The sequence below is a fragment of the Neolamprologus multifasciatus genome, chromosome 11 (assembly GCF_963576455.1).
Source record: "Neolamprologus multifasciatus chromosome 11, fNeoMul1.2, whole genome shotgun sequence".
Classification (NCBI taxonomy): Eukaryota; Metazoa; Chordata; class Actinopteri; order Cichliformes; family Cichlidae; genus Neolamprologus; species Neolamprologus multifasciatus.
The window spans coordinates 4,542,451-4,607,225 of NC_140449.1; the positions used below are offsets into that span (position 1 = coordinate 4,542,451).

General features: G+C 43.9%; 2 protein-coding genes, 1 long non-coding RNA gene and 1 pseudogene across 5 annotated transcripts; 2 read left to right on the forward strand and 2 right to left on the reverse strand.

Annotated features, from left to right (window-relative positions):
* The first annotated feature begins 2,575 nt into the window (after positions 1–2,575).
* On the forward strand, positions 2,576–35,219 carry LOC146507637 (NLR family CARD domain-containing protein 3-like; annotated as a pseudogene). Its single transcript, XR_014876936.1, has 9 exons — positions 2,576–2,983; positions 3,225–3,266; positions 5,568–7,353; positions 15,587–15,760; positions 15,956–16,129; positions 17,126–17,296; positions 21,297–21,462; positions 31,796–31,842; positions 31,997–35,219. The product of XR_014876936.1 is annotated as an NLR family CARD domain-containing protein 3-like (transcript).
* Positions 35,220–40,275: 5,056 nt separating this feature from the next.
* On the forward strand, positions 40,276–43,133 carry LOC146507638 (uncharacterized). Of its 2 annotated transcripts, XR_014877036.1 has the most exons (4): positions 40,276–40,946; positions 41,520–41,679; positions 42,126–42,251; positions 42,330–43,133. It is a non-coding gene; the product is annotated as an uncharacterized LOC146507638 (long non-coding RNA). The 2 variants fall into 2 exon arrangements; XR_014877035.1 differs by having other exon boundaries at positions 40,277–40,946; positions 42,126–43,117.
* Positions 42,641–48,314, reverse strand: LOC146507639 (uncharacterized). Its single transcript, XM_085178009.1, has 2 exons — positions 47,327–48,314; positions 42,641–42,699 (listed from the first exon to the last, which is right to left on the reverse strand). The coding sequence occupies exons 1-2, from the start codon at positions 48,312–48,314 to the stop codon at positions 42,641–42,643; spliced, it is 1,047 nt and encodes a 348-aa protein (XP_085034135.1).
* A 2,137-nt stretch (positions 48,315–50,451) lies between these two features.
* Positions 50,452–51,560, reverse strand: LOC146507640 (uncharacterized). Its single transcript, XM_085178010.1, has 2 exons — positions 50,573–51,560; positions 50,452–50,465 (listed from the first exon to the last, which is right to left on the reverse strand). Exons 1-2 carry the CDS (start codon positions 51,558–51,560, stop codon positions 50,452–50,454), a joined length of 1,002 nt encoding a protein of 333 aa, XP_085034136.1.
* Positions 51,561–64,775: the final 13,215 nt, after the last annotated feature.

The following is a 64,775-nucleotide window of genomic DNA, read 5'->3' on the forward strand; positions in this document are numbered from 1 at the left end:
AGAGGTCAAAAGTTAAAGAAACATTTTATTCCAGCAGACACGTTAAACATATATCATACAGTTGGTGCTTTGTCATGTTTTTGATGTTTTTTTAATATTTCATGGAAATTATTCAGGACCCACAGTGGGCCCACAGACTATGAAAACTTTAACTTTAAATTTATTATTTATTGCTGCAGTCAGAGTAACATTTATAGAATAATTAGGAATTTCACCTAAACATGTCTGGAAATTAAAGCCTAATGATTGTGTTATATCTTTTTAAATGATAACTTTATTATTAATTATTATTATTAATTTATTTATTATTATTTATTATTATTATGATTTAACTTGCCTAATATTCTCAGTCTCATGTTTTTGTCTTGTGGACACAGGGATGTAATCAATCTCAACAATACTAATATCTCTCAAAAGAGAAGAGCCACTCAATCAGTAGTGAAAACATCAATATTCATATAAAATAATCTCAAAACCAGAACAACGGGCTCTCAACTGAATGAGGAAATTGGCACCTATGGTATATTAATATGCATTACTTGATGACTTCTGCCTTCTGCAGCACATCAGCTCTTTTTAAGCCCACATAAGTGAAGGAGTTCAGAGTATCTGACTGACTGTCAGGCAGGACTGACCTATTTATGTGGGACTTTGTCTTTGTCTTCTCTATCAGCCCATCATAGCAGCTGCACCAGGTGATAGCACAGGAAGAAAGATGCTAGTTACATAAATAAAAAACTTCTAAGCTAATGAACGTCCCTCTGCTTAGAATCAAATAAACATTCATTTGATAAATAAATAATAATAATATAATAATAATACATTTTATTCATAGGCGCCTTTAAGACCCTAAAGGTCACCTTACAATAACACAAGAACAATAGCAGCAATAAAATATAATAAACATGGAAAAATAAAATTTAGAAATAGGGTAAAAAAAAATAAAACAAAACACAAGTATAAAAGCTGAGCAAGGTAAAAATGGACTAAGACAAATCAGGTGTATGCAATTCTGAATAGATCTGGTTGAAGTGCATCCAAAGTCTCGGGGCAGAACCACTTAGAGTCCCAAGGCAGTCAGACGAGCAGGTGGAATAGACAGAAGGCAAGCTTAAGAAGAGCGGAGTGTGCGATGTGGTGAGTATGTATGGAGAAGATCAGATAAATATGGAGAAGTGAGGTTATAAGGCACCTTGAAAGTGAGTAAATAAGGAAGTAAATAAGGAAGAAAAAAGAAATCGATCAGTAAAATAATAACTACTCCCACAGCATGAATTTTGATTATCTAAATTACTGAGAAACAATTTCCTCTCCATATTTCATGTTATCTGCTTTAAGGTGTGTGTTTGAGCGTTATATCAGGGAGCCTCTTCTCATTTGAGGCTTTCTTTTTCACATGAGCTACAGTATTCAGAGTCGCATACAGTAAGGACATTAAACCCTTTTTTAAAACTGTAACCAGACTGACAGTGGCAGAGCTCTGTCAAGCAAAGCTGTAATAAATGCACAAATTTCTTCAAAATTGAATTTTAACCATTAGAGAAAATTATTTAAAACCATGTCACAGACATATAATCACGTGCAGCTACTTTGAATACAGTAGATAATTGTTTAGATTCTTTCTCTGATGGATCTTTCTGAGTTAACTTCAATAATTACTTCCTCCAAACCATCAACGTGTCTTTTAGACCCCATTCCTACAAAACTGCTGAAAGAAGTCCTGCCATTAATTAATGCTTCTGTCTTAAATATGATCAACCTATCTCTAATAATCGGTTATGTACCAAAGGCCTTTAAGCTGGCTGTAGTTAAACCTTTACTTAAAAAGTAGTTATGTACTCAGTGAAGGACAGGCCCCTGCACGGTATTTACCACCAGCAGATAGAGGAAGTGGCTGACATCCAGAAATCCTACCAGTGGCTGGACAAAGCTGGACTGAAAGACAGCACAGAGGCACTAATCATGGCAGCATAGGGACAAGTTCTGAGCACAAGATCCAAAGAGGCTGGGGTCTATCACACCAGGTAAGACGGCAGGTAATACGGCAGGTCAAAATGGGATACACCCTCAAGGGTGGTGGAGATTGGCTGAGCTAAGATCCTGTGGGACTTCCAGATAAATAAAATGGCGAAGACTAACAAACTGGATATAGTGGTAGTAGACAAACAAGCCGTAGTGATAGATGTAGCAGTTCCGAATGACAGCAACATAAGGAAAAAGGAACACGAGAAGCTGGAGAAATACCAAGGGCTCAGAGAAGAGCTCGAGAAGATGTGGAGGGTGAAGGTAACGGTGGTCCCAGTGGTAATCGGAGAACTAGGTGCAATGACTCCCAAGCTAGGCGAGTGGCTCCAGCAGATCCAAGGAACAAAATTAGATCTCTCTCTCTCTCTGTCCCATTTATGTTCCCATTTGTGTTTGGTTCCCACAGTGCTCTCTCACCCTAGTGTGTGTTCTCAGTTTTAGGTTTCAGTAACCTCAAACAGAAGTTTTCAGTTTCCTATTTTTTTTTATTAGCTTCTTCAATTTGAGTGTCTGCATTTAGGTCCTCATTTCCAGGACACCTATGACAATTATTACTGATTCATTTGACATGTAATAGTATTCCCATTACAGTACAAAAACTCCCAAAAAACCTTAGTCCAGATTAAAACATGTAAGTTGTAATCTGTTGTGCAATGCCCTACATAAGTAAATAGGAGATGTAGGACTGTCTGCGATTCATGTGCTCTCATGTTTTACAGATCAGGGATGGAGAAGGCCTTACCAGTGCAGCTGCTGGAAATGTTGAAGAACTTGGGAGACGAGGAGGTGAAGCATTTACACTTTTACCTGCAGTATGAACCTGGAGGTGATTTACCCACAATCTACAAGTCCCAGCTGGAGAATGCAGACAGACTAAAAACAGTAGATCTGATGGTGCAGGCATATTCAGACCGAGTTATGGAGGTGGCGAGGTAGATTATAGAGAGGATGAATGAAGGTCAGTCAGAGAAAAACAGACATTAAACACTCAGAGCAATATGCAGACACAAAATTGTCAAAATTTATATTATGAAATGTATGTAAACTGAGGATGTTATAGGCTTACCTTTTAATTCAGTGTTTTTACTCCTCAAAGTATGTTTGAATACAAATATTATATTTACATTATTTTGAAATCATGCACGTTTTCAGTTTTAAAAAGACCAGTTCATGATTCAAGTCACATTTTACTCCAACAGGAAGTCCCTCAGTCAAGGAAGCTTCATCGATTACATCAGAAGGTAGGAATCAGTCGTCATCAGTTTGTCTGAAGAGAGATAGATACGGCAGAAACACATACCTGAGCTGACCAATGTGAATGCTTTTTCACATGATATCTCTTTTGCCTCAGCGTAGCTCAGCGGTCAGAGCTCTAATGCGTGAATGGTTGATCATTTTAATATTATCTAACTTCAGTTCACTGGCTATAATAGCAGTTACCTGATATTTAGGCTTTGGAAGCACATCCAGTTAAAACAGAAGACAACAGAGCTTTACATGAGATGTAAGGATGGTTCATAGCAGATTTTAAAAAACAAACTAGAAAACCACCTAACATGTTTGGAATCAGAAATAGTCATGCTTTAACCCTTGGATGCACAACCTACCAATACCTACACTCTTCCACGAGTGGGGTCAAAAATGACCCCAAATAGAAACAATGCATTTTGCTATAAACTCAGTTGTTATTCTTCAAAATTTTTTAAAACAAAGAGTTGTAATGTTTTCATATTTGAGTTATTCCTCATAAAACATGTTTGTGACATGAGGCCCTTTGCATTTTTATTTATTTTTTCATTAATTTTAAGAAATTGCAGTTTTTGTATCACTTTTGTATGCTTGCACGGCATATACTGCAGAAGCTGGGTCTTCCCTCTGAAAGGCACAAGTTGTTCACCCACTGTAACACAATCACTGAGGATGAATTTCTGCCTGCAGTTGACCAGGAACAGGCCCCATATGTAGCAGAAAGCTGCCACGTGGTTTGTTTTCAGTCGGTAGGCTCTCGTCCTCTTGTCATCAAAGTGCAAGAAACGGCAAACATCTTTAAATATTTGTATTGACATAGTGGCCTTGTACAATGGGTTATGCAGAGGACTCCCAAAAAACACACTGACTGGTACATCCCAGTTCTTCTCACCTCCTGCAAGAATGGTCAATCAAATGAAGGCCAGGAGCTTAAGTTTGATTACATTTTTCCACTCTTTTCCCCTGTCTGTGGCTACTCTTCGTGCCTCCATGTTTGTGCATGTAAGAACCTCTTATATTAAATTATCAGACATGAACATCTTCCATACATTTCCTGGGGAGAAAGTACTAAACCCAGGTGTAAGCCCTGGCTGACTAATTCAGAATATTGTGGCTAGAGCAGTAAGAGGGCCTCATTCTGTTAGACTCAATATCCATCTCCTCTTCAGAGGACTCATCAGAGGACTCCTCTGTATCTGACTGGCCTTGTTCAGTGGGGGGGACAATAGTCTGGGTCCTCTATATCTTAGATGTCAGATACTGAGTCAGTGCCTCCAATGGGCTCTTCATCCCATCCGTCTTGTATAACTTGTAGGGCAAGGTCCACAGGGATCCTAGCTGGCCTCATAGCAGCCATGTTACTTTAAATATTAAAAAAAAAAACATCAGAAAGGACAATGTTTGAAATGCACAGGAAACTATAAACAGGGCTGCGCATAAATGGTCCGCAGGTGCGCATTTGCTGTCAAAATAAAAGACGCATACCAGATAAGAAGTTGGAACGCTCATTTGCGTACATTAGATGTTCTGGAGGAGGACAGACATTTGTTCAGAACTCTTAAAGATGTCGAAGAAGCAAGCTCCGTAAGCAATTACTTTGGTGTTCCTCCACCACAAAAGAAGCACGTATTCTCTGAATTTCCGGGAATACTTTTATTTTGACAGTGAATGCACATCTGCGGACCACTTATGTGCAGCCCTGACTATAAATCATGTATGTTACTGTGTAAAAATTAATACTTGATCCATCAGAAGTGTAAGTGGGTCAGTCAGAGTTGCTAAGAATGAAAGTTTCAGATTCCATAGCAACTGCTTGGGGTCATTTTTGACCCCACTTATGGAAGAGTGGGGTAGTGATACAAAAACTGCATTTTTTTAAATTAATGAAAAAATAAATAAAATGCAAATGGCCTCATGTTACAAACATATTTTATGGGGAATACCTGGAATATGAATATATTACAACTTTGCATTTTAAAGATTTTGAAGAAAAACAACCTGTGGGGTCAAATTTGGCCTGCCATTCTACTTTTAAATACTCTAATAACAACAAGCAGGCCTGCAGTGTGAGAGTAAAGTGCTCTAATAGGTCTTTTTCAGAAAATCATTTTTGAAAGTATTTGATATATCTAAAATTTCAAACCTGTCCAGGCTTTGTGACAAGTTTTTTATGGAAATCGGAGGTGGTGAGGTATTAGAAAAGTCATTAAGAGGCAAACAAGTGAATACATATAGATCTTCGCACCACAAAAACCGCAATAGACTAATCATCTAATATCCTCTTTTAAATTCAGATGCTCTTCGACAATGTCAGCTTAAACTCAAGTATAACATGAAAGAGAAGTTCCACTGTGTGTTTGAGGGGATCGCTAAAGCAGGAAACCCAACCCTTCTGAATCAGATCTACACAGAGCTCTACATCACAGAGGGAGGGACTGTAGAGGTCAATGATGAACATGAGGTCAGACAGATTGAAACAGCATCCAGGAAACCAGACAAAGAAACAACAATCAGACAAGAAGACATCTTTAAAGCCTCACCTGGAGGAAATAAACCAATCCGAACAGTGCTGACAAAGGGAATGGCTGGCATTGGGAAAACAGTCTTAACACAGAAATACACCTTGGACTGGGCTGAAGGCAAAGCCAACCAGGACTTCCAGTTCATGTTTCCATTCACTTTCAGAGAGCTGAATGTGCTGAACGAGGAAAAGTTCAGCTTGGTGGAACTTGTTCATCACTTCTTTACTGAAACCAAAGAAGCAGGAATCTGCAGCTTTGAAGACTTCCAGGTTGTGTTCATCTTTGATGGTCTGGATGAGTGTCGACTTCCTCTGGACTTCCACAAAACTACAATTCTAACTGACCCTAGAAAGTCCACCTCAGTGGATGTGCTGCTGATAAACCTCATCAGGAGGAAACTGCTTCCATTCTCTCATCTCTGGATAACGACACGACCTGCAGCAGCCAATCAGATCCCTCCACAATGTGTTGCCAAGGTAACAGAGATCAGAGGGTTCACTGACCCACAGAAGGAGGAGTACTTCAGAAAGAGATTCAGAGATGAGGAGCAGGCCAGCAGGATCATCTCCCACATCAAGACACAACGAAGCCTCCACATCATGTGCCACATCCCAGTCTTCTGTTGGATCACTGCTACAGTTCTGGAGGATGTGCTGGAAACCAGAACGGGAGAACAGCTACCCAAGACCCTGACTGAGATGTACATCCACTTCCTGGTGGTTCAGGCCAAAGTGAAGATGGTCAAGTATGATGAAGGAGCTGAGACAGATCCACACTGGAGTCCAGAGAGCAGGAAGATGATTGAGTCACTGGGAAAACTGGCTTTTGATCAGCTGCAGAAAGGAAACCTGATCTTCTATGAATCAGACCTGACAGAGTGTGGCATCGATATCAGAGCAGCCTCAGTGTACTCAGGAGTGTTCACACAGATCTTTAAAGAGGTGAGAGAACTGTACCAGGACAAGGTGTTCTGCTTCATCCATCTGAGTGTTCAGGAGTTTCTGGCTGCTCTTCATGTCCATCTGACCTTCATCAACTCTGGAATCAATCTGCTGGAAGAACAACAAACAACCTCCAAGAAGTCTGAAACAAGAGAATCTGCAGAGACACACTTCTACCAGAGTGCTGTGAACAAGGCCTTACAGAGTCCAAATGGACACCTGGACTTGTTCCTCCGCTTTCTCCTGGGTCTTTCTCTGCAGACCAATCAGAGTCTCCTACGAGGTCTGCTGACACAGAAAGGAAGTAGCTCACAGTCAAATCAGGAAACCGTTCAGTACATCAAGGAGAAGCTCAGTGAGAATCTTTCTGCAGAGAAAAACATCAATCTGTTCCACTGTTTGAATGAACTGAATGATTGTTCTCTAGTGGAGGAGATCCAACGGTCACTGAGGTCAGGACTATTCTCCTCACTTTCTGCTGTTCAGTGGTCAGCTCTGGTTTTCATCTTACTGTCATCAGAAAAAGATCTGGATGTGTTTGACCTGAAGAAATATTTTGCTTCAGAGGAGGCTCTTCTTAGGCTGCTGCCAGTGGTCAAAGCCTCCAACAAAGCTCTGTAAGTAAATGTGTGATCAGTCTTTTATTTATAAAAGATTAAAATGTAAAACTTTTTTACAAATTATAAAACTTAAAATGATCAAATAATAATAAAATTATTATCAGCACTAACTAAAGTATATCACATTTAGTGTTTAATAGCAGCAGTAAATGTCAGAGTGTATTAAACATTTCTGGGTGTCACCTTTTATCAAAGAACCATCTAGAATCATCCTGTGATGTACCCAGAGGTCCACCATCAACTCCTTTCAAAGTAAATACAAATACAATGAAAATAAAAATCTGTGACATGTGACATGTCCTGTGAGCTTATTGCTCTGCATGAGTTCACTTCAGCCTCACTAGTACAGTTGTCCCAGTTCTGCAGCTGCTTGCAGATTCAATCATATTTCTCGTGTTTCTTCCTCTTGCCATATCTTCGTTATGCATTTTTGTCACTCTCTTGTATGTCATGCTCTTAGTGTTTGAATTTACACAGTCTCAGAACCTTTAAAAATGTGACAGAATGCAATTGCTAGTAAGTAAATGTCAGGGGACCCTGACATTTACACTGTGGAGAAAGAGGCATGAGATTTTTGACTTCTTCTCACTGCTTTGTGGAGGACTTTTATGTAAGGACATGACTAATTGCTATATCTACTTTTGCAGAAATGATTTCCATGAAAACTTTTCTGGTTCAACACAAAAAATTCCCTTTTGAGATCTATTGATTTTTCTAACCTCATTAATTTTATGTCTTTAGATTCTGAGATGAAGCTTGCATGATCATGGATTTGAACCCGGGAACACTCCTGTTTCGAAAATAATATGCAGGTTGATTTTCAGAAAATAGTTAATGCATCTTGAAAACTATTAAAATATTAGGCACAACACCATAAGATGCAAATACGGGATGGTTGAAAAACACAACAATCATATGACCCCTATGAGCATGCACCCTGAAAAACAGTGGGAAGGAAAAACTCCCTTTTAACAGGAAGAAACCGCCTGCAGAACCAGGCTCAGGGAGGGGCGGCCATCTGCCTCAACCAGTTGGGGTGAGAGAAGGAAGACAGGATGAAAGACATGCTGTTGAAGAGAGCCAGAGATTAATGACAAGTATGAATCAATGTAGAGAGGTCTACTGAAACATGTTGAGTGAAAAAGGTGACTAAAGAAGGAACACCCATCATAGGAATCCAATACTATACTGCTATGGTAGCCAACGTTTCAAATGTAGGTTTGACAGGTTTATCAGTGAATGCTTTATCCAAAACCTAGTGAGGGTTTACTCATGTTTGCCACTGAGTGGCTGTAGCTCAGGAGGTAGAGCAGGTCACCTACTGATCGGAAGGTTAGTGGTTCAATCCATAGCTTCTCTTTTCTGCATGTCAAGAGTGTTAATGTGTATGAATGTAATAGTGATGTGTTGGTCGCGAATGAAACGGCACTTAGAGCCGGATCTTTGAAGTGAACGACACGAGCCGGCTCCTTTTTGGGAGCCGTGGGTTTTTTTTTCTTTCTCTCACCCTCTCTCTTGCACTTTTTTCCACTTCACTCTGCACACGAGCCTTGTGCTTGCGCTGGGAAGAGGGGGGAGGGGCACAGTAGCACAGGAACAGAGCGGGAGGGAGAGACAGAGAAAGAGAGCCAGGGACAACAACGTCACATTAGAAATCAGAATCAGAATCAGAATCAGAATTGAGTTTATTGGCCAAGTATATGTGCAGACACATACAAGGAATTTGGTTTTGGTAGATGGTGGCTCTCAAGCACAGCAATGTAAATCACACACACACACACACACACGCACACACACACACACAAACACACACACGTGTCTATATATACATTACACATGCATACACATACATACACAAAGCTGTGTAAACCAACTATAAATAACTAATCTAAACTTATATACATAAAATACAGAAATGAATGAGGTGGAATGAATACTACAGAATGTACATAAGGTGCAGTTGCAGTCTAGCAGTGGGAGCAGTGTGAAAGGTCAACTGTTTAGAAGGGAGATGGCGAGGGGAAAGAAACTGTTCCTGTGTCGGGTGGTCCTGGTCTGCAGGCTTCTGTACCGTCTGCCAGAGGGCAGCAGATCAAAAAGTCTGTGTCCAGGGTGTGAGGGGTCTGTGATGATTTCCCCTGCCCATTTCCTGGTTCTTGAGAGGTACAGATCCTGGATGGAGGGCAGGGGGGCGCCGATGTTCCTTTCTGCTGCCCGTACAGTGCAGTCTGCTCCTGTCCTGTTTAGTGGCTGCAACATACCAGACTGTGATGGAGGAGCACAGGACAGACTCAATGACCACAGTGTAGAACTGGATTAGCAGGTCCTCTGGAAGACTGTACTTCCCCAGTTGTCTCAGGAAGTACATCCTCTGCTGGGTCTTTTTGAGGATGGAGTTGATGTTGGTCTCCCACTTCAGGTCCTGGGAGATGGTGGTACCCAGGAACTTGAAGATCTTCACAGTCGACACAGGGCTGTCTAATATGGTAAGGGGGGGGCAGAGTTGAGGGATGTTTCCTGAAGTCCACTGTCATCTCTACAGTTTTAAGAGTGTTCAGCTCCAGATTGTGCTGACTGCACCAGTGTACCAGCCGCTCAACTTCCTGCCGGTATGCAGAGACGTCACCATCCTGAATGAGGCCAATCACAGTGGTGTCATCTGCAAACTTTAGGAGTTTAACAGCCGAGTTCTTGGAGGTGCAGTCGTTAGTGTAGAGGGAGAACAGTAGTGGTGAGAGGACACATCCTTGAGGGGCACCAATACTGAGGGACCGGGTTTCAGAGGTGATCTCCCCCAGCTTCACTTGTTGCTTTCTGTCTGTCAGGAAGCTGGTGATCCACTGACAGGTGGCTGGTGACACGCTGAGCTGGGAGAGTTTGGAAGAGAGAGGTTCAGGCACGATGGTGTTAAAAGCCGAACTTAAGTCCACAAACAGGACCCTGGCATAAGTTCCCGGGCGGTCGAGGTGTTGCAGGATGTAGTGCAGCCCCATGTTCACTGCATCATCCACCGACCTGTTTGCCCGGTAGGCAAACTTCAGAGGGTCCAGCTGGTGGCCTGTAATGTCCTTCAGATGGGCTAACACCAGTCGTTCGAAGGATTTCATGACCACAGACGTCAAGGGGACAGGTCTGTAGTCATTCAATCCTGTGATGGTGGGTTTCTTGGGAACAGGGATGATGGTGGAGCGTTTGAAGCAGGATGGAACTTCACACAGCTCCAGGGATCTGTTGAAGATGCGAGTAAAGATGGGAGCCAGCTGTTCAGCACAGGTTTTGAGGCAGGAGGGTGAGAGGTGTGATGGAGGTCGTTGAGTCTGGATTGGAGAGGGTGGTGGTTGTCGTTGGGTCTGGATTGGGGAGGGTTGGGGTGGTCATTGAGACTGGATTGGGGAGGATGAGGGTGAAGGGGGGAGAGGTGGAAGGTGTGTTGGGGGTCAGTGTCTGAAGCAATGTCTCTGGGGAGGGGAGGGTGAGGCGTGGGAGTCTGTCCGTCTCAAACCTGCAGTAGAATGTGTTTAACTCATTGGGCAGGTCTTTGTTTGCTTCAACAGTGGGTGGAGGGCATCTGTAGCTGGTGATTTCCTGCTGGCCCCTCCACACTGACGCAGGGTCGTTGGCTGAGAGCTGTTCTTCCAGCTTCTGGGAGTAGATCCTTTTAGCTGCTTTGATCTCCTTGGTCAGTGTGTTCCTGGCTTGCTTGTACAGGGCCCTGTCACCACTTCTGTAGGCATCCTCCTTGGCCTTACAAAGATGTTGGAGTTTAGGAGTGAACCATGGTTTATTGTTGTTGTATGTGCAAAAGGTCTTTGTTGGCACACACACGTCTTCACTGATGTATGATGTCACAGTGTCCGTCAGCTCATCCAGGTTATCAGATGCAGCTTCAAAAACAGTCCAATCAGTGGAGTCAAAACAGTCCTGCAGTTTCTGCTTTGCTGCGTTAGTCCACTTCTTCACAGTTTTGACTACAGGCTTGGCATGTTTGAGTTTTTGCCTATAAACTGGAACAAGATGGACCATGCAATGATCAGAATGTCCCAAAGCTGCCCGGGGAACAGAGTGATAGGCATCTTTTAGAGTGGTGTAACAGTGATCCAGTATTATGTTGTCCCTTGTGGGGCAGTCTATATGCTGTCTGTATTTAGGGAGTTCGTGGTTGAGGTTTGCTCTGTTAAAATCCTCAAGGATAATTGTAAAGGAATCCGGGAATTTCCTTTCCAGGGTGGTGATCTGGTCAGCCAGCTCGCACAGTGCGTGGTTCGCGTTGGCCTGAGGAGAGATGTAAACTCCGACCAGCATGAAGGAAGAAAACTACCGCGGTGAATAAAACAGTTTACAATTGATGAAAAGACTTTCCAAGTGTGGGCTGCAGTGTTTCTGTAACACTGTGACATCAGTACACCAACCTTCATTAACGTAGAAGCAGACTCCACCACCTTTTGTTTTCCCCGAGAGCTCAGTTTCGCGGTCCGCCCGGTGAAGTTGGAAGCCCGGCAGATTTAAGACTGGGACTCACTCACTGAGCCAGGTTTCAGTGAAGCAGAGGGCAGCAGAGCATGCAAAGTCCTTGTTAGTCCGGTTTAAGAGCAGTAATTTGTCGACTTTGTTTGGAAGAGAGCGGAGATTTGCGAGGTGAATGGAGGGGAGTGCCGTGCGGAATCCTCGCCGACGTAGTTTCACCAGCGCACCAGTGTGAGTCCCCTGTCTACGTCTCCTCCAGGAGCCACAGAGAGCTGCTGCGCCTCCAACTAAAATCTCCAAAAAACTTTCCGGGTTTGTGAAAAATAGATAAGAACTATAGTGAGACGACTGCCTGATGTTTAGCAGTTCATGTCTGGAGAAAGTGATGTGGTCTGAGTGCCCAAAAGTGCAGAAAATAAACAGAAACAAGAAAAGTGCGAGAGAGCACAGTACCGAGGCTGCCGTCCTCGGCGCCATCTTGAATGTCCTCATCAAATCAAATCAAATTAATTTTTATTTATAAAGCACTTTTCATACAAAAAATGTAGCACAAAGTGCTTTACATGGTTAAAAGCAGCCCACCCCACCTGCCCTCCAACTCACTCCCCACACTTTCATTAACATAAGCAATGTGAATACAGACATATCCCCCACACACACACGCATGCACACTTAAAAAGTAAAATTGGGCTGGGTACGCATGAGCCAAGTGAGGAAACACTATCACAGGGAGCCGTCTGCACCGGAAGCCGGTCACAGACCGCAGCCTCCAGGCTAGGAACACAGCAGGAGGGAGGCAAAGAAGCCCCGGTGCAGAGAGCGCCCTCCGAGGAAACACTGGAGATATGACACAATAGGATATATACAGGGTAAAAAGATAAAATAAATAAGAATGGGATACAATATAAATAGAAATAGAAATAGAAAATAAATAAATAAGAATAAAATCAATAAATATTAGGTAAAACCTAAATGAATAAATAGAATAACAGGATAGAATAAATAATCATAAAATAAATAAACGTTAAGTAAAAGCTAAATTAAAAAGGTGGGTCTTGAGCCTGTTCTTAAAAACATGTACGTTCTCTGCGGCCCTGAGCTCCTCTGGCAGGCTGTTCCACAGACGAGGACCTTTGCAGCTTTTCAGTGGTGGCCCACTGAAAAGCTGCCTCTCCGTGAGTATGTGTCCTGACTTTAGGGACAATCAAAAGGCCAGTACCAGAGGACCTCAGGGTCCGCGAGGGTTCATATGGTAAAAGCAGATCTGAGAGATAAGAAGGTCCAAGACCAGTAAGACATTTAAAAAAAAATAAAAGAACTTTAAAATCCTGAAACACACGGGGAGCCAATGCAGCAAATCTAAAACCGGTGTAATGTGGGCCTGCCCTCTGGTCTTCGTCAGCACACGAGCTGCAGAGTTTTGTAAAAGTTGTAAAGTTGAAATATTCTTTTTAGGAAGACCAGAGAGCAGGGCATTACAGTAATCAATGCGACTGGTAATAAAAGCATTCATCAACATCTCCGTGTTGGTCCGAGAGAGAATAGGGCGGACTCTGGCTATATTTTTTAGATGATAAAATCCAATTTTGGTTACATGTTTAATATGTAGGATAAAACCAAGCTCAGAGTCAAAAATGACACCCAGGTTTTTCACTTGTAGCGATATCATAAGGTATAGTAAGGTATAGAAAGGTATAGTAATCATCCACAACTATTTTCAGTTGCAGAAAATAAAGGATTCAGAAAGTTTAATAATGCAGGCCTAAATGACAGAGAATATGCATCTTCTTTTTGTTTTCATATTTAAATGTATATTTAATTGTGTTGTGGTTTGCAGGGTTTTGTGTTGTTTCACTTTAAATTTGTTTAAAAGGAAAAAGCTGAAAGTTTAAATAGTTAAAAGTTGAAATGTGAATAGTTGGTTTTTGTATTATATGATTTATTTATTACATTTTATGTGGAGTGAATGAATAAAAGTATATTTACGGTGACTGCTAGAGACAAAGCATGTACAAACTCCAAAACACGTACAAACTCCAAAACACGTACAAACTCCGAAGCACGTACAAACCCTGAAGCACGTACAAACTCCAAAACACGTAAACGCTCACATTCGCACACTGGTGGAGGCATGCTACAGCTGCCCTGGGGCAGACTGACAGAAGCAAGGCTACTATATCGCGCCATCGGCCCCTCTGGCCAATATCAGTAGGTGGGAGGTGAAGTGTCTTGCCCAAGGATACAACGACCGGGACTGTTCGAACCGGGGCTCGAAGCGGCAACCTTCCGATCATAAGACAAACTGCCAACTCTTGAGCCACGATCGCCCTTTGATTTGAATATATATGAGTGCTTTTGTATAAATACACAAACACTACACATATGCTTTCAATTGTGTAATTTAAGTGATCTAGGTAGCTCTGTTTTTGGAAGTTCAGTTAACGCTAGAAATGTGCTTTGGAATTTGTACGTGCTTTTTGGAGTTTCTATGTGCTTTGTCTTTAGGGACCACCTCATATATTCATATAAATAAAACCACTTTGTTTTTACATTAGTAATTCCTTTTGTGAATAATTTTGTATTATTGTTAATAATAAATAAATCAACAAAACAACCTGAAGAGCCAGTTGGGGGCTGAAAGAGCTGGCTCTTTTTAGTGAGCCGAGCCGAAAGAGCCGGAAATCTCGTCACTAGAATGTAATTAGGAAGGTGGTGGCCCAGATCGGGTGTGCCAGAGGTAATCCACACATGGGCCAGCACAGGACCACCAGCCTTTCTGCAACTGGCCTTGTGCTCGCCCATGTGTGGGCCGCTGCTGGTAAAACCAGATCTGGTCCACCAAAGGGCCGTCATTCTTTGTGGTATGTGGGCCATGTGTAAGCACATTGTGTGGGCCAGATGTGGGCCATACCAATTTTGCTATGTGGGAATGGGGTGAAATGGAACTATAAGATCATTAAGATCTTTATCCTGTCTTCCCTTCCTGTGCTGAATTGTAGCGTAAGCGAATCACTCAGGACTCACTCACCCCTTCCTTCCTGTGCTGAACCATAGCGCGAACGAATCACTCAGGACTCACTCAGGACTCACTCACCCCCTCCCTTCCTGTGCTGAATCATAGCGCAAACAAATCCCTCACGCGCTCACCCCCTCCCTCCTGGTTCACAGCTTCTTCTTCTTCTTGTTTGGCAACCAATGTTAAGGCACATTACCGCCCCCTGGCTCACAGCTCAGTGGACATTTAGATGAGAAAATATATATTTGACACATTTAGGGAAAATCCTAATAAAATAAAAATAAACAAAATAAATGTTCCCTTTAGAAATGTTTTTTGCTCTTTTTTTTCTCTATAAAATAGTTGTTTTCTTTTAGAATTCATCTTAGCAGTAGGATATACATAAAATAGTTGTTTTCTTTTAGAATCACTCATCTTAGCAGTAGGATATACATGAAAAGAGAAGAAAATTAAGTTTGAGTGAAAATGTACATTTTTTGCATTCTCTGGTCAACTGACTCAGTGACGCAAATGACTCAAAAAACCCGATTCACTTTGGTGAGTGACTTATTAAAACTCGATTCAGTAAAACGAATCAAAATTACCATCACTAGTAAGAATTATTTTGAATTATCGTAGCTATTTAAATTGGGAAAATGACAAAGAGCACTGTAAGCCTTTGCCAGCAGGTCAGACATATCAGTCAGACAGACAGATTTTCTTGTAAAAGGTGCAACATATGAAAAACATATTTTTCTTTTCTTTTTTTAGACTGAGTATTCCTGATCTCTCAGAGAGAGGCTGTGAAGCTCTGTCCTTGGTTCTCAGCTGCCAGTCCTCAAGTCTGAGAGAACTAGACCTGAGTTTCAATGACCTGCAAGCTTCAGGAGTGAAGCTTCTCTCTGCTGCAGTGGAGAGTCCATGGTGTACACTGGAAATGCTTAGGTAAGTTTAAGTAATATTCAATACTCTTTAAGAATAAACACAGTCAATTAAAATTCTAAGAAAATCAAGGTAATCTTTTTTGATTTATTGTTGTATTTGAATATTTTTCATTGTTAGTGTGACAAATTTACAGCATGTTGCAACATCTCTTGTCTATATGACAAAAAAGACTCTTAAATATCTTCTTTTTCACACACTGCATCTCTGTAACCTCTCAGAGAGAAGCGATGAAGCTCTGTCCTCAATTCTCAGCTCCCAATCTTCCAGTCTGAGAGATCTGGACCTGAGTAACAACAACTTGCATGATTCAGCAGTAAATCTACTGACTGCTGGATTTAGGGCTCCACACTGTAAAGTGAATACTTTGAGGTCAGATCAAAGGATATTGTGTTATTTATCAGTAGGCAGATTTAACCAATAAGAATATACTATGCTACTAACAGATACCTTAGATGGGCAGCAATGAAATAACACCCAAAGCAGGAGAAGATTTTCTGGTGCCCCCCCCCCCCTCCAAACACACACACACACACACACACACACACACACACCCTTTCTTACTTTTGTTTTTATTCGTTTATTAGGGTCCATGTGAATACTGGTAGCCTGAGGCTACCCGGACACCACGGACATTGCACTGTTGGTCCAACTCATCCAGGATGACACATCAATATGTGGCATTGGCAGAAGGTTTACTGTGTCTCCCAGCACATTCTCAAGAGCATGTAGGAGATTCTGGGAGACAGGCAGTTACACTAGGGGAGTTGGACAGGGCTGTAGATCATCCTTAAGCAATCAGCGGGACTAACAAAGTCAGAAAGGAGGGGAAAAATATAACTGGTTTCCACCCATAAAACCATCCCTGTTTTGAGCGTTATCTTATTGTTGCCCCTCCAAGGCACCTGCTAATTTTATTTGGACAAAACCAGCTTAAACTGATCTTCTCTTTTCTACAAACAAGAATGAGCACTACCAGAGCTATAAAATAACTTCCAGCAGACTACTGGTGTTAATGAGTCTGAGCAAACAATCATAAAAAAGACTTCATCATGGTGGTATGAGGGCCTGATATCCTTTAGTGGGCCCTCCCCTCACTGCCTGGCATGTGAAATCCAATTTGCATTTGCCATAAACTACCAGAATTGAGCCACCACTGTACTGAATACCATCTTGATAAGTGTATATTTTTCTTTTTTTCAGCAGTGTATTTTAGCTAATAAACCTCATTTTTTTCTTGTATCTTAGTAAGGTATGAATGATTCCTGAAAAGACAGAATTAAGTATTGTTACATGTAATAACTTTTCAGTGCACCCTCAGTTCACTTCAGCAACAATGTTTGTTTAATGTTTATCTTTCATTTTCAGACTTAGTCACTGCAAGTTCTCAGAGAGAGGCTATGACGCTCTGTTCTCAGTTCTCAGCTCCCACTCCTGTAGTCTGAGACAGCTGGACCTGAGTAACTGTGATCTGGAGGTTTCAGTGAAGTTTCTGTCTGCTGGAGTCAAGAGTCTACACTGTAAAATGGAAACTCTCAGGTCAGGCTTTACGTTTGTCCACTGATGATCATTTCAAACCCGATCCTAATCACTGTATAAACAGTAACTTAATAGAAACATCTTGATCATCATCCACTGAAAATGGTGACTATGTGGACCAAGCGTGGTCCACATAGTCGCCCCCGGAGATGAATCATTCCCCTCATCACCAGACTCTGCTTCCTCCATGGAAGATGTCCCTTCAGGTCTCATTAGTATAGGTACTTTTTGTTTTCTTCCATGTATTTATTGAGTTTTAGACTTTACACGGACACCATCATTAAACAAAACAAAACCAACATAACAGAACAAAGCAGACAAAGCAAACAACCCGGCTCAAGAATACAGATAAATGAATAGAAAATCCAGACACTTTGATTATGAGATACAATTAACGATACACATATGTAAAATAGCAGTGACGTGCTTGTATTATACCAGGGCCCGTAAGAAAATAGCAGAAATATCCAAACCGGCATAAATGGTCCCCATATTTTATGAAACTTTTTGTCCCTACTATGTAACTTGCATTTTAGCAAATTAGTGACACATATTCCAGTACTGTCTGGTGCAATTTAGTCTTAGATGGGGCTGTGTTCTTGATCTAGTTCAAAAGGACACCTTTCCTTGCAAAGAACATTAACAGTACATAGAGCTGCTTTCCAAACTACCACCCGATTTTGTCATTTTCCACTCCAAGTAGCATGCGCAATGGATTCCATTCAGTGTCAGTGGTGAAGATCTTATCCAGTTCACACTTTATGACAGGGGTGGCCAACTCCAGGCCTCGAGAGCCAGTGTCCTTTAGGTTTTAGGTGTGTCCTTAATCCAACACAGCTGATTGAAATAGCTAAATGATCTCCTCAACATGTCTTGAAGTTCTCCAGAGGCCTGGTAATGAACTAATCATTTGATTCAGGTGTGTTGACCCAGGGTGAGATCAAAAACCTGCAGGATGCCAGCTCTCGAGGCCTGGAGTTGGCCACCCCTGCTTTATGACAAACCAAAATTGTTGCATTTTCTGGCAGGACCATAGACAGTGCATGAGGTTGCCCATTTCTATTTTACATTGAGGGCACAGTTTACTTTATTACAGATGCTAAGAGATTTAGCATTCTCTCAGACTTCATTCCATGCCTCGTCACTAATCTCTATATGTAATTCCTTTTCTCAAGTCCTCTTTAAATAAGTTGTGTCCTTGAGCCCAAATTCTTTTAACAGGCCACAACAAATTTTCATAGACGTTCTAAGATTTGGCTGAAATATCTGCTTTTCATAGTTAAAGACCGTTTGTTTATTAAGTATTTTTGTAGCTCTTTGGTTATGGTCCCTTACTTGTAAATATCTAAAGAAGTCGCGCCTATCAATGTTTTATTTATTAATTAGCTGGTCAAAAGATATAAGGTTGGACCCGTCAATTAAGTCAGAAAAAGCAGAAATACCATTCGCAGCCCAGTTCCGAAAGCCAGGGTCAGTGGTCCCAGTCAAAAAGAGAGGATAATCAGATGAGGGAGTAAAAAGAGATGTTAAGTGAGACCTTCCTTCTAGTTTTTGAATCATTCGCCAAACTCTGAAAGTAGATAATGTGAGTGGGTTGTTACAGAACATCTTTAAGGTCTTAACTTTTCCCACAAAAAGCAAATTTTTCAAACGGAATTTGGACATAGAGCTCTCAATATCCAACCAGACAGGAGCGTGCTGTTGTACCCAATCGGCAGCTATACACATATGGGCTCAGCTGATACCTCCTTATATCTGCCATTACCTGCCCAAAAACAGAAGTGACATCATTTTCCAAATGTATTGGTTTTCTTTTACCTTCGAGGCCTTATAAGCCTATACTGGTGTTTTTAAAAGTTATGTTTGACTTTATGAATTTCTGTATTGTTTCTGGGATGCTTAGAACTCAAATTGCACTGCTGGAAATAATTTATTTTAATGCACATGCTGTTTTTTGCAAATTTGCAATTATTATTTTTTATTCAAAAATAAAACTGTGAAGACACTCAAAATAAATTTTCTGTGGTGGGAAACTATTTTGTGCAACATTTTTGTATTTACAGTTTTGAGGGATAAGCCTCTTAAATTTCTCTAACTAGAAATATATATTAAAAATACAAAAATGATTTTCAATTTTTTGTAGTTTATTGCACTTTTTTGCAATTTATGTAATTACCATTCACTTAATGGATACATATTATTAAAATGTGGGCTATAATGGTTGTATTGATGAATAGCAACTTGAAATGCTCCCAAAAATGGCACTACAGCATGTAAAAGTATAATATAAGCTCTGGCGGACTTGGTTCTATGGTAGGTCTTAAAAGGTTAATAGTTTCAACCAGAGAGGGGATTGACATTTCTGGCCGAGTCAACACAACAGGTAAATCATCAGGATTCAGAGTAATCTTATGCTATCGTTGTCCTATGGACAGACCATTTGTGTCTGCCTGAGCTTGTACTGCCTCTGCCAGTGGCTCTATGGCTAATGCAAAGAGGGACAGCCTTGTCTGGTTCCCTTCAGTATCTGGAGTACCGCACCCCATTTGTGAAAACTGCGGAGCAGGGATTGTTATAAAGTAACTTAATCCAGTTTTGATGTACTGATGTATAGCAACTGGAAATGCTCCCAAAAAAAGCACTGCAGCACGTAAAAATAGAAAGATAAGCTCTGGCGGTCTTGGTTCTAAGGTAGGTCTTGAAGGGGTTAAAGGAGTCATTGTAATTGTTCAACAGGGGGCCAGCTAAAATTTCTCCAAATTCTTCATAAAACTTGGCACATTGTCAGTCCGGTCCCGCTATGTTGCCAACCTTCAGCTATTTAATGGCATCTAATACCTCCTGTTTTGATATGGGAGAGTCCAGTTTGAGATTCTGGTCTTCAGACAACTTGGCAAGGTTAAGAGGGGCGAAAAATACATCCAATAGGTCTGCTGTATTTGTCTGAATCTGTGATGCATAAAGGTTGTCATAGAACTTTCTAAATATAATATTAATACTGCTGTTGTCAAAAAACTGTTTTCCATTTACATCTTTAATTGAAGTGATGTTCTGAAAGTCTAATTTCTTCTTAGTCAGGTATTCTAAGTATTTCCCAGGTTTGTCACGATGTTCATAGACCCTTTGCCTAGCAAATCTAATTTTAGTTATTGTATCTTTTGTCAGTAGACAGTCTAATGCTGAACGTAGAGCATAAATTTCTTACCCTTAGAACGCTTTTTTAAGATTATCTCCTTCTGTGTGTTTTAGCTTGGATTCCAAAACCTTCCTCTGCTTGCTTGTCTACGCTTTTTATCTTTAGTATATGAAACCAGCTTTCTTTGTGTTAGCTGGTTTTGTCAAACCAGCTAACACAAAGAATGCCTGGCTATGCTGGACTTGGTGTGGAAGCAGCTCCCAGTGTGAGTTCAGGAGATTGACACCCTGTCTACTTAGAAGATCATCCTCTAACTTTCCTTTTTGATAAAGCTTAAAGTTCGAGCTGGATCAGGTGACCCCGAACCATCCCTTAGTTACGCTGCTATAGGCTCAGGCTGTTGGTGGACTTCCCATGATCCTCTGCTTTCTTCTCCACTCCCCTATTTTCACTCCTGATGTCACTACTGCATGTCCTTAACTTTTGTCTTTTTCCCCTTAGTTTGTGTTTTCTTTTTGTCTCTCTGAACTCATCTCTTCTCTTTCCCCTCACCCTGCAACCAGTCATGGTAGATGCTCCTCCTGGACCCTGTTTTCACTGGGATGATCTTTGTGTCAAAGGGAGTTCTTCTTCCCACCATCACCAAGTGCTGCTCACAGTGGATTGTCTGATGTTTGGGGCTTTCTCTCTAATAATGGAGGCTGTTACCTTACACTGTTAAACATCTTGAGATGACTGTTGTTGTCTGTTGGGAATTGTCATTTTTAAATAAAGTTACATTGAATGGATGTAACTGGATGGATGTTATTGTGACAAAGAGAAAATGATTGTTGACAGATGGATTGTTGTTTTGTGTGTCTGCAGTCTGTCAGGCTGTCTGATCACAGAGGAAGGCTGTATTTCTCTGGCCTCAGCTCTGAGCCCCAACCCCTCCCATCTGAGAGAGCTCGACCTGAGCTACAATCATCCAGGACACTCAGCTGCTGTCGTCTGGACTGAAGGATCCAGGCTGGAGACTGGACACTCTCAGGTATGGAGATAATGTCTGATAGAGGAGGAAGAGCTGGAATCATTTCCTGTGTCCTTCACTCACTTCCTGTTTGTTTCCTGCAGATGATACATAAACAATCACACATGCAGGAATATTTTCAGGGACAGACACAGTAGTCTAACTGGATAGTACATGGACATTTATGTAGGGGTTCTCCAAGGAGTCTAGTTGCAGGAACATTAACCCTTTCATGCATGAATTATGATAAACTCAATCAGGATTTTTTTTTCTTAAGTATTTTTATTCATCTTAAGGCATGCAAGGCATTCTCCTTCTCCGAGCTACTCCCTCCAGACTGTGTTTTTTTTAGTCTAAAAAGGGCGGTCAATGATTTTGTCCTTTTCAAGGTTTTGAAGGCCAGCTAAAACTTTCTTTTTGTAGCTGCTTGTGGCGTCTCACTTTAAGGCTTCGCACGTATTGTTGTCGCACGTATTGTTGAGGAGAGTAGTGATCTTTCTCTGGTAATCTGTTGTGTTTAGAACCACTGTGCACCTTCTTTTGTCAGCTGGTAATACGGTGATATTGTGGTCTTCGCTCAGGAAAGCGACAGCCTTCTTTTCTTGTATTGTGAGGTTAGACGGGGGGACTTTGGCACTGAAGAGGGTGACTGTAACTTTCATCCTGATTTGCTCTACTTCTGTTTGTGATAATTAATTAATCCATATGCCGGTTTCTGTTGCTGTGATGAGGTCCACTATGGGCAACTGTTGAGGAGAAATGGCAAAATTGAAATAGAATTGAAATTGACATCTTGGACTCTCCACCATTTGACCCTAGAACTGAAGAAGCTTCTCGGATGAGAGGTGAAACATCTTCAAGCAACTTAAAGAAGTCCAGACACTTTTCTTTCCAAGCTCCATAGACTACGATGACCTGGATGACTGAGAACCTTCACAAACATATGTGTCTTTTTTGTTCACCCAGGGCGAATGGTAGAGGTAGAGGTCATTAAACATAAATTTAGAGTGTGGCAACTGCCCTCCCTTACCTAGCCCAGTTTTGAAGTTCTGATCTTTTAGGATCTCTTTTAAACTACGACTGTGCTCTTATTACTGGTGATTTTAATATTCATATCTGCTCCAAAAATGATCTGTTAGCCAAGGATTTTCTCGCTCTTATGGATTCTTTTAGCGCGTCTCAGTGGGCAAATGTACCTACCCATTATAAAGACCATACTCTTGACTTCTTTATTTCATGTGGCCTGGAATTTTGTATTAAGAATATTGACAATACTGGGATTTCTGACAATTTTCCATGTGATGCAAATTAAATCAGCATTCTGATGGCCCCCGACACCTGGCGCGTATAATCAACCCAGAAACTGTGGCTAAATTCTCTGCAGCCTTTATTTACTCTGCATTATCTGTTACTGATTGTTCTATATCTCTTACGGCTGATGATTACACTAATTCTTTGATATCCACATGCTCTCATATTCTTGATGCTGTTGCCCCTGTTAAAGGGAAACGTCCCAGAACTCACTCCCAAATTTGGTCAAATGACACTAAATGTGTCTTACGTCAGGCTTGCCGCCAAGCTGAGAGGAGATGGAAGAAAGATAGGCTCCAGTTTTCCCTTGACATGCTACGTATGAGCCCCTTGGAATTTCAAAATGCTGCTAAAATGGCTAAAGCGGCTTTTCTATTGGATATTATTGTTGCCACTCACATCCCCGGAATGTTATTTAAAATATTTAATTCATTGGTCAATCCCTGTCCCGAAGTCCCGTGGGCGTCCTCTCCAGCCCTCTGTATAGAATTTTTAAATTACTTCACAGACAAGAAAGCCATACACTACTTAGTGAGGAGCCCTGCCCCTATCTTAGGCTATGTCCACACTAATGCGGTTTCAAATGAAAGTGCATCGTTTTCTCTCCGTTTTGGCCTCCCGCCCACACTGAGACGGCGTTTTGCCCAAGGAGAAACGCAGCGTTTTGAAAACGCTCTCGAAAATGAATACATTTGAAGACGCATTTGCGTCACAGTGTGGACAGTGAAAACGGAGATTTTCTTAAACAATGACAATGAATATGAATATGAATATGATACAATCATGCGACCAATTAAACAAAGATAGCGAAGGGCATTATACAGCAGTTGTTTTGTTTGCTCTCAATTCTGACAGCCCTATTAAAGATTAATATCAGTTTGTACATGCTCTGGAAAGATTTTCTTCAAATTATTTAATTCTCACTTGCTTTGGCAACTTTGTACTTTTGTGTTACTTGCAGCAACAACTCCACCTCATTGTTAGTCCATGAAAAAAACTCAGGGTGTTTCCTCGACCTTTCCCCGACATTTCAATGAGCCGCAAAGTAAATAAACGGCAGACAGAAATGAGGCAGGTCAAATCTTCTTGGATTTCACACATGTACTGGAACGTAATTTTTTTGGCCATTTCAATGTGGATGCACAACTCTGTGAAAACGACTGAAAACGCTGGTGGGGACGCGGAGCATCCATCCATCCATCCATCTTCATCCGCTTTATCCGGGGCCGGGTCGCGGGGGCAGCAGCCTAAGCAAAGAGGCCCAGACCTCCCTCTCCCCAGCCACCTCCTCCAGCTCATCCGGGGGAACACCAAGGCGTTCCCAGGCCAGCCGAGAGATATAATCTCTCCAGCGTGTCCTGGGTCTGCCCCGGGGCCTCCTCCCGGTGGGACATGCCTGGAACACCTCACCCAGGAGGCGCCCAGGGGGCATCCTTACCAGATGCCCAAACCACCTCAGCTGGCTCCTTTCGATGTGGAGAAGCAGCGGCTCTACTCTGAGCCCCTCCCGGATGGCCGAACTTCTCACCCTATCTCTAAGGGAGATGCCAGCCACCCTTCGGAGGAAGCTCATTTCCGCCGCTTGTATCCGCGATCTCGTCCTTTCGGTCACTACCCACAGCTCGTGGCCATAGGTGAGGGTAGGGACGTAGATCGACCGATAAATTGAGAGCTTCGCTTTTACACTCAGCTCCCTCTTCACCACGACGGACCGGTGCAGCGTCTGCATTACTGCAGCTGCAGCCCCAATCTGTCTGTCGACCTCCGGCTCCCTTCTCCCATCACTCGCGAACAAGACCCCGAGATACTTGAACTCCTCCACTTGGGGCAGGACCTCATCCCCGACCCGGAGTGGGCACTCCACCCTTTTCCGGCTGAGAACCATGGCCTCAGATTTGGAGGTGCTGATCCTCATTCCCGCTGCTTCACACTCGGCTGCGAACCGCTCCAGTGCGAGCTGGAGGCCCTCACCCGATGAAGCCAACAGAACCACATCATCCGCAAAAATCAGAGATGAGATCCTGAGGCCACCAAAGCGAAAGCCCTCCGCCACTTGGCTGCGCCTAGAAATCCTGTCCATAAAAATTATGAACAGAACCGGTGACAAAGGGCAGCCCTGGCGGAGCCCATCACCCACCGGGAACGAGTCCAACTTATTGCCGGCAATGCGAACCAAGCTCTTGCAACGGTTGTATAGGGATCGAATGGCCCGTAGCAATGGGCCAGACACCCCATACTCCCGCAACACCTCCCACAGGACACCCCGAGGGACACGGTCGAATGCCTTCTCCAAGTCCACAAAACACATGTAGACTGGTTGGGCAAACTCCCATGCACCCTCAAGTATCCTCGAGAGGATGAAGAGCTGGTCCAGTGTTCCGCGACCAGGACGAAAACCGCATTGTTCCTCCTGCATCAGAGGTTCGACTAGCGGACGAACTCTCCTTTCCAGCACCCTGGCATAGACTTTCCCGGGGAGGCTGAGGAGTGTGATCCCCCTGTAGTTGGAACACACCCTCCGGTCCCCCTTCTTAAAGATGGGGACCACCACCCCGGTCTGCCAATCCACGGGTACTGCCCCTGATCTCCACGCAACATTGCAGAGGCGTGTCAGCCAGGACAGCCCTACAACGTCCAGAGCCTTCAGGAACTCGGGGCGGACCTCATCAACACCAGGGGCTCTGCCACCAAGGAGTTGTTTAACTGCCTCAGTGACCTCGCCCCCAGAAATTGGCGGGTCATTCCCCTCATCCCCAGACTCTGCTTCCTCCTTGGAAGACGCGTCAGTGGGATTAAGGAGGTCCTCGAAGTATTCCTTCCACCGCCTGACAATTTTCTCAGTCGACGTCAGCAGCGCTCCGCCAGCACTATACACAGTGCAGGTAGAGCACCGCTTTCCCCTCCTGAGACGCCTGACGGTTTGCCAGAACCTCTTCGAGGCAGTCCGAAAGTCTTTTTCCATGGCCTCTCCGAACTCCTCCCACACCCGAGTTTTTGCTTCAGCCACTGCCCGAGCCGCATTCCGCTTGGCCTGTCGATACCTGTCGGCTGCCTCCGGAGTCCCACAGGCTAACCAAGCCCGATAGGACTCCTTCTTCAGCCTGGTGGCTCCCTTCACCTCTGGTGTCCACCATTTGGTTCGGGGATTACCACCACGGCAGGCACCAACCACCTTGCGGCCGCAGCTCAATGCAGCAGCTTCGGCAATGGAGGCGCTGAACATGGTCCATTCGGACTCAATGTCCCCCGCCTCCCTCGGAATGCTGTTGAAGCTCTGCCGGAGGTGTGCGTTGAAGATCTCGCGGACTGGGGCCTCTGCTAGTCGTTCCCAGCACACCCTCACTACGCATTTAGGTGCACCAGGTCTGTCCAGCGTCCTCCCCCGCCACCTGATCCAACTCACCACCAGGTGGTGATCAGTACAGCTCAGCCCCTCTCTTTACCCGAGTGTCCAGAACATATGGTCGCAGGTCTGGTGATACGATTACAAAATCGATCATCGACCTACGGCCTAGAGCGTCCTGGTGCCACGTGCACTTATGGACACTCTTATGTTCGAACAAGGTGTTCGTTATGGCCAAACTGTGATTAGCACAGAAGTCCAATAACAAAGCACCGCTCGGGTTCAGATCAGGGAGGCCGTTCCTCCCAATCACGCCCCTCCAGGTCTCGCTGTCGTTACCCACGTGAGCATTGAAGTCTCCCAGCAGGACAACAGAGTCTCCAGGTGGAGCACCTTCCAGCACCCCCCCCAGGGACTCTAAGAAGGGTGGGTACTCCGAACTGCCACTCGGCGCATAAGCGCAGATGACAGTCAGGACCCGTTCCCCGACCCTAAGGCGCAGGGAACAAACCCTCTCGTCCACCGGGAAAAACCCCAACGTACCGGCAGCAAGCCGAGGGGATATTAGAATACCCACCCCAGCCCGCCGCCTCTCACCAGGGGCAACTCCAGACTGAGACAGAGTCCAGCCCCTCTCCAGGAGACTGGTTCCAGAGCCCAAGCCGTGCGTAGAGGTGAGCCCGACTATATCTAGCCGGTACCTCTCAACCTCACGCACTAACTCAGGCTCCTTCCCCACCAGAGAGGTGACATTCCATGTCCCTATTGCCAGTCTTGGCAGCCGGGGGTCAGTCCGCCAGGGCCTCCGCTCCTGGCCGCCACCCGGCACACAATGCACCCGACCCCTATGGCGCCTCCTGCGGGTGGTGGGCCTGCGGGAGGATGGGCCCATGTCTCCTCTTCGGGCTGTGCCCGGCCGGGCCCCATGGACTAAGGCCCGGCCACCAGACGCTCGCCCTCGGGCACCCTCCCCGGGCCTGGCTCCAGGGCGGGGCCCCGGTAACCCTATCCCGGGCAGGGTAAACTGTTCCCTCTGTGTTTTTTTCATAGGGGTCTTACGCGGAGCATTTTCAGACAAAAACGGTATTTTCAAATCTGTCTGGGCTAGTGTGGACGTAGTCTGAGTGTCCATCTACTTTTCATCAGTTTGTGCTGGTGTTACTTCCCACTCTTAAGCAAATAATTGATCAACTGAAAAATCATTTGATATCCTCCCATCTCACTTTGTCAAGGATGGTTTTGATGTAATTGGGCCCAGTATCTTATACTTAATGAATTTATCACTTTCTTCTGGCTGGCTTCAAGCGGTATTACAGCCCATCCTACAAAAAGTAACCTTGATATTAAGGACCTTGCAAATTGTAGGCCGATTTCCAAACTTCCGTTCTTGTCAAAACATTGGAGAAGATAGTCCTCTTGCAGATGCAGGCCTATTTGGATGCAAATAATATCTGCAATAAATTCCAGTCTGGCTTTAAACCATGCCCTAGCACTGAATCAGCGCTGCTGAGAGTCCTTCTTTTATTTGCCGACTCGGTGCTCTACAGATTTAGTTCTATTGGACTTGGCTTCTGCTTTTGATATGGTGGACCATAATATGCTCTCAACGAGGCTTGAAGATACACTTGGCATAAGGGGTAGTGCCTTTAACTGGTTTAGATGGTATCTTTCGGATAGGTCATACTCCGTCACCATTGGTGGATGCTCATCTTTTCTTGCTTCCTTCTACTGTGGTGTGCCCCAGGGAACTGTGTTGGGCCCTATGTTGTTTTCATTGTTTAAGCTACCCCTAGACTCTATCTTCAAAAAGCATAATATCTCCTTTCACTATTATGCTGATGATATAAAAATTTACTTTCGGCTGAATAATGACATTTCGCCATCAGTATGCTGTTTATTAAATGACAAGAAAATGGAAATCGTGTTGTTTGAAAACCGTATTCCCCGGGGCCAATTTGCTGACACTCTTGGCCCCTTGCCGCCTTTCTTCCTGGCACTGTTAACAACTTTGGTATATTTTTGACAGCTCCTTTAAGTTCGAAAAACAAGTATCCTCTCTAGTTAAATCTAGTTTTTACCAACTGCGTCAAATCTCCAAGGCCAAGCATCACATACACCGCAAAGGACCTTGAGAAACTTATCCATGCTTTTGGCAGCAATTTTTCACACCAGCCTCACATTAACGAAAGACCAATACAAACTTTTAATTCATTTGAAAGCCTGATGCGTAGCCTTGTCCACCCCAGCTGTAAAACTCAGAAACCAGCCTTACTTGTTATCATCTATCGTCCACCTGGGCCTTACACAGAGTTTCTCTCTGATTTCTAAGACTTTTTATCTGATTTAGTGCTCAGCTCAGATAAAATAATTATTGTGGGTGATTTTAACATCCATGTAGATGCTAAAAATGACAGCCTCAACATGGCATTTAATCTGTTATTAGACTCAATTGGCTTCTCTCAAAATGTAAAAGAACCCACCCACCACTTTAATCACACTCTAGATCTTGTTTTAACATATGGCATAGAAACTGGACATTTAACAGTGTTTCCTGAAAACCCTCTCCTGTCTGATCATTTCCTGACAACATTTACATTTACAATAATTGATTACACAGCACTGGAGAGTAGACTTTATCAAAGTAGATGTCTTTCTGAAAGCGCTGTAACTAAGTTTAAGAATATAATCCACCCACTGTTATCATCTTCAATGCCCTGTAACAACACAGAGCAGAGCAGCTATCTGAACGCTACTCCAACAGAGGTCGATTATCTTGTTAATAATAATTTTACCTCCTCACTATGTACGACTCTGGATACTGTAGCTCCTGTGAAAACTAAGGTCTCAAATCAGAAGTACCTGACTCCGTGGTATAATTCTCAAACACGTAGCCAAAAGCAGATGACTCGTAAGCTGGAGAGGAAATGGCATGTCACAAATTTAGAAGATCATTATTTAGCCTGGAGAAATAGTTTGCTGCTTTATAAGAAAGCCCTCCGCAAAGCCAGAACATCTTACTATTCGTCACTGATTGACGAAAATAAGAACAACCCCAGGTTTCTTTTCAGCACTGTAGCCAGGCTGACAAAAAGTCAGAGCTCCTTTGAGCCAACCATCCATTTAACATTAACTAGTAATGACTTCATGAACTTCTTCACAAATAAAATTTTAATCACTAGAGAAAAAATGACCAATAATCATCCCACAGATGTAATATTATCTACAGCTACTCTTAGTACCATTGATGTTAAGTTAGACTCTTTTTCTCCAATTGATCTTTCTGAGTTAACTTCAATAATTACCTCCTCCAAACCATCAACATGTCTTCTAGAACCCATTCCTACAAAACTGCTCAAAGAAGTCCTGCCATTAATTCTTTGATCTTAAATATGATCAACCTATCTCTAATAATCGGCTATGTACCACAGGCCTTCAAGCTGGCTGTAGTTAAACCTTTACTCAAAAAGCATCTCTAGACCCAGCAGTGTTAGCTAATTATAGGCCAATCTCCAACCTTCCTTTCATATCATATCAAGAGTAGTTATCAAACAGCTAACTGATCATCTGCAGAGGAATGGTTTATTTGAAGAGTTTCAGTCAGGTTTCAGAGCTCATCACAGCACAGAAACAGCTTTAGTGAAGGTTACAAATGATCTTCTTATGGCCTCTGACAGTGGACTCATCTCTGTGCTTGTCCTGCTAGACCTTAGTGCAGCAGTCGATACTGTCGACCATAATATCCTATTAGAGGGATTAGAACATGCTGTAGGTATTACAGGTACTGTGCTGCTAATCTAATAGACTCCAGTTTGTACATGTAAATGGAGAGTCCTCTTCACACACTGAGGTTAATTATGGAGTTCCACAGGGTTCAGTGCTAGGACCAATTCTGTTTACACTATACATGCTTCCCTTAGGCAGCATCATTAGAAGACATTGCATAAATTTTCACTGCTATGCAGATGACACCCAGCTCTATCTGTCTATGAAGCCAGATAACACACACACCAATTAGTTAAACTGCAGGAATGTCTTAAAGACATAAAGACCTGGATGGCCGCTAACGTTCTCCTTCTTAATTCAGATCAAACTGAGGTTATTGTACTTGGCCCTGAAAATCTTAGAAATATGGTATCTAACCAGATTCTTACTCTGGATGGCATTACCTTGGCCTCCAGTAACACTGTGAGGAACCTTGGAGTCATTTTTGACCAGGACATGTCCTTCAACGCACATATTAAACAAATATGTAAAACTGATTTCTTCCATTTGTGCAACATCTCTAAAGTTAGAAATATCCTGTCTCAGAGTGACGCTGAAAAACTAGTTCATGCATTTATTACTTCAAGGCTGGACTACTGCAATTCATTATTATCAGGATGTCCTAAAAACTCCCTGAAAAGCCTTCAGCTGATCCAAAATGCTGCAGCAAGAGTCCTGACAGGGACTAGAAAGAGAGAGCATATTTCTCCCGTTTTGGCTTCCCTTCATTGGCTTCCTGTTAAATCCAGAATTGAATTCAAAATCCTGCTCCTCACATACAAGGTCTTAAATAATCAGGCCCCATCTTATCTTAATGACCTTATAGTACCATATCACCCTATTAGAGCTTCGCTCTCGCACTGCAGGCCTACTTGTTGTTCCTAGAGTATTAAAAAGTAGAACGGGAGGCAGAGTCTTCAGTTTTCAGGCCCCTCTTCTGTGGAACCAGCTTCCAGTTTGGATTCAGGAGACAGACACTATCTCTACTTTTAAGATTAGGCTTAAAACTTTCCTTTTTGCTAAAGCATATAGTTAGGGCTGGACCAGGTGACCCTGAATCCTCCCTTAGTTATGCTGCAATAGACGTAGGCTGCCGGGGGATTCCCATGATGCATTGAGTTTTTCCTTTCCAGTCACCTTTCTCACTCACTATGCGTTAATAGACCTCTCTGCTTTGAGTCATACCTGTTATTACCTCTGTCTCTCTTTCACAGCATGTCTTTATCCTTTCTTCCTGCTCTCACCCCAACCAATCACAGCAGATGGCCCCGCCCCTCCCTTAGCCTGGTTCTGTCGGAGGTTTCTTCCTGTTAAAAGGGAGTTTTCCTTCCCACTGATGCCAAAGTGCTTGCTCATAGGGGGTCATATGATTGTTGGGTTTTTCTCTGTATCTATGAAGCGCCTTGAGGCGACTTTTGTTGTGATTTGGTGCTATATAAATAAATTGAATTGAATTGATCAGTGGGCTTTGTTCAGTAGTTGTTGATCAATGGTCATTATAATTTTTATATTAATGATCAAGGAACTGACCTCACAGTCCATTGTTCATTCAGTGGGTTGGTTTCAGTTATTGTGCAAATGTACTGTTTATAAGATTGGGGAAACCTGCAGTCAGCTGAGACTGAAGAAGTCACTTTGGATGAGTGACAAAATGCTTCTACTACTGAAAATGTTACATCTAGATGAACAGAATCAACCTTTTGGGATCTATTTACCTGGATGATTGAGCATTCATCAAGACATATTTCATTCAATGGAGTGGTGTGCTGACAGATCCAGGATCAGTCATGAGCAGTTTGATCCACATACGGATTCAAGTGAAATTGTGAGAATATTGGCCTGTTCCTTTATCAGTGTGTAACAGTGTGTGTATGAGAGCCATGTAATGTCCATGTGTGCATGCTGACTGTGCTGCTCTGACCCCCCTCCTTCTCTCAGGTTGGAGCCTGCTGGAGTCCGATGGTTGAGACCAGGTCTGAGGAAGTGTAAGTGTGTTTTTAATGTGATTCATGAAAACAAACCAGCACACATTCAACCATCTTCATCATTCTGATGTCAGGAGTCATCATCAAAGTGTCAATCAATGAACAGATGATGGATCAATAACTGCAGCTGGATTGTGTTTGTTCTCTCCATCAGATTCCTGTCAACTCACAATCGACACAAACACAGTGAACACAAACCTCCTACTGTCTGACAACAACACAAAGGTGACACATGTGGAGGAGGTTCAGTCATATCCTGATCATCCAGACAGATTTGGTTTTCATCCTCAGCTGCTGTGTAGAAATGGTCTGACTGGTCGCTGTTACTGGGAGGTCGAGTGGAGAGGAGACATTTGTATATCAGTGAGTTACAGAAGAATCAGAAGGAAAGGAGACAGTAACGATTTTGTTTTTGGACTCAATGATCAGTCCTGGAGTCTTGAGTTCTCTGAAGATGGTCCTTGCTATGTCTGGCATAATAAAAGACAAACATCCATCTCCTCCTCCTCCTCCTCCTCCTCCTCCTCCTCTGTCTCTAACAGAGCAGCAGTGTATGTGGACTGTCCTGCTGGCACTCTGTCCTTCTACAGAGTTTCCTCTGACACTCTGATCCACCTCCACACCTTCAACACCACATTCACTCAAACTCTTTATCCTGGGTTTACAGTCTACCGAGGTTCCTCAGTGTCCCTGTGCTGAGTGGAGTGTAAGGAGTGTCCTCCTGTTAGATAAACACTCTGACTGTTGAACAGATAGTTCAGTCTGTACATGTCTGTCTCTTTTTGTTTTTTTTTTTGTCTCTTGGCTCTCAGTGAAGGCGTTCGCACTTTTCTCCTCTCCTGCCCTTATCTTCCCTGCTTAGCTTCTTATGTCCTTGTCTTGTCTTGTGTTTTTACTTACTTGTCCCTGGAACACTCTCTCACAGTCTGTTCTCTAAAACCTAAAAGAGGAATTATCGATTTGATCAACTGGTCTCTGAATGCAATTGACACCCCTTGTCAACGCGAAGTCTGGGCTCGGGTGAGCCTGACTGCTGAAGATATCTACCTATTCGGAACCATGATAACAGGGTTCTTGCTGATCGGAGCTGGCTTGGCCCTGGCTTATCGAAGAATTAGGGAAGCGGAACCGGCTGTTCAAATCCCCACAAGGTTTCCCGCTGGGATTGAAATGATGGGACGAGGCGTGAGTTTCTCAAAATGGGCTCATTGAGTGCAGCACGGAGAAGATCTTGGAGAGGCTACGGCTGCTGTAAATACTCAGAACAAGACCTCTGAGTGAAAAACTGGATTACATCTGGAGGGGCTAGCTCGAATAACACCTTTGAGTGCAAATTCGACCACATCTTGGGGAAGTGCACTGCGGTCGTGAGTTCTCAGAATCGGCTCTTTGAGCAAAAAGAATGACAACATCACGGAACGTAAGTTTGGATAACATCATAGAAAGTTCACGGCTCTCCAACGGGAGATTGAGAGACCAGTGTTGGACTGTTAGAACAGCTTTGAAATTCATATGAGTTGTTTGCACTAAAGTAAAAACCACCATCACTTCATGCGGATACCCCTTTGGCGCCAGCTGCAGCCTCAAGGCTGGAGCTGAACAAAACACCCTGATAACGACTGTGTTTAGACTGTTCCCCCCATTCCATGCAAGGCCACCTGGGTTGGCTGGAAGACTGTGTACTTAGCCTGGCGGGGCGTAGGACACTGTCTCAGCTGAACTCTGGACACACACACACACACACACACACACACACACACACACACACACACACACACACACACACACACATACACTGATAAGCACACACTGATCCCCCCTCCCTTTCCAAATGCCTTCAATGCTTGTGCTCTACCGGGGAAGATGGCAGTCGACTGGACTAGCACAGACATGCTGCAGGACCGGATGCGCTGTCTACACCGGCTCTCTCTTACACTTTACCCGCCCCTGTTGCTTGTCTTGTGTTTCTATGGTGTATTAATAGTCATGTGCTTTTTGTGCTGAGGTGTTTTTTTTCTGTTATCAAACTGTTCTCCCACTAGAAGCTCAGTCTGAGTGGAGTTTTTTTTCTCCTCCTCTTACCTTATGTTATGTATTTTCGTTGTTTTTTTTCCTATCAGCCTACCTCTCTGACATGTCTCCCTAATGTCATGTTTCTGTAAAGTTGGTCAGAAGGTTCCTTTGTAAGTGTGCATGCGCCATTAGCGTGCTGCCTGCTGTAACCCTAATTTCCTTCGGGATTAATAAAGTATTCTGATTCTGATTCTGATTTCACTCACAAACACGTTTTCAGATTCATGGATTCAATCAGTTGATGTTTGAAACTCTTCTAAATGATTCCTTGTAAACTTCTTCCTCTTCAGTCACAAACAAACAGGAAGTGATGTCACGTGTGTTCCTGTCCACACAGCAGAATGAGTCTATTGCTGACAATCAGTGATGTACAAACAGAGCGAGCATTTCTGAGGCCCAAAATAAACTGAGTAGTTCACTGAATGAACAATGGACTGTGAGCTCAGTTCCTTCATCATTAGTATGGATTATATATGTATATGTATTATATTAGTATCATATATATCAGGTGCCACTGCTGCTGGTTTCAGTCATTGTGCAAATGTGTTGTTTGTAAGGTTGTAAAGCTGCAGTCAGCTGAGACTGAAGAAGTCACCTGGATCAGTGAGCAAACGTTTCTGAAAACGTCCAGATGAACAGAATCAACCTTTTGGGATCAGCCAGCAATGCAGCATCATTGTTGTTCAGGTTCAGAGGTTTGCAGGAATGAACTGATGACCAGAAACAGCTGCAAAGTCCAATAAAATACCAGCTGGAGTTCAGCTGCATTTGAAGAAGTCAAAGAAAAGTAAAGATGGCAAAGGGCGATGTTTTCTTCCAAAGAACTGAAAACATGGTCGATGCCTCATTAGAAGAATAATCTGGACATTTGTGAAGAACTCTAACCAAGAAAGAAAACTAGAAAGCAAGTGTTTGGACTGTGGGAGGAAGCCGGAGTACCGGAGAGGACGCACACAAACACGGGAGAACATGAAACTCAGCACTGAAACAAAGATGGTGGACCAGGCGTGTAATTTCCAGGGGGGTTGCAGTCCAGTTTATAAGATGATGAATTATCTTCCATAAATAGCTTGTTGATTTTCTTTAATCATTTCATTTATTGCCAGCAAAATAGTTTCATGTTTAATCATCTAGTAATGTAACCCCCCTCCTTCACCGCATACTTGGTATTACCCAACCAGCTTTCTCTACCGAACCTTCACTATTTGCTGTATGTTTGTTAGCGCAGTCGCTGGTGCTAACTAAATGCTTGCTAACTGAACTGTGGAGACATCGGACATGAAAAGAGGTGGACAGGCGACACTATTTAATTGTTGGTCCAGACCAAAAAAAGAAAAAAAAAAAAAGAAAAAAATCCAACCCAAAGGAGGTAAATACTTGTGGTGTTAAGTTAGCTGATGATCTGTTGACTGAAGTTGGTTAATTAGTTGTTTGATTGCCAGCCGAGCCTCCTGTGAGGAAAAGCCAGAGGCTGCCAGTGTGTCAGTGGATCTCCAACTTCCTAACTGGCAGACCACAGGCAGTAAGGATGGGCGGACATGTCTCAGCCTCCACCACTCTCAGCACTGGAGACCCCCAGGGGTGTGTTCTGAGCCCCCTGCTGTACTCTTTGTACACATATGACTGTGTGGCCACTACCAGCTCCACCACCATCATCAAGTTTGCTGACGACACCGTCGTGGTGGGCCTGATCTCTGACAACAACGAAGCGGCCTACCTGAAGGAAATTAGGAATCTGGAGAACTGGTGCCAGAGGAACAGCCTCCTTCTAAACGTCAGTAAGACAAAGGAGTTGATAGTGGACTTCAGCACTAAGCAGGAGAGGAACTACCAGACCCCCGTCATCAACAAGTGCTCAGTGGAGAGAGTGGACAGCTTCAAATACCTCGGAGTTCACATTACACCGGACCTGTCATGGTCCTGTCACATCAACACCGTGGTGACAGCGTCTCTACCACCTCAGACGCTTGAGAGACTTCCGACTGCCCTCCAAGGTGCTCAGGAACTTTTACTCGTGCACCATAGAGAGCATCCTGACGGGAAACATCTTAACCTGGTTCGGGAACAGCACCATGCAGGACAGACGAGCTCTACAGAGGGTTGTGCGATCAGCTGAGCGCACCATCCGCTTCGAGCTCCCTGACCTGCACTCAATCTACAGCAGGCGGTGCTGGACCAAGGCCAGGAAGATCGTGAAGGACCTCAGCCATCCCAACAACGGACTGTTCTCTCTGTTGAGGTCAGGAAAGCGATTCCGCTCCTGAAGACCAACACAGAGAGACTGAGGAGGAGCTTCTTCCCGCAGGCGATACGGTCTCTCAATCACACCCCCACACAGTACTGACCCACACATATGGTTCTTACACACACACTGGACATTCTGGACATTGTTTTCACTTCATCACTTAAATCACTTAAGCATATTTGCACTGCACAAGACACTTACAAATGTAGATTGCACAACACTGGACGTTATATTCTTCATTTCCATTTAATACTTGTACAGCTGCTGTTATTGTGTATATATATTTATATTTCTTCATACATTCTTATATATTTCTATACTGTGTACTGTGTATTTTGTTGTACAGTTATTTTATTTTCAACTTTAATTTATATATTTTATCTTATTCTTTCCCAGTTAAATTTACCCTTCATTCTAATTTGTGTTGTACAGTTGTTTAATTTTTAACTTTAATTTTTATATTTAGTTTTATTTTATTTTATTCCTTCCTAGTTAAATTTACCCTTTTTAATTTTCATATTTATTTCCTATCTTATTCATAGCCTTTTCTTTTTTCTTTAGGTCACGAGCAGTTGTGTAAGCATTTCGCTGCATATCGTACTGTGTATGACTGTATGTGACAAGTAAAATTTCAATTTCATTTGAATTTGTAGCCGACTGTCTCGGATCAATGTCAGTTTCACTGAATTGTAACTTAAGTAGCTGTTTGCTACAATACGTGTTAGCATCGTTTAGCTATCTGCCATCCCTCCTGCTTAACTCTGTCATTGACAGCTAGCTGCTGATGGTTAGTTCAGAGCATAGACAGTAAGGTCCAGAGACCTAATTTCCAGCACACACGCCTGCACACACAGACCTACGGTGAATGACGCTGCATGTTTGTAGGCTTGTTAGTTACACAAAGATGGAGTCTATGACTGAAACGCTGAGTTGAGGATTAACAGAAACATCTGGTTAGCTGTTCTTTAGCTTATCTGCAAAAAAACTGAAATACTGAATGTAAAATAATTGCAATGTAAGAAAAGGGAGATATTTGCTCCGTTTGTTGATGTCTGCCACCATAAATCACTGCAAACTTTGATGTTAACTAGGATGTCCTACATTTGGATGTCCTTGTTGATTAGCTACAATCACAGCATTATAGTGGCCACTGATAAAACTCCTTTCTTGACACAATACAATCATGAAATAATAAATGTTTTCCTCAGAGGTAGAAACATTTCAAGGTGAACAAGGAAATTGGTGATTATACGCAAGAAAGGCAAAAGGTGTTTCAAATGCTCTCCAGCTTCTTGGTAAGGAAACATGCATTCTCCAAAACCATGTGAATCAGCTATGATTACAGGGCTTGGTGCATATTTTTCTTCATGTTTATATCTTTGACAGGTTAAACACAATAAACAACAACAGCAGACATGTGGTGTGTGTGCGGGTGTCTGCCTCTTATAACCACAGATATTCTCCTGTGTTTTGAAATCTCAGGTGATCTTGTGACGTGATCACGCGTCCAAACACTAACAGGTCACCTCAACAAGAACAGATTCAATCCTAATGATTTAGTTACCATAGAAACATGAAATGATTTTTGTATTATATGATTTATTTATTAAATTTTATGTGGAGTGAATAAATAAAAGTATATTTACGGTGGCACCTAGAGACAAAGCACGTACAAACTCCAAAGCACGTACAAACTCCAAAACACGTACGAACTCCAAAACATGTAAAAACACCTCACATCAGTGCTGTGGATGACTGTATTCATAGAAGAGTAGATCTGTAGCAGGTGGTGTGAGAAGGAGGAGGAGGTGGTGTATTCTAGTTAATGCAGTACTGACACACTACACCAGAGGGCGCTCCTTATTGTAATACAGTTACTGTGTGCAGTTATACTTCATACATAATCTGCACTTATTTCAATCATACATGCTGTCAGTAAATGATTGGTTTCTATTTATTCTACTTCCTGTTGACTAGTTTGATGACAGTGAAACAATCACAGCTGATTGTGTGATGATGTAAACTGTCACTGTTACATTCAGTGTGTGTGACATAATGTTAGTGCAGGGCTGATAACAGCCTGGTTCTGTTAGAAACACATGAACGTGTCCATAGATCAGTGTGTGTTTAACATGAGAGCTTCAGCCCTGCTGATGTGTTCAATAAAGACATGTAGGAAAACTGATGAGACTCTGAAATAACTCTTTATATTTATAATGTAACTCTGCATCAAAAGAACAACAAAGGATCCCAGACAGGTTTATGTGAACAAAGACGATTCTGATGTTTCTGTGTTTCTAACAGTTTGACATTATTAGTAAACAGACTGCAGTGAACAGGATTTATAAAGAGCTTATATATAAAGATATGACAGCTGTTTGACAAGTTTATCACTGTGTGTTTGGACCTGATCAGTCCAGCTGTTTACTTGAAATATGTTCATTTACCTGTTCTGTTATATTTATGTTCTTGTCTCTGTTGAAAAACACATTTTAATGTCCCTCAGATTTTTCTCCCAGATGAATAAATATAAAAATAACACAAACTGACTGCAGCTACTTTTTGTCCTTTCTGTCAAAAACCTTCATGTGACTCATGAGAGACACGTTTCAGCTGTTTGTGACAGATCAGAGGCCAACAAGTCATTTATAACACTTTCCATCATTGTTTAGCACAAACACATGTTGACACAGCAGCGGGGCCGCAGTGAGAGTCACAGCGAGGAGATAAAAACTCCTGTTTGACCACAGCCTCAGTTTGTTCCTGCAGTTCAAACACTTCCTGTTGTTGACTGGGTGGAGTCAGGAAGCCAGCGAGGCCCTGCAGGACTGAGACTGCAGACTGGGACGTGCTCTGTGATGGAGATCAACAGCATCACTGACTGTTTCTGTGAGGACACCATCATCCCAGCAGGGCTGTTTCCCAACAACAAGCCCTGGACCATCAGAGACCTGAATCTGCTGCTGAATGAAAGAAGAGGATCTTCAGGTCTGGAACAAGGACGAGCTGAGAGTGTTAATAACGTTACTAATGTTCAGCTACACTTTACTAGGTCACATCTGTGACACACGTCACTTAAATAAAGAAGGAAATATTGGCTCTGTTTTATCTGCTGGGCCCAAAAGTGACTCCCCATATTTAAACTGCTATGAATAACTTGTTGGTCTATAATATGTGAAACATGTGTCAAATGTCTCCATCATGAAAGATATCAGGTCATCTTGAGCCACAAAAACATTCCTATCATGAGGTAGAAGCTGGAATCAGTTTGTTGCAGATGTTTATATATCCAGTATTTATCCAGTTAAAAGTTGAAATTCAAAAATGTCTTTTCAAGAGTCGTCTGTCCAAGAGGAGCAGAAACTGCAACAAATATAACAACAGTTATTTAAGGCTGTTTTAAATGGCCACAAAGGAGCAGATTGGTTATAATGCAGCTGCTTCAGAGGAATAAAGATGAAACACTGTTTTTATTTCATGTGTAACACCTTTCAATAATGTGTTGACTAAAGTCTATTGACCAGTATAAGTAAAGACATCACACAAACACATGGAAACACTGAAACCTGTTTTTGGTGCAGCAGCGGTCCCAGCTGCTCGCCTTTATCTAGACTGGGTCGGCTGCTTATCTCAATATAATCAATGTTTAAAGTTTTGTTCTCAGTGTTTCTGTGTTGCTTCGTATAGGATCTCCCAGCATCATCACTGTGCTGTCCAATCATTGTGTGCTAGGTTACCCTTATAGTGCAATGTGTGTTTGCACAAAGAGAAGCATGTGTGTCAAATATAAATAAGCACAGAACAGAAAAAGCTGCTCGTTTCTTCTATTTAGAGTCAAGTTAGTGTTTTGTGTCTTTGTTTGAGGCCTAATGTCAAGCAGAGGTGTGTGTAACTGGACTGGTCTGTTATATGTGTGAAATGTGTGCTTCTCTTCAGCATCATCTTTGTCACTGCTGATTCCTTTGTGTCATCATTTGTTGAGAAGAGAGAACAGTTATAACGGAGGAGTAAAAGGAAGCCCTGAAATCTGCATCCAACAAGGAAGTGTTGGCTCACCAGTGATCCCAGCAGAGGCCACTGGTTTGGTTCCAGTTGTTATAGATTCAATGATGTTGTTCCTACAGATACATGTTAGCATCTTTATTGTAGTAAAGTCTTGTAATGTGAAGATAGAAACAAGGCAGGAAACAGCTCCATGATCTGATCTTAATGATGTTGTTTTTATTTCTGTCTTTCAGAACTGGATTGGAAACTATCAAAGGTCTAAAAACAGCCTCAACCCTCCCAAAGAGCAAACTTTACACACGTCATCTTTCAGCTACAATCTTTGTTGCAGGGATCTTCTGCCAAACAAGGCTGAGAGAAGATTTCTTACAGCTGTCATGTTGATGCTGTTTCAATCTTTGGGCAAACACACTCATATATTAGGGCTGATATCAGGGCTGCACAAGTTCTTTGTGTTTGTGATCATGAATAATAGAAGTGTGCCTGTTGAAGATCATGTTTGCTACATTATTATATGTCCTGTTATTGTTCTGTATTATATTCAGCTTTCAGCATCCTTTCCCAGCCCCCTGTTACACCATCCATACAAAGCCAATCTGACTGTGAGCCAATGTGTTTGATAGTTTGTGTTGGATCAATAGATTTGACAGACTTGGTTCTCATCCAGAGGGAAACAGTCCAAATTCAGATCTAATGAAATGATGGAGGCTGTTTCCTACCACGGTGCTAATGTGTGACTAACAAGGCTCATGGTCTCCAGCAGACAAGCGCCTGGAATGAGGTGAGCTGAGTGTTGCTTTGGTGGGTCTATGCCCACATCATGCCATCAGGATTCATATTGGCAATAGTTCATATCTCTGTTCTTTAGCCTTCATCACAAAGCTGTGAAGGAAAAACAATCCAAACATCTAACAGGATTTGATGGATGCAAAGTCCACTGAGCTCTTTGTCATTTACAAACTTGTCCAACCAACAAGAGCACTGATGACAAACACAGTGACAGTTAAAGGATTTTGCCATATATGAGCATAGATTACTTTCATATAGATTTTCAATGCAGGCTTTTGGTGAGCGTTCTGTCTAATAATCATCTCAGCATTTTACAATAGAATAGCTCTTTATTAGCTCTTCATTGATTGTTATTGGACATGAAACGAGAAAGCTGTGTTTCTCATTGGATGTTAGTTTCATGTTCATCAGGATCATTTTCTAAAGAGCTGATATTTAGACCATTTACTGCACTGGCTGCACATCCTGTCTACATTTCTCTGTATGTACTGTGTTTGTCTTTGCATATTTCTCCATAGTGACACAAACAGTGAACAGCAGTAGATCTACTCTTCATCTGTTTTAGGCCCAGTGAAAGATATGAAGCAGAAATGGTGTCATTAGGAGAAGAAGAGAAGAACAAGTCCGGCGAGGAGGCAGCAGCTCTTAAAGATGAAACACAGCAACTTAGCCCTGAGCTCAGAGAGCTTCACATGAAAAAGCTCCTCAAGCAGATCATGTCAGAGGTTTGTCATCAACAGGAGGAACTGTTAATATCATAGGATGAAGGATGCTTGTCAGCTGGATGAAGAAGGTTATTTAATGGCAAACGTTCACATTGAAGTCAAATTGTTGTCGTGTTGAACAGATTCATGTACTGATCGTCTCCAGAATGTTAGAAGAGCTTCAATGAATCATTAGAAACAACTTACAGCTGCACAGTTGTGTCAAACCAATCTTTGTGTCATTGTGGGATTTTTGTGTTTCTACATGTGACACACGTCTAAAACATGCACACAATCTGAACACAAACAGGGACTCATTTGTTACCACAGCCAGATGCTGAGAGCCATTTCCTTGTAGTGCTGTGTCTATATATATGAACCATTAGATGTTATTGGAATGATTGTCAGCTTTGATAGTTTCATGTGTGTTTAGCTGGATGGCTGTTTGATCCTCGACATGTTTAAAGGTGTCCAGTCCTGAGACACTGGGGGTGGAAACAGCTGTGATGTCATTGGACTGTCACAAAGACAGAAGTGCATGAAGTGAGCAGCCAAGGAGCCGCTGATGTTTTGGATTCAACAGCATTTGAAAGGTTGACACAGACACATTTGCACATAGAAAGCTGAATTTGTCATATGCCACAGTGAACTCACTGTTCAGTGTTTTTCAGGAAGCTTCTTAACTGCCTCTGCTGCCAAACAAGCAGCTGATGTCCTTGAGAAGAAGCTGAAGAAGTCTTCAACAACAAATACAGGAAGTGGACTTTCAAATACTAGATTCACTTTAGACTCACACAAGAAATGACTCAACTAGCTGTGTTTGATTGACTCCTTTGACTCTATGAAAGGTCAGTGTGTGTCTGTACACAGACTGTTGTGTTGGACTATTATTCAGTTGTCTGCTGAATGTTTTCAAATGTCTGCATCTCAGTGTAGATGAGGCTGGGGGTCATGGGAGGCCACCATAGGAGTCTCTTCAACATCATGACATCATCATAAATGCTGCTGGACTGTCTGATGGGCTGACGGTGAAAAAGCCGTCTGGAAGGAAACAGAAGACATTTCAGAGGCTGCAGGCAGATTTCTTTGATTTGGGGCCTTTTTCAGCTTTATTGGACAGAGCAGTGAAGATAAGTGACAGCAAAGCAGAGGGAGAGAGAAAGGGGGCGTGGTCAGAATCAAAGCCAGGCCAGCTGCTCTCCACCTCGTGGCACATGGTCACCTGCTCATCCTAGTGAGCTCCACCAGCGGCCCTTTCACACAGTTTACACTGTCAAACACTGTGTGTGGACCTCAGCTAACAATAGGCTACATTTAAGTCTGGACTACATGCTTTTATATTGAGGCAGATTTTCACTGTTTTTATTCCATCAGCAGCTCAACATCATGAGCAGCTTTGACATAAAGACATCAAACTCAAGCTGACTTTAAACTACTTTTAATACAGGGGCTCAAAAACAACTAACAGCTTTATTATATATCAGGACAGAAAGTCATTTCATCTCAAATGGAAAACAACTTTATTTGGAATAATCAGCACTATCAACTGGTTTGGGATCTCCACCAGTTTCATGTCTTTACAGCTTCTCCAACAAAGTTCCTGTAAAATCAGCATTTTTGTCTTTATTGGTTTGATAGTGATTGATTATTCAGTCCCAATCTGCTGTCATCTAAAGAACAAAATGATGTTTCTATGAGTCAAAAAGCTCCAGATGTTGTTCACAAAGAAAACAAAGATTAGGAACTTAAACACAAAGTGTTTGGAGCCAAAATGTTAGCAAGCTGCTCTTTTTGAAATGGCAGAGGTACAGTGGTGTCTAACAGCACACTGTGGAAGGCAAACATGTTATTGTTGGATGAAACTTCATGAATCCTTTGTAGATTTGAGCTTTTGGAGCCTTTCTTTTCTCTTCAGGTGTACAGATGCTGAGGAGGCAGGTGAAGCAGGTGGAGCTGTTGTAATGCTGGCAGAGGGCGTGTCTTAGTAACTCTGTGAGGTAGAACTGGATCCAACATTGTGGATGTGTTGATGTTGGAGCCATTAAGATTCTCTGGCCACACTGTAGGATTTCCCTTTGATTCACTGCGGGGGCATTTTGGAGTCTGTCAATGAAACTCTTCATATTTGTGTTTGACACCAGTTTATAGAAACACAGAAATGTGTCATGCTTTTGTTCGGCCTCCACAAATATACACATTTGTTCATTGGTTGGACTTTTTGGAAGGAGACACATTGAAAACCATGTTAATAAGATCTTGTTGTTTCCTGTGGATCCGACACAGAGAGTGGACTTCAGACAGAAACCGTGGAAGAGATTTTAGAGGCCGTGTGTGGCAACAGGAAGTTTCTGTATGTTTGCTGATCTTACATGTGGAAAACAACACGTGATGTTTGTGAAGTTCTACAATGATCATTGTTCTCACAGCATTTTGAGTGGGAACAGTTCAAACTGAGAGTAGTGGGAGTTATTTACTGATTGAAACAAGCTGAATGTTTCTGTGCATGATGAAGATCAGCAGCAGCAGCTCAGCTGATCAATGAATTGACATCTATCAGTCGTTTCATGAGATGAAGTCATCAGCAGACATTTGTTCTAACTGTGTGATAAATGTCAGAACGTCAGGGCTCTGCTTTAGTCACTACTTGATGATCATTGGCTCATTGTTGAATCCAGTGGCCCAGTCTGACCTCTGACCCTTTGCTGCAGGTCTTCTGTGTTATCTCCACTTTCATGTCTGATCTTCTGCTGTATCGTCCAAAATAAACATCTGGATCATTTCCAACACTTCAGCAGATCTTTAGTTTGGGCAGTACAGTACAAAATAACACATATTGTACCATACTGCCCACTTCCTGATCTTATTGGATCTGTGTGTGAGGTTGGTGAAGGAAACACATGTTTACTGAGTGAATCGCTGCCATTAGGAACTAGTTTTTATATCACAGCCTAGAAATCACACAGGACCATTTCTGCAAGTGAAAAGTCAAAATTGGAGGAAAATAATTGTGTAGTTTGTGCTACTGTTGTTTGTAAATGAAGAATTGTCCCAACTACATGTGCTGCTGACCTTTGACCTTTTCTTTAGGTGCACAGAGGAGTCTGTGGAAACATCCAGAACTGAGGCAGTGCTACAGATGTCTTCAAATAAAGTGGTGTATTATCCATGTTTTCTATGGATCACATCCAACATCCTGATCTAACAAGCCCCCTTTTTGTGGATTTTAGAGCCTCTGACTTTTGCTGCGTCTGCGTCTCATTTCAAGCACAAGAGCAAGAAGTGGATGAAGAAATGTGGCGAGTGGGGTCAGTGTAGTGCATGTCAGCTGTGCTCACACATGCTTTCACAAAGAACATGTGTATTCATTGGCAGCATTAAGGTGCACTTTAGTCTTCATAATAATAAAGTATTCTGACTTTATTCTTCTGAATCCTCACAGTCATGTTGCAGCTCTGCTTTGCTTTAAGAAAATGTTCTACCTGTTAGGGAACGGCTGTGTGCAGACAGGAATAGGACCCAAAGTGCAGACTCCAGAGACAAAACTTAAACTCAAAACCGCTTTAATCTTAAACTCAAATATAACATAACTGAAAATATCCAAATAAAATTACACCGGAGGACTGAAAAAAAACACACAGCTATATAAACGGTAGATCGCAACAATGACAAACTGAAACACAGGGCTTAAATACATAGAGGGAGCAATCAGGGAATGGACAACAGGAGGGAAACACAGCTGGGGCAAATCAGAACTGACGAGACAAGGAAGCGTAAACTGAACACACTGAGATAAGACAGAGACCTTCAAAGTAAAACAGGAAACACATAACACAGACTGAACAAAAGACACAGACTCACATGCAGGCACTACAACAGAGGGAACAGAAATGTGGGACCAGGACAGACACAGACACCGACTGGACACGGGGATATAGCAGACAGGGGAGACAGCAACTAAGGATTACACAGAGACAAACCGTAAGACATGACTCTAATGAAAACCCAAAGACTAGAAATTATAAATAATATAATAAACTCAAAACCCCTGGGTCAACGACCCAGGCATCCTAACAGTATCCCCCCCTAAAGGGCTGGCTCCCAGACAGCCCAACCCGAAACACCAAAACAAAAAACAACCCAACCTGGGTGGGCGGCGGGGGAACAGGTAGGAGGGACCGAAATGAAACAAACACACGGAGCCAGAGACAAAAAAAATACAGGGAGCAAAACCCCAAAACAGAACAAAACAACAGCACTGCGGCCCAGCAACGGTCCAAAAGAAAACAGACAAAAAGCCCATGAAAGGCGCAGAGGCCCCGGTACCAGTCTCGAAAAGGTACAGGAGGCCGGCCCAGAGGCTGACGGCACAACAGTCCAAACCCGGGCAGTTCAGGGGGGCGGCCCGGAGGCAGGTGGCCCAAGAGCCAAAAGGACAGTTCAGGGGGCCGGGCAGGCGGGAGGCACCGGCGGCGACGGAGCAGGTCAGGAGGCCGGCCGGGCGGGAGGCACCGGCGGCGACGTAGGTCAGGGGGCCGTCCGTAACGGCAATGATGTCCAGTCATCAGCCCGGAAAGTGGCCGAACAGGCCGGACAGGACGAGCAGGACGAGCAGGCCGGACAGGACGAGCAGGACGAGCAGGACGAGCAGGACCAGACGGCATGGGGACCTCAGGCGCAGACGAAGATAGACGGAGCGAGGCAGGACCAGGCGACGCCGAAGGCGAAGACACGGAGGCCGGACCAGGCGACACAGAGGCTGAAGCTGAAGCTGGACCAGACGAGGGCGAAGACACGGAGGCCGGACCAGGCGACACAGAGGCTGAAGCTGAACCTGGGCCAGGCGAGGGCGAAGACTCGGAGGGCGGACCAGGCGAGGGCGAAGACTCGGAGGGCGGACCAGGCGAGGGCGAAGACTCGGAGGGCGGACCAGGCGAGGGCGGCGCTGCAGAGAATGGTGCGGGAGCCGCAGGTGGTGGCGCTGCAGGCGACGCAGGTTGCTGGACGGGCCCCTCGGACCCTCCAGCGGGAACAGGAGGCTGGACGGGCCCCTCGGACCCTCCAGCGGGAACAGGAGGCTGGACGGGCCCCTCGGACCCTCCAGCGGGAACAGGCGGCTGGACGGGCCCCTCGGACCCTCCAGCGGGAACAGGCGGCTGAAGCGGTCCCTCGGACCCTCCAGCGGGAACAGGCGGCTGAAGCGGTCCCTCGGACCCTCCAGCGGAGGCAAGATGCTGGACGGGTCCCTCGGACCCTCCAGCGGGAACAGGCGGCTGAAGCGGTCCCTCGGACCCTCCAGCGGGAACAGGCGGCTGAAGCGGTCCCTCGGACCCTCCAGCGGGAACAGGCGGCTGAAGCGGTCCCTCGGACCCTCCAGCGGGAACAGGCGGCTGAAGCGGTCCCTCGGACCCTCCAGCGGAGGCAGGCGAAGGCTGGACGGGCCCCTCGGACCCTCCAGCAGGAACAGGCGGTGGAGTAAATGACTGAGGTGAGAACTGAGCAGGTGACTGAGCTGATAGGTGAGCTAAAGCCCGAGCTACGGAGAGAAGTTTAATATGTATCGACTGTTGTAAAGATGGTAGTAATGGTGGGTAAGGTGGTGGATCCGCAGTAAGCTGAGCTAGTTCCCCTGAGCCTCCAGAACCTGAAGAAATCTGCTGGACGGGCTCACCTGAGCCTCCAGCGAGGTCAGAAACAGGTGCCTGCCGGACACCAGCCACTCCCACCCGAGGAGAAGGTACGGGTGCCGGAGCTAACTGGTTCCCGGTCATCCTCACACTGGGAGCCGGGACAGGCACCGTCAATGGCTGGGCAGCTGCCGTCCCCACCCGAGGAGCTGGCATGGGTGCAGCGACAGGCAGAGGCTCAGCCGGCCTGGACACCGGAGCAGGGACCAGCTGGACCTCAGCCTCCCTCACCTGAAGCACTGAAACAGGTGCAGGGGAATGCTGGGCCTGAGCTGCCCTGGGAGCAGGAACACAACGGTGCAAAGGAGCAGGCTCAGCAAACACAGACTCCTCTAAAATGTTTCTTAGCTTCCTACCACCACCACGTCTAACAGTCTTAACAGTTTTCACAGTCTCAGAATTTACAGTGTGCACATGATTGTCTTTTTCCAGCTCAGAGGGAGCAGAATGAAAACAGTCAATATACCTCACCATGGGGAGTGGCTCAGCAGAGACAGAGTGGCGACCGCGTGAGCGTCGCTTTCTCCGGGAAGTGGGAGGTGGCAAACTGGGCTGCGAATCCTCCAAAAGACCGGGCTGCGATGAGGAAGCAGAGAGTTTGTGAAGCTCAGAACGTGGCAGACCCAAAAACGAAGCGAAGGACTGCAGTGGAGTGAGTCTAACGTACGGCGTCCAGTAATCCTTCTTCCTCCGCTGCTTAACCCTCTTGTCGGACTGGTAATCCAGGGGTGGAGGTGGAGGTGTAGCGACTGGAGAGAATGAGCATGTGCTCAATCTGATCGCCCGAGGCATAGGCGCCGGCTCGGCCGTAGCCATGGCAGTTTGGAGGCTGCGGGGTCCTCCCCAAGCCAAACGTGAACCATAGAAAGGTGACTCGAGCTCCCAGGCATGCTTAGCCTCCTGCCTCACGCTCTCCTTGAGGAAGGCAGAAGCTGCGGGTTGCCAATACCACACGGAGTCTGCTGGGTCCATGTTATGGTCGCGATCTTCTGTTAGGGAACGGCTGTGTGCAGACAGGAATAGGACCCAAAGTGCAGACTCCAGAGACAAAACTTAAACTCAAAACCGCTTTAATCTTAAACTCAAATATAACATAACTGAAAATATCCAAATAAACTTACACCGGAGGACTGAAAAAACACACAGCTATATAAACGGTAGATCGCGACAATGACAAACTGAAACACAGGGCTTAAATACATAGAGGGAGCAATCAGGGAATGGACAACAGGAGGGAAACACAGCTGGGGCAAATCAGAACTGACGAGACAAGGAAGCGTAAACTGAACACACTGAGATAAGACAGAGACCTTCAAAGTAAAACAGGAAACACATAACACAGACTGAACAAAAGACACAGACTCACATGCAGGCACTACAACAGAGGGAACAGAAATGTGGGACCAGGACAGACACAGACACCGACTGGACACGGGGATATAGCAGACAGGGGAGACAGCAACTAAGGATTACACAGAGACAAACCGTAAGACATGACTCTAATGAAAACCCAAAGACTAGAAATTATAAATAATATAATAAACTCAAAACCCCTGGGTCAACGACCCAGGCATCCTAACAGTATCCCCCCCTAAAGGGCTGGCTCCCAGACAGCCCAACCCGAAACACCAAAACAAAAAACAACCCAACCTGGGTGGGCGGCGGGGGAACAGGTAGGAGGGACCGAAATGAAACAAACACACGGAGCCAGAGACAAAAAAAATACAGGGAGCAAAACCCCAAAACAGAACAAAACAACAGCACTGCGGCCCAGCAACGGTCCAAAAGAAAACAGACAAAAAGCCCATGAAAGGCGCAGAGGCCCCGGTACCAGTCTCGAAAAGGTACAGGAGGCCGGCCCAGAGGCTGACGGCACAACAGTCCAAACCCGGGCAGTTCAGGGGGGCGGCCCGGAGGCAGGTGGCCCAAGAGCCAAAAGGACAGTTCAGGGGGCCGGGCAGGCGGGAGGCACCGGCGGCGACGGAGCAGGTCAGGAGGCCGGCCCGGAGGCAGGTGGCCCAAGAGCCAAAAGGACAGTTCAGGGGGCCGGGCAGGCGGGAGGCACCGGCGGCGACGGAGCAGGTCAGGAGGCCGGCCGGGCGGGAGGCACCGGCGGCGACGTAGGTCAGGGGGCCGTCCGTAACGGCAATGATGTCCAGTCATCAGCCCGGAAAGTGGCCGAACAGGCCGGACAGGACGAGCAGGACGAGCAGGCCGGACAGGACGAGCAGGACGAGCAGGACGAGCAGGACCAGACGGCATGGGGACCTCAGGCGCAGACGAAGATAGACGGAGCGAGGCAGGACCAGGCGACGCCGAAGGCGAAGACACGGAGGCCGGACCAGGCGACACAGAGGCTGAAGCTGAAGCTGGACCAGACGAGGGCGAAGACACGGAGGCCGGACCAGGCGACACAGAGGCTGAAGCTGAACCTGGGCCAGGCGAGGGCGAAGACTCGGAGGGCGGACCAGGCGAGGGCGAAGACTCGGAGGGCGGACCAGGCGAGGGCGAAGACTCGGAGGGCGGACCAGGCGAGGGCGGCGCTGCAGAGAATGGTGCGGGAGCCGCAGGTGGTGGCGCTGCAGGCGACGCAGGTTGCTGGACGGGCCCCTCGGACCCTCCAGCGGGAACAGGAGGCTGGACGGGCCCCTCGGACCCTCCAGCGGGAACAGGAGGCTGGACGGGCCCCTCGGACCCTCCAGCGGGAACAGGAGGCTGGACGGGCCCCTCGGACCCTCCAGCGGGAACAGGCGGCTGAAGCGGTCCCTCGGACCCTCCAGCGGGAACAGGCGGCTGAAGCGGTCCCTCGGACCCTCCAGCGGAGGCAAGATGCTGGACGGGTCCCTCGGACCCTCCAGCGGGAACAGGCGGCTGAAGCGGTCCCTCGGACCCTCCAGCGGGAACAGGCGGCTGAAGCGGTCCCTCGGACCCTCCAGCGGGAACAGGCGGCTGAAGCGGTCCCTCGGACCCTCCAGCGGAGGCAGGCGAAGGCTGGACGGGCCCCTCGGACCCTCCAGCAGGAACAGGCGGTGGAGTAAATGACTGAGGTGAGAACTGAGCAGGTGACTGAGCTGATAGGTGAGCTAAAGCCCGAGCTACGGAGAGAAGTTTAATATGTATCGACTGTTGTAAAGATGGTAGTAATGGTGGGTAAGGTGGTGGATCCGCAGTAAGCTGAGCTAGTTCCCCTGAGCCTCCAGAACCTGAAGAAATCTGCTGGACGGGCTCACCTGAGCCTCCAGCGAGGTCAGAAACAGGTGCCTGCCGGACACCAGCCACTCCCACCCGAGGAGAAGGTACGGGTGCCGGAGCTAACTGGTTCCCGGTCATCCTCACACTGGGAGCCGGGACAGGCACCGTCAATGGCTGGGCAGCTGCCGTCCCCACCCGAGGAGCTGGCATGGGTGCAGCGACAGGCAGAGGCTCAGCCGGCCTGGACACCGGAGCAGGGACCAGCTGGACCTCAGCCTCCCTCACCTGAAGCACTGAAACAGGTGCAGGGGAATGCTGGGCCTGAGCTGCCCTGGGAGCAGGAACACAACGGTGCAAAGGAGCAGGCTCAGCAAACACAGACTCCTCTAAAATGTTTCTTAGCTTCCTACCACCACCACGTCTAACAGTCTTAACAGTTTTCACAGTCTCAGAATTTACAGTGTGCACATGATTGTCTTTTTCCAGCTCAGAGGGAGCAGAATGAAAACAGTCAATATACCTCACCATGGGGAGTGGCTCAGCAGAGACAGAGTGGCGACCGCGTGAGCGTCGCTTTCTCCGGGAAGTGGGAGGTGGCAAACTGGGCTGCGAATCCTCCAAAAGACCGGGCTGCGATGAGGAAGCAGAGAGTTTGTGAAGCTCAGAACGTGGCAGACCCAAAAACGAAGCGAAGGACTGCAGTGGAGTGAGTCTAACGTACGGCGTCCAGTAATCCTTCTTCCTCCGCTGCTTAACCCTCTTGTCGGACTGGTAATCCAGGGGTGGAGGTGGAGGTGTAGCGACTGGAGAGAATGAGCATGTGCTCAATCTGATCGCCCGAGGCATAGGCGCCGGCTCGGCCGTAGCCATGGCAGTTTGGAGGCTGCGGGGTCCTCCCCAAGCCAAACGTGAACCATAGAAAGGTGACTCGAGCTCCCAGGCATGCTTAGCCTCCTGCCTCACGCTCTCCTTGAGGAAGGCAGAAGCTGCGGGTTGCCAATACCACACGGAGTCTGCTGGGTCCATGTTATGGTCGCGATCTTCTGTTAGGGAACGGCTGTGTGCAGACAGGAATAGGACCCAAAGTGCAGACTCCAGAGACAAAACTTAAACTCAAAACCGCTTTAATCTTAAACTCAAATATAACATAACTGAAAATATCCAAATAAACTTACACCGGAGGACTGAAAAAACACACAGCTATATAAACGGTAGATCGCGACAATGACAAACTGAAACACAGGGCTTAAATACATAGAGGGAGCAATCAGGGAATGGACAACAGGAGGGAAACACAGCTGGGGCAAATCAGAACTGACGAGACAAGGAAGCGTAAACTGAACACACTGAGATAAGACAGAGACCTTCAAAGTAAAACAGGAAACACATAACACAGACTGAACAAAAGACACAGACTCACATGCAGGCACTACAACAGAGGGAACAGAAATGTGGGACCAGGACAGACACAGACACCGACTGGACACGGGGATATAGCAGACAGGGGAGACAGCAACTAAGGATTACACAGAGACAAACCGTAAGACATGACTCTAATGAAAACCCAAAGACTAGAAATTATAAATAATATAATAAACTCAAAACCCCTGGGTCAACGACCCAGGCATCCTAACACTACCAGGATGTTACTTCCCTAAACGTGTTCTCCAAATGTTCCCAAAGACTTTGTTCTAAGTAGTTCTACATGATGAAACATTCACACTAAGTTTAAGAAGGACACACAAACACCATCTGTCCTTTCATCATGTGTACAAACGTGTTCAGATGTCAAATGTACCGTGAATGGATGCAAATGTGGATCGTTCCAATAAAATGAGACAGTTTTGTAAGTGGATCACAGTTCTAAGTTCATTGAAACCTATAAGAACATGTTGTTCCAAACCAACTTTATCCAACAGGAAGGAGCATCAGGGGAACAGGAAACATTCAAACATGTTTACTGTAAGAACTGCACAAAGGAAGGAAACACAATCCTACACACGACCACTTTAAAATGGACATTTAGCTTTTCAAACATCAGGGAGTGCTGCAATAACAACACTGTGACCATTCTGATCAGACTGAAAGATTTATAGAGATTTATCCATGTGCTGGAAAAGGATTTGATATCAACATATATGCAGATTAGTAGGAGCATTTTCCTCATATTGATTTAGAGTTCAGTACTAGGAATATGCAGAATTAACATCTGTGTACATGACGAGTGATGAAAATTCAAAGTCAGGCTTTCAAAGGACGTCAGAATTGGAGTCTCTATCTGTGACTGTCCCAGAGGAACCTACCTGAGGGATTATTAAAGATCTGTCTATGTAGAAAGACTTGCATTGATTCACAGTGTACAATTCTTTCTAATCTATTAACATCTTCCTCCAAATCCTGTTTCTGCTGCATCAGAAGGGCTCAAACCTCCTGCTGTTTCTACTGGACCATCAATTCTACTTTATGATGATCTTCAAAGGTAAAAACGTGAGTTTATTTGTGAACTCTGTGAAATGCGTCTGATGTTTAGTTTGAACCAATCCTGTGTCAGCTGCAGCCACATCATTGCCACGCATACAAATGGGTGCGTTCCTGTTTAGACCTGCTGGCTGTCAATGGGCTTCATTCCATTTCAGACTGCTGGTGGTCGGCTGTAAACTCAACATGGCTCCTGTGTTAGAAGAGCCTCTGATTTTAAATTTGCACATTGAATAGTTTCTTTCCAACACTGTGGAGCTACCAGCCCAGTATATGTAGCCCACAGTAGATGGAGTTATCAAGCTGCACTGACAAACATCAGGACTCATGTAATCCCTACATGTGGACCTTTCACAGATGATCCAAGTGCAGATTCAACTCTGCATTACATTTGACTTCAGCTGTTACACACTTTCATTTTCTAGCTGTGTCACTTCCTGCTTTTTAGATCAGAGAGTTTATCCATGTCCACAAATGTTTGGCTGCATATTTGTATCATCTATATTTTCCAGTCTTCATACAGCCGATATTTCATGTGGACTCCAATCTGCCAGCTGCCATCACGTTTTCAGGGTTCATTCAGTGTTGAAATGTAGGACAAACAGCAGCACATGTTCTCTAAATGTTTGCAGTCATTTTAAATGAAGCTGATGCTACATGAGAAATTTTCCACATTTACTGTCTTTGAACAGAGAATAATAAAGCCATCAAAAATATACAGGCTTGTGCAAATACAAACTTCTGTGGTGCATTTGATGACCTGCAGAGGAGAACAAGTCGGGGTCTTCAGCCCTAACACAACCTCTTTGTTCTCAATACTACAAAACCTTCAAAGGCTGATATGCAAGTTTGCATGAATCACCAACAAAGTTGTGTTTGTTTCTAGTATAGTTATAAATAAGCTGATCAAATATCTGCTCACTGATTAGATCCAGTATCTATTACAGATGAACTGGATATCACAGCATGTTGTTAATCCATCATATCAAACTAAACAGTGTTGCTGGTGTAAATATACTCCAATAAAGATGAGGGCTTCTGTTGCCAGGTAACGATGATGTCACACTGGATCTTCTGATCTTTAGCATCGTAGCGCTCGGAGTCTGATGTTGGCTCATGTGTTGTCACCAACATGACGTTCTACTAGTCACGGCCTCACCTTAACCCACTGATGCTGATCACACAGACCCAATAATAGAACTGTTTTATCAGGTTTATGCAGCGTCACCATTAATGTCACATTTAATCAGACACATTTACATTACAAGCCCACTACAACCATTATCACCATTTTAAATTACATTATACATCCTCACTGATTTAAAGTATTTTAACCTGATTCATTTTTTCCACCTTAACAGTTCATTCCTCAAATCAAACAAGATATTTGACCCTCAAAAACTGTACAGTGGGGCAAAAAAGTATTTAGTCAGCCACCGATTGTGCAAGTTCCCCCACTTAAAATGATGACAGAGGTCAGTAATTTGCACCAGAGGTACACTTCAACTGTGAGAGACAGAATGTGGAAAAAAAATCCATGAATTCACATGGTAGGATTTGTAAAGAATTTATTCGTAAATCAGGGTGGAAAATAAGTATTTGGTCAATAACAAAAATACAACTCAATACTTTGTAACATAACCTTTGTTGGCAATAACAGAGGTCAAACGTTTACTATAGGTCTTTACCAGGTTTGCACACACAGTAGCTGGTATTTTGGCCCATTCCTCCATGCAGATCTTCTCAAGAGCAGTGATGTTTTGGGGCTGTCGCCGAGCAACACGGACTTTCAACTCCCGCCACAGATTTTCTATGGGGTTGAGGTCTGGAGACTGGCTAGGCCACTCCAGGACTTTCAAATGCTTCTTACGGAGCCACTCCTTTGTTGCCCGGGCGGTGTGTTTTGGATCATTGTCATGTTGGAAGACCCAGTCTCGTTTCATCTTCAAAGTTCTCACTGATGGAAGGAGGTTTTGGCTCAAAATCTCACGATACTTGGCCCCATTCATTCTGTCCTTAACACGGATCAGTCGTCCTGTCCCCTTGGCAGAAAAACAGCCCCATAGCATGATGTTTCCACCCCCATGCTTCACAGTAGGTATGGTGTTCTTGGGATGCAACTCAGTATTCTTCTTCCTCCAAACACGACGAGTTGAGTTTATACCAAAAAGTTCTACTTTGGTTTCATCTGACCACATGACATTCTCCCAATCCTCTGCTGTATCATCCATGTGCTCTCTGGCAAACTTCAGACGGGCCTGGACATGCACTGGCTTCAGCAGCGGAACACGTCTGGCACTGCGGGATTTGATTCCCTGCCGTTGTAGTGTGTTACTGATGGTGACCTTTGTTACTTTGGTCCCAGCTCTCTGCAGGTCATTCACCAGGTCCCCCCGTGTGGTTCTGGGATCTTTGCTCACCGTTCTCATGATCATTTTGACCCCACGGGATGAGATCTTGCGTGGAGCCCCAGATCGAGGGAGATTATCAGTGGTCTTGTATGTCTTCCATTTTCTGATGATTGCTCCCACAGTTGATTTTTTCACACCAAGCTGCTTGCCTATTGTAGATTCACTCTTCCCAGTCTGGTGCAGGTCTACAATTCTTTTCCTGGTGTCCTTCGAAAGCTCTTTGGTCTTGGCCATGGCGGAGTTTGGAGTCTGACTGGTTGAGGCTGTGGACAGGTGTCTTTTATACAAATGATGAGGTCAAACAGGTGCCATTCATACAGGTAACGAGTGGGGGACAGAAAAGCTTCTTACAGAAGACGTTACAGGTCTGTGAGAGCCAGGGATTTTCCTTGTTTGAGGTGACCAAATACTTATTTTCCACCCTGATTTACGAATAAATTCTTTACAAATCCTACCATGTGAATTCATGGATTTTTTTTTCACATCCTGTCTCTCACAGTTGAAGTGTACCTCTGGTGCAAATTACTGACCTCTGTCATCATTTTAAGTGGGGGAACTTGCACAATCGGTGGCTGACTAAATACTTTTTTGCCCCACTGTACCAACAAATAATTTTGCAATAAAATATTTAATTTTCAACTTTTACAAGTGAAATCAAACAAGTGTCTTTAACAGTGAAACCAGAGTGGAAGCTGCTCATATAGAGTCCAACCCAGGCTAAAGTAAGTTGAGTAGAGCAGCTTCATCAAAGTGTCGGCTCTCTGAACACGGTGCAAGATCGCCATCTGCAGGACAAAACTAGTTTTTCATCGTACTGCATCCAACATCCATCCACAGTCTAATTTTATCCCAAAGTAGTGTGTGTGTGTGTGTGTGTGTGTGTGTGTGTGTGTGTGTGTGTGTGTATATACATACAACCCTGCGTCACATCTTCTTATAACTGTATTTTTTTCTTGTCTTGTAAATTTGCCCTCAATCTTTTAATTTTTTAATATTATTTTAACCTGTGATTGTGCAGCATACAGCCCACACAAAGTTAACGAGTGGCTTTGACATGTAAACAGTAAACAGTGCTCCATGTAATACTTGGCTAGATGGCAGTAGCATGACTCCCCAGTCAGCTTTTGACCAGTCCAGTGTTTCTGTTTCAGTCATTTAAACATTGTGATATCCAGATAAGTGAAATACCCTCCACAGAACAGCAGCATGACTACATGATCTCCCTAATCCGGCGATACAGGAACAGCCGACTGTCTCCACTACTCCACTTTCTCTTAGCATTAGCCATGCTAAGTGTTTAGCTTGATTAGCGCTCTGGCTCGGCTCTACAGCTGCTTTAAGAAAAATAAAGTCGTCTTGTTTGTTGAGCAGTACTTTATCAATTTTGTTGCTGTGCAGGTAATTACACGCCTCGGTGCTCTTATAATTATACAATTCCTCGCCAACAACGCCTTCAGAAAATACAAGTCATTAATAATGTGGATGTAGCTAACATCGGGCCATAGTTTAAAGTCATCTATTCAATTCAATTCAATTTTTCAATTCAATTTTATTTATATAGCGCCAAATCACAACAAATGTCGCCTCAAGGCGCTTCATAGATACAGAGAAAAGCCCAACAATCATATGACCCCCTATGAGCAAGCACTTTGGCGACAGTGGGAAGGAAAAACTCCCTTTTAACAGGAAGAAACCTCCGGCAGAACCAGGCTCAGGGAGGGGCGGCCATCTGCTGCGACCGGTTGGGGTGAGAGAAGGAAGACAGGATAAAGACATGCTGTGGAAGAGAGACAGAGATTAATAACAGATACGATTCAATACAGAGAGGTCTGTTAATACATAGTGAGTGAGAAAGGTGACTGGAAAGGAAAAACTCAATGCATCATGGGAATCCCCCGGCAGCCTACATCTATTGCAGCATAACTAAGGGAGGATTCAGGGTCACCTGGTCCAGCCCTAACTATATGCTTTAGCAAAAAGGAAGGTTGTAAGCCTAATCTTAAAAGTAGAGATAGTGTCTGTCTCCTGAATCCAAACTGGAAGCTGGTTCCACAGAAGAGGGGCCTGAAAACTGAAGGCTCTCCCTCCCATTCTACTTTTAAATACTCTAGGAACAACAAGTAGGCCTGCAGAGCGGGAGCGAAGTGCTCTAATAGGGTGATATGGTACTACAAGGTCATTAAGATAAGATGGGGCCTGATTATTTAAGACCTTGTATGTGAGGAGCAGGATTTTGAATTCAATTCTGGATTTAACAGGAAGCCAATGAAGGGAAGCCAAAACAGGAGAAATATGCTCTCTCCTTCTAGTCCCTGTCAGTACTCTTGCTGCAGCATTTTGGATTAACTGAAGGCTTTTCAGTGAGTTTTTTGGACATCCTGATAATAATGAATTGCAGTAGTCCAGCCTGGAAGTAATAAATGCATGAACTAGTTTTTCAGCGTCACTCTGAGACAGGATATTTCTAATTTTAGAGATGTTGCGCAAATGGAAGAACGCAGTCTTACATATTTGTTTAATATGTGCGTTGAAGGACATATCCTGGTCAAAAATGACTCCAAGGTTCCTCACAGTGTTACTGGAGGCCAAGGTAATGCCATCCAGAGTAAGAATCTGGTTAGATACCATATTTCTAAGCTTTTCAGCGCCGAGTACAATGACCTCAGTTTTATCTGAGTTAAGAAGCAGAAAGTTAGTGGCCATCCAAGTCTTTATGTCTTTAAGACATTCCTGCAGTTTAACTAATTGGTGTGTGTTATCTGGCTTCATGGACAGATAGAGCTGGGTGTCATCTGCATAGCAGTGAAAATGTATGCTATGTCTTCTAATGATGCTGCCTAGGGGAAGCATGTATAATGTAAACAGAATTGGTCCTAGCACCGAACCCTGTGGAACTCCATAATTAACCTCAGTGTGTGAAGAGGACTCTCCATTTACATGCACAAATTGGAGTCTATTAGATAGATATGATACAAACCACTGCAGTGCAATACCTGTAATACCTACAGCATGTTCTAATCGCTCTAATAGAATATTATGGTCAACAGTATCGAATGCTGCACTAAGGTCAAGAAGGACAAGCACAGAGATGAGTCCACTGTCAGAGGCCATAAGAAGATCATTTGTAACCTTCAATAAAGCTGTTTCTGTGCTGTGATGAACTCTGAAACCTGACTGAAACTCTTCAAATAAACCATTCCTCTGCAGATGATCTGTTAGCTGTTTGACAACTACTCTTTCAAGGATTTTTGATATGAAAGGAAGGTTGGAGATTGGCCTATAATTAGCTAAGACTGCTGGGTCTAGAGATGGCTTTTTGAGTAAAGGTTTAACTGCAGCCACCTTGAAGGCCTGTGGTACATAGCCGATTATTAGAGATAGGTTGATCATATATAAGATCGAAGAATTAATCAATGGCAGGACTTCTTTGAGCAGTTTTGTAGGAATGGGGTCTAAAAGACACGTTGATGGTTTGGAGGAAGTAATTATTGAAGTTAACTCAGAAAGATCGATTGGAAAAAAAGAGTCTAACTTAACATCAATGGAACTAAGAGTAGCTGTAGATAATATTACATCTGTGGGATGATTATTGGTAATTTTTTCTCTAATGATAAAAATTTTATTTGTGAAGAAGTTCATGAAGTCATCACTAGTTAACGTTAAAGGGATGGTTGGCTCAACAGAGCTCTGACTTTTTGTCAGCCTGGCTACAGTGCTGAAGAGAAACCTGGGGTTGTTCTTATTTTCTTCAATCAGTGATGAGTAGTAAGCTGTTCTGGCTTCGCGGAGGGCTTTCTTATAAAGCAACAAACTATTTCTCCAGGCTAAATGATGATCCTCTAAATTTGTGACACGCCATTTCCTCTCCAGATTACGAGTCATCTGCTTTAGGGTACGTGTTTGAGAATTATACCACGGGGTCAGGTACTTCTGATTAGAGACCTTAGTTTTCACTGGAGCTACAGTATCCAGAGTCGTACGTAGTGAGGAGGTGAAATTATTAACAAGATAATCGACCTCTGTTGGGGTAGCGTTCAGATAGCTGCTCTGCTCTGTGTTGGTACAGGGCATTGACGATGATAACAGTGGCTGGATTATATTCTTAAACTTAGTTACAGCGCTTTCAGAAAGACATCTACTTTGATAAAGTCCACTCTCCACTGCTGCGTAATCAATTATTGTAAATGTAAATGTTATCAAGAAATGATCAGACAGGAGAGGGTTTTCAGGAAACACTGTTAAATGTTCAGTTTCTATGCCATATGTTAAAACAAGATCTAGAGTGTGATTAAAGTGGTGGGTGGGTTCTTTTACATTTTGAGAGAAACCAATTGAGTCTAACAACAGATTAAATGCCATGTTGAGGCTGTCATTTTTAGCATCTACATGGATGTTAAAATCACCCACAATAATTATTTTATCTGAGCTCAGAACTAAATTAGATATAAAGTCTGAGAAATCAGACAGAAACTCTGTGTAAGGCCCAGGTGGACGATAGATGATAACAAGTAAGACTGGTTTCTGAGTTTCACAGCTGGGGTGGACAATGCTAAGCATCAGGCTTTCAAATGAATTAAAAGTCTGTCTTGGTCTTTCATTAATTAATAGACTGGTGTGAAAAATTGCTGCCACACCACCCCCTCGACCTGTGCTTCGAGATTTCTGGTAGTTAGAATGACTCGGGGGTGTTGATTCATTTAAACTAACATAATCATCCTGCTGCAACCAGGTTTCTGTAAGGCAGAGTAAATCAATTTGTTGATCAATTATTAAGTCATGTACTAACAGAGACTTGGAGGAGAGAGACCTAATATTTAATAATCCACATTTCACTGTTTTACTCTTTGGTTCAGATGTGGATACTGTATTGTTCTTTCTTTGTGATTGTTTAAGTTGTTTGTTTTTTGTCTTTTTGGAAGCAGACACAGTCTCTATGGAGATGGGTTTTTGGGGGGGTAGCAGGAGGAGAGAAGCTGCAGAGAGGCGTGTAAGACTGCAACTCTGCTTCCTGGTCCCAACTCTGGATAGTCATGTTTTGAGGGGTTTAATAAATTTGTCGATATTTCTAGAAATGAGAGCTGCTCCATCCAAAGTGGGATGGATGCCATCTCTCCTAACAAGACCAGGTTTCCTCCAGAAGGTTTGCCAATTATCTATGAAGCCCACATCGTTTCTGGGACACCACTCAGACAGCCAGCAATTTAAGGAGAACATGCGGCTAAACATGTCACTCCTGGTCTGTGTCACTCCTGGTCTGATCACTGGATAGTTTCTCCACATAGTTGGTCGTCACTTCTCATCTACCGTGAGAAGTGACGAGCGAGGCGCTGCTACTGAACTGTTCTTAAAGATTTTTAAAACATCTCTACTGTCTATACACCTTTAATGTGTTGCCATTTACACCAGGTAAAAACACCTGATTCATTCCAGTTTCTCTGCTTTCACTTTGAATCATGTCAACATGAAGCCTGAACGTCTGTGATGAACACACTATCAGCATCACTGACGTATTTCATCATTTAAAAACACTTCCTGTCACTGTGGTGGTTACAGTCACATCATGCAGTTTGTGCTTTGACCTCCAGAGGGCGACAAATCAGCACAGACAGAGAGCTCCATTCAAACTTTGCTACCATCAGTAATAATTCTTCAAATATAATCATCAGTGTTTGAGCAGTTATGATATCAGGGACAATCTAGACATGTGTGACAATACTGAACATGTCACATGACACACCTTAAACATCATGTGATCCACTCTCAGTCTGCACTTTCATTCATGACTTCAACAGGTTGAAATGAGCTTTGAAGAAACATTCAGTGAAATAAATCTTTCATGGATTCATGTGAGCAGCAGATCGACTTTACAAAGAATCAGTGGATTTATCTTCTGTTTTAGATCAACTTTGATCACGTCGAGCCATCTTAAGTCCGTTTGTTCTTCTCACTCACTAACATCTCATATGATTTCAGATCCCTGCTGTTCCCCAGCTGCCCTGTAGGTGGCCTCAGTGTGCCTCACACCATTTACAGATGATTACAGGTCGTTTACAGTTCAAACAGGTCCAACATAAGAAATATGTAGAAAATATCCTGGCTATAACAGTTTAGGTCAAAGTGCAGATGTTCCAGATGTTCTGAGCCTCTCTGTGTTTCATGTTAACATGTAGATGTTGAACCAAAGTGAAGCTTTTTGATGTGACAGCAGGAATGTGAAGTGTAACTCTGAGCTTTAGGAAATGAAACTAAATGGACTTTTTCTCCTTTATTTATAGGAAAGTGTAGGAGAGCAACAGATGAGCAAGCGTTACTGTAACAGGAAACACAAACACGTCATCAGAGGATCTTTATGTTCATCATCATCACTGTTTCCTTGTTCTGTCACAAACACACAACACTTCCTGCTCTCTCTCTCTGATGGATCTGATTGGCTGTTTCATTCACAGGAGGTCAGGGCGTCACACAAACAGCTTTAACTGCACAACGACACACTTTAAATCATCTACAGAAATAATAAAGAAGTGTCCACAGCTGTCCATAAAGCAGCTTCTCACACAAACTCTGACACTTCAGCCACTTTAATTCCTGCAAAGCTGCGTAATAAAGAGCTGTGACTGCTATGAGCTGCTTATGATGACTGCATGAAGCTCTCAGCTGAAGCTTCATTCATTTATTTTAATGTTAATGTCTCCTTTTTAAATCTGTGTGAAGATTTTAATGACACACATTAAAGGAGCTTCTTTGATTAAAACCAAATTCATGTTGATTTTCAGCCTGAAATGATAAAAACTTTAATAATTCTGTTTATAATCATCAACCTGGAGACTAATGAGAAGTATAATAGTAATAAAAAGCCTTTATTATTTGAGTAATGCCTGAATCTGCTCAGAGACAGAGACAACACAGAGATGTTGATGACAGTTTGACATTAACTGAATTAAAAACAAAGTGCTCTTATTGTGAAAATCTGCCTCCTACTTCTTTAAATCATTGTTATGTATTTTTTAACCTCACAGTGAAACATTGAGACATTAATCTGACACAGTTTCATCAGCAGCTGTGTTTTCACTGACGTTTCACTTTGATTTGTTCAGACTGAGCAGAGAGGAGTGGCTCTCTGTGTGCGCACTGCTGAGAAACAGAAGCTCATTTCTGCTGTTTCATGAAAACAGTGTTATGGAGGAACAAGAAGTTCAGCCTCTAAACTCTCAGCGTGAGGACTGAGTGAGGAGTTTCAGAGCAGAGAGTTTTGGCTCACAGCCTTTAGCGTCTACACAAAGAGACGATTACGCACTCGTTCTGAGAACATCTCCACCTCCTAAAAACAAACTCTCCCACGAGCAGCTGTCACAACCACAACAGGCAGAAGACTGGATTTCTTCAGGTCAGATTTCATGCAGTTTGCACTAAATTGTGTGTCACAGACATTGTAGTTCACATTTGTGTGACTCGTTTAAATCTTCTCCTCCTGAAAGTGAAACTCTTACAAACACATAAGGACACAACCTGCTACAGGTTAATGATTGATCTAAAGACAGCTGACCATTGAGCAGGAAGTTGTGAGTCTTTTATTGTGTTTAATGCTCACAGTGCTGAAGCCTGCAGACACACCCACATCATATTATTTGTTCTCAGGGTTGTTCGGCGTGGTGGAGTCGGAACAGAAACTTTCTGCAGGTTAATTATTGATCAAACTAAAGTCATATTAAGGAGCTACTGGCACGGAGTCAGAGCAGAGCTCAGAAATCTGAAATATATCAAAGTATATTAAAGTTAAAGAGTTTAGAGAACACTGTTTGGTTAGCTGCCTCAAAGGCAGATGACTCTCAATATCACAAGATTAGGTGAGATTTCAGACCAAGGGAAAATCACTGGGATTATCTGTGAAGAGGCAGAAAAGCATAGACCTAGTCTACCTTATAGACATATTTAGAAAGGGTAAGAGTGAATCTGTCTTCATTCATCTACATGGAAACATAAAACCAAAAAACAAACCAATACAACCAAATCACTCCCAGTAGGGGTGGGCGATATAAACGATATACGATAGAATCGATTAAATTTGGTCAACGATAGAGATTTTGACTATATCGCTCTATCGCGATAGCGCATGTTGATGATGTTCATCAAGCTGCGCTTGTTTTGGTTGAAAGCATCGCAGCGGCTACAACCATTATCATCTCCAAATTATGGCGGGCGACAGTCATAGCAAAGAGATGAAGCACTTTTGAAATTTGGGGAAAGCCAAAAACTGCGCTTCTTCCACTTCCGTAACATTGATTCATTAATGCTGAATTCTCTGCAGCTGCTCTGTTCCCATGTTGTTGCAGTATATTAATGACTAACCTCGTATTGTGGATGGATTATCTCAGTTGTTCTCCTGACTGAAGTTTGGCCCGTGTATAGCATCCTGCTATGCGATGGCATTGGTCCCTGACCACCAGAATCCCTCACGTTAACTTTTATTGAGTGGAAAAAAAGTTGGCGTTCATCCTCCAGCTTCACTGTGCTAATGTTATGCTAACATAGCTGTGTTGCTAGCAATCACGTAGCACAACATTATATACCAGGTAGTCCAACTTCAGTAACCCTGCAAACGCCACTGCTGTTTAGTTTTCTGTCTTCATTTATGTTGGAAGTGGTAGCAGAGCTGTACGCTTTAATTAGCTTCAAAAATCTCTCAGTCAGAACATGGTATGAAATGTTTAGGTGTAAACTAGCGAGCTAACTTCCTGTTAACTTCTAACTCCGTTAAATTTAATAAATTCTGTTTTCATGGATGCCTGGATGTTAAACTTAATTGTTACACCTGGTAAAGCAGCAAAGCTGATGATTTTATTAAAGATGAAAGAATTTAAACCGTTTTTAACTCTCAGTGTTCGTTTGACTTTGGGACCTGAAGTGGACGGAGTTTTGGACCCAGATTACTCCGCGAAGCTCCACACTACGGCAGCCGTAATGCTCTGACAATCCATCAAGCAATGTGGCTTACCAAAGTTGTACTAAAACATTTTTTAACAGATTTCTGCCAAAATCGGTTCGAGGTCAGTAAGCACATCTAGAATTCATACATAAGGCACACGCTTGATTTTTGAGAAAATTAAAGGATTTTAAGTCCTTATAGTGTGGAAAATACGTTATACAGAAGAAAAGAATATATCGCGATATATATCGTTACCGCACGTGCTTCAAATTATACCGCAATATGGATTTTAGGCCATATTGCCCACCCCTAACTCCCAATTTATTTACAACATTTGAAACATACAGTGTAGCTCAGTCAAAACACCCCAAGGCCAAGTGAAAGTGCTGAGAGGGAAAAGATCATGATTAATGATTTATTTAAACTCAT

Bases quoted from the DNA above. Each gene is read 5' to 3' on its own strand.
- LOC146507640 (XM_085178010.1), bottom strand. From the start codon at position 51,560: ATGGACCCAGCAGACTCCGTGTGGTATTGGCAACCCGCAGCTTCTGCC.
- LOC146507639 (XM_085178009.1), bottom strand. From the start codon at position 48,314: ATGGACCCAGCAGACTCCGTGTGGTATTGGCAACCCGCAGCTTCTGCC. The intron at 42,700-47,326 runs GTGAGCCCGTCC...GTTTCCTTCCAG, and splicing joins TGACCTCGCTGGAGGCTCAG to ACGGCTTTTTCACCGTCAGC.